Here is a 72089-nt window from a genome sequence, read left to right on the forward strand (position 1 = left end):
CTGGATGTCCCCACTGTTCCTGGAATGTGGCACAGGCACCAATTCCAGTTCCAAAAAATGACAAAGAGCCTGCACTGATGATTCCTGCAGAAATCAAATTCCCAGCGCGCGCAGAGACGCACGGGGAGCAAAGCAGAGACCAGGGGAACAGCAGGTCTCACACACACACAGAAACACTCTTTGAATCCAGCTTCCACCAGCTTCACTCACTGCCTACTTGCTGGTTAATAATGCAGCACCGGGTGAGGCTGGGTGACAGATCCTCAGAGGGAGCCAGGAAAGCAGAATTACTTCTGAGGAGATGTGTAGGAAGCCTGGATTAGAGCGCTGCGTGCCATGGGGCAGACAAAAAAACACCCTTGTGCCATAACAGGTGAGAGGAAAGGTGAGCAGGAGCAGGGATGCCAGCACAAGGCCACTGAGAGCTGCCTGTCAAAAGCAGCCAAAAGAGCTGAAAAAACAAGGAGAACATCTGTAACGCCGTGGGAGGCTCTTCATATCAAAAGCTTTGAGGGCCCCGGTGGATGAAAGCTGGAGAAGGCAAAGGAAAACAAAAACAAACCCCAAAATACCCCAGGATGACTACTTGTACACATCCTTCTTTTGAGGTCAGGTCATGAAAGGTTTAAGTTCATGTAAAGGTACAGAAGGCAACAAATTTTTATTTATTTTCAAGTGTGACAAAAAGCTATAGCTAATTCTTCCATCAAAGGAGTGTCTCGCTTACTACAATAAAAAGGAAAGATCTCATCCTTTTTTTAAAGGAAAGGATTTCCTACAAATAGATTCTAAAACTAACTTCAAATCAACCACGTGCCTATTTTGTGGAGTTAGAAAACTCAAGCTCTCATAGCTTATGACTTATTTCACTCTTCTAATGAGAGGTTACACCACAAAGAGCACCAGATCTGTCCCTACCTCCTGTCATTAGCACAGCTCCCTGATGGTAGATGTTGAACTACAAAGCCATGGGAAGGGCAGCAGTGGCTCAGACAAAATAATATTTGAAGAATGTGCACTCTGTAAAGGTGATGTGCAAGTTTATTCTCCCTCCTCCATCCAAAATCCCCTTCCTACTACTTGTCGAAGCCTGACCAGGGAAGTGGCTGGCCCACAGCTGGCTTCACCTTGGACTTCAAAAGGCAAGGCACCAAAACCCCACGAGTAAAAGCACTAGCAGACAGATACTAAAAAGAAATGTAAACTGAAAACAAGTTCCTGAACTGAACATGAAACTAGATCACACCAAACTGGCAATTAGGAATTACATTTAGCTATTGTTTGTATTCTGATTTGTTACAGAAGCTATTGGGACAGAGGAAACACAGAAGTAAAGGGATCTCCTTCAGCCTGGGCTGCTCAAAGGGTTGACTCAGAAGGCTTTTGTGTTTTGTCCTTCATTTTCCCCCCCTCACACATAGTGTAAAAGGATGACTGGTCTGACACACTGTGGATATTCTTTTGTTCAGATTTCAGATGTTCACAAAACAGAGCTGCACTGAAAATGCAGCGGTTTTTAGGGGGAGAGCCATGGGGGAGGGAAGTACATGAATATATTTGAATAATAAACTAATTTGAGGATTTAATGGTTTGCAATTAAATTAATTAGGCGCTCTGACTTACTGGACAGTGTCTTCAAGCTTGTTCTACTTGTTCTGAAGTAATGTACATGTACAAATGTTCCAAAAAACCTCTGGATAGCTTCTGTTCCCTCCCTTTGATCTCATCTGTACCTTCAGATCAGTGACTGACCATAATACAGGCACTTTGTATGAAAAATAAAATGGATAAAGTGATTTGCTGAGATTTCACAGTACTAATAAAAAAAGATATTGTTACCTGTTAGTCTGACTTCTGGTAGCCACCACTCTCTTTTGCAGCATGTTGTCTGACAGACAGAATTCATTGTGTACATCTCAGCCTTCCAAAAAGTAGAGTTACTATCATGGCTCTTCATCCAAAGATCTGAGATTGCTAAAAAACGTCAGGGATGCTTTATGACAGCTGCTCAAAACTCTGAGCAGCTTCTTTACAGCTTTTGGCTCTCAGAGAGGATAAGTAACATATCTAATCCTGATTACTTTCCCAGGGCTGAAAGGGAGACTGTGCACTCTCATTTTCAGACTCACTGTTGGAAAGCTGGTGCTCTGGCACCTCCTCCACTCTCAAAACATTACATCTCCACTTGAACCCAGGTTGAAGTCAACTAAGAGGGCCCAGCCCTCTTCAGTGCTCAGTTTTTTGCATCTTAACCAGGTGCTATAATTGAATAGGCCTCAATTATTGCTAACTTGTAAACTTAGGAGAAAGTAGTACCAAAAGCAATTGCAAGGGTTAAAATCCCTTGAGCCAAATATTTTGGACACAAAAGTTCAAGATCCCATCCAGTCCCTTGGGCCTACAGGCCAGAGGAGGAAGAGTTTAATTATACTGATGTAAGCATAAGAGGGATTATTGAGGTATTGCTAAGGATCCTCTCCAGTGCCTCCACAGGAAAGGCTTTGCCCATGCAAGGCAATGACAATTGAATGGAAAAGTATTAAATTATGTCCACAAAAAACAAAAACAAGGACAAGACTTTGACCAAGTTTAGTCATGCCTTTATTTTGTGGCATTTTTTCCTTATCACAGTGATTAATTTAGCAGAGAAAAACTCAGTCCAGCCTTGCTACACTGATCTCTGATTAATGTTTTAGCTAATCATCTGTGATATAAAAATCTGTGGCTGTGTAGTCCAGCCTCAAACACTCACACTGCCTTCCTAGAGCCCTGGTAAATCAGAACAAGGCTACACAGAAAATCCTGTCTTGCGCTAAGGAGTCTCACAAATTCAGTTTTGACTTCAATAAACAGATTGCTTCCTGAGTTGTTATTATTAGTGTGAGCTGGACAGCTTGAATTAGAGAATAATTTATTCCCTGTGCATTTCTAATTACAGAAAAGAGGTTCACTCACTGACACACTTGTCCGTCTTGTTCTTTCCTGTCTTTCAGGCATGGCTGATTGCAGCTAAATAGACAGACCAGCACAAACTGCATGAGAAACACAACTCTGTCAAAAAAGGACTGAAGTGTTACCATTAATTATTCTGGACCATGTGCTCATTTACAACAGATCTAACACGAGAAATATTCTCAGAGGTGTCAAACAGCCTCAGTTTCATAGGTGCATGGGGGTAGCACTGACTAAATGTTTGACTGACTGGTAGGATGTGACCTGCCAGAGACCCTTGAAGCTTGGGGATTTCATGTGCAATTTGTGTTTCAGCATTCAATAGATAATTTAAATTGGGCCACTCTCTCTGAGCATTTCTGAAGGATCTACATGCCTGAGCCTGTATCAGAACTGCACAAGTATCTTAAAAAAACACAACAACCCCCCCCCTGAAAAGCAGACAAACAAACCAAACCACCTCAAAACACTTATGAACATCTGTGCAAGTGATTGTTTGGAACTCACTGCGTCTTAAAAAAGCTTGAAGAAAGTGAAAATGCCATTTACTATAGAATGTTGAAAGGTAGGTGTAACAATCACTGGGTGCATAGGAAGAGAGCTTGAAAAGGCTAGCTGGGGGAAAAGAACAAACCCCAAACCTCCTTGATTTAGTCAACCCTTGCTACAACACAGGCTATTGTTTTAAATAATTGAGCAGAGAATAGTCCATTTCAGCCATTAATCAGATGATTCTTGGCTTTGCAAAGTTTGTCCAACTGGCTGATAATTCACATTTGAGCTGGCAAGAGAAGCAGCACTAGATTTACTAAGTTTACTAAGTTACCCTTCAGCTATTTAAGCCAGAACTGCAAAAGCAGCCTTTTCTGGTAATTTTAATATGTTTTAACATAATAATAATACACAAATAGATAATTCAGGTGTGCCCTTACTGCCACTGTATTTAGTCTTTTTAACACCTGTGCAATCTAACAGACAAGTCCTTCCCCCACTCTCACATATTCCCATAAACATGAATTTCCTATCCCAAGGAGCAGCAATCAAAAGCTGCAAGGAATAAATTAATACCATTTTCAAATGGCTAATAATCACCTCCCTCCCCTCTTCATACAGTTTGCTGTTCTCTGTTCTTGAAACTGTTTGCTGATTTTTGCAAGGCCTGCACAATTTCTGTACATGTATCTCTGCAATGAAGTTTCTTCCTTAAAGTCAGACATTTCCTAGTTCTTTTTAACAGAATATATAAGACTGCATAATATTTTTTGCTGTTAAGGTTTTACACAATATTCTCACCTTTAAAGTTTAGTTTACAAACAGCTTAAGTTTAAAGAGCATTTCCACTAAATGACAGCTCTTTATAACCAGTGACAAAGCTTGTTGAGGGGGTTTTCATCTGTCAGCATGATATTAAAATCTCTCAGGTTTTCCTCCTGAATACTTTAAAAGGGAACAATTTCAAGACAACAGCAAAACCCTATGAGCTAAGGTGAGGAAATTCAGAATTGCATGTAGCTCTGGATTTGCTTTCAAGCAGAATCCTCTTGCAACCTTTGGTTTACTAGTCAACATTAATTTTGAATTAGCAATTTTGCTTGTTATGAAAGATTGCACCGTCCTGCCAGCTAAACAGGCAATATCTTCATGTCACAGTCATTGACCATGCAAAAAACAAAACAGATAACTCACTGTGCCTTTTTATTGAGTGCTACTACTACCCCCAATCCCATGGCAATCCTGCTTCTGAAGTTCACACAAAATGACAATAAAAGCATTCTGGGTCTGCTTTTCAAAAGCTGCTTTTTAGCAGGCTACAAAGCAGGTAGGACAAACATCCACTGCTTTAAGGTTTGTTTTTGTGTTGATGTCCCCACTGACTCCTCCTCGGCTATTGGGGTTTTTTTTCGGATTGTTTGCTAAGCGTTACAGCTTTCAAAACATTTCTTCTGATCTGAAAGGAAAAAAAGAATGTATATTTTTAAATAATAAAAGGAGAATCCAGAAAATATGCATAGCCCTGCATTCAGCTCCAACACTCTGCTGGGTATTGAAGATTCAGTTTCAAAACCTCTGCTCAAAGCTAAACTGTGAGAGTGCAACCACTTGAACAGGAGTTTCCCATATGAGCAGGAAAGAAGCCAAAGCCTCAAAAACATAAAGCTAATATCTGCAATATTTTCTAGACTTGGGCATTTTCTCAGAAGTGAGTTAGATAGGAATGAGAACATTTTGCCTCTACATAAAATTGTGGTGATGTCATGGACTACTCCAATTCCTTTATATAAGCTGGGGAGAACAAACAAACAAAAATTCAGCCTCAAAACAAAATAAAAAAAAATAAAAAAAGATGTTGGTCATGCCATATTTAAAAAGAAAAAAATTCTGACAATTTTATTTTTTAAATAAAAAAAAAAAATCTATAAATTGTATTTACAACTTGGTAGTCATAAAGTGTAACATCCAGTACTCTCTGGAGGTTAAATATTTCCAAAACACTGAAAAATCCCTGTCAGAGCAGCTTCTTTCACTCTTATCACCACTGAGTATTAGAACTGATAAAAGAGTCATCATCAATACTAGTAGATTTCATAAGATTTAGATGTCAGTCTTCTCTGATTAATGGAAATCTGTGTTTAAAGTTATAGACAGAGACTGAAACTAGAATAATTTAAATTATTTTTATAATATAAATAATAACTTAATAATTTAATTTAAAATAATAATGTAAATAATTTAAAGCACGACATCACCAGAATATGACTTCTGTGGTGAGACTTTCTAGAGACCAGGTAAGAGAAAGCGGAAAAGGTAATTTTTATTCTATTCAGAACAGAGAAATCATGAGGAGACTCGTGAATTTCCTTTTTTTTTTCAAATGAAAAAAAAAAGCAGACTTCCAAAACATTCTCTGGAAGGCAGCTGCATTTGCCTTTGCCAGGACAAATCTAATACATGTTATAACAAACAGACACCAAGCTTCAGCTAAAAGCTTTAGTTCTGCAGTTCTACTCTATAAAGCCACAAGGAAGGGATTCTCCTACCTCACAATTCCCACAGGAACTGAACAAGACTGATTTTCATGTCTAGTGGATCATGCACTTCTTTCTTCCATCCCTGGCAGAAAACAAGAGATTCTAGAAAATTTACAAGGATTTTCAAGATGCGTCAAGAATTTTCAAGTAAAATCTTCCACTAAAAGAAGGGAAAAGAAATCCAACATAGAAGGAGACAGCTCAGTTCAGTGCTGTAAAATTACCTCCAAGGTATTTTGATCATTCTAAGAGTTCTCTACCAAAAAAAAATAAATTAAAAAATTATAAATGTTATTCTTTTGTACTTAGCAAAACTGACTGAAACAAGTTAAGTAACTTGCACAAGGATATTCAAAAGCCTGTGTAATTGTCTAATGTAGGTTCTACCTTCTGACTATCACTGCTGAGCCTTAACAACTCCCTCTTTCCTTCACAAAGCTGCAGGCTTCAGCAAACAAAGCATTCCTTATAGCTAATTGGTATTACATAGGAACTCAACTGCTCTTATTTACAAAACTACAGATTTATGTCAAGCAAAGCCAATTATGCCTAATGTTTAAACTATTGCAGGTGCTCAATGACATTGTTGCTAGGCAGTAGAAGTGAAATTGCTCTTTTAATGCATCTTGTTCCAACTGGGAGCATGTGTTTTATCATCAGTGCAAACTTAACAGATGGAGATCTTAATCCTCTCCATCGAGTTCTCTTCAGCCCCTCCCTCGCACAAAATGGTGTCCCATACATTTAAACTTAACTGGGGTGGTCTCTGAGCTGTCTGGGACAGAACTCACATTTTGTTTTATGTGTGTGCATGAATACAGTATAAAACAGACATTTAACCATCAAAAAGGCACCCCCAAACTGTGTCAGCAGTAATCAGAAATACAACTGGCTATTCAAGGCTAGTAATGACCTCTGATGAGCACAGCATCTACTCAGTTATAACCAGAGCTGCACAAAAAGCAACTTCTTCCCAAGCCAAGTCTAAATCTAGAGTCCTTTATACTAATTTCACTCTGTGCTGGGAGAACAGTCAGAAAATCTAGGCAGTAATCAAACAGAAAACTGAATTGGGATGTTTCTGGTCACTCCTAATCTCATCTAGGAGGCAACTTTTTCCACAATACTTTTCAAAACTATAAAAACACATGTATCCCAAATTTACTTTGTGCAAAGCCATGCAGAATGGGAATGGGTGACCTCAAACACAAGCAATCAGATTTTAGTGCTCTGTTATCTCCCCTGAAAACTGCCATAGATCAACAGAAGGCTGAACAAAAGAAGGTTCCCCTAACATTTTCCAGCTGTTTATTTCATCATTTTGTATGCACACACACATCCTTGTTTTTTTTTCTGTCCTCTAATTTTTTTAATGTAAAAAAAAAAACCACTAAGTTTTTCCAGAAGTGAAAAGCAGCCTCTTCAAAGTAAAGACCAAACATTTAGAGTCCTTTATACTGATTTCACTGTGTGCTGGCACGAGATTTACATCATTTAGGCAGTGCCCCGTATGTACAAAGGATTCCATCAGCTTGGAATGGAGTCCTAGATACTGCAGCTCAGGAAAAATTCCTGTCTGTTGGTTTTAAGTGCTAAATTGCCCTGTCACAACAGTGAGATTGATTGATAGATTTTTGCATGTAGATTCCTCTGCTCCACCAACTGAACTAAGCCCAAATTCAGCAGCCAGTGCCCCCTTTTCTTCTGCCATCCATCTGAAAGGCCAAACTCTTTATTAAATCTGATAGAAGTGTTCCTCCTGACCATGTGAAGAAGGCAGGGAGATTTCATTATTCAACTTCTCGTCCCAAAGCCGATTTCTAAGGAAGTCCTATCCAAGGAGTTAACTAATCTTCTTTTTCTTGCAGAATTATCATCAGACAATTCAACTCAAATGGCTGCATTCTGTTATCTGCTGTCATCTATTCTCATGTTTCAGTTTCTGAAAAAGAGGAGAGGAATGAGGAGAAAAAGAAAATGAAAATGGTCTTGGGAAGTTTGAGGCCATTCAGCCCTGGGCATGCAGCAGACTAAACATTTTACCTTAAAACAGAGTTAATTTTCTTATTCTTGATGTAAATGGTTCCAAACCACTGTTACATTTGCAGTTAAAATAAAAAAAAAAAATTAAAAATTTATCATTAGTTAATAAAAACATCAACAACCCAATCATACTCATCTGCACAAAATTTTAATTTTACCCTTCCATTCTCCTTTTGTGTACAACTCTCAAATGCACTGAAAGCAATCACATCCCTCTGTCAGCAGACTCCAACCAGCATTTCTGTAGCTCTTCTACAAGGACAAAGGTTAAGTATCCAATAATTTCTCAGGAAAGAAACAAATATTTTTCATGGCTTAAACCTGAGTCTATTGCAGTACAAATATGATTTAGAAAATCATACCTTGCAAGCAAATAACTGTCAGGTGTCATGGATAAATTTACTCAAATATGTAGAAATTAGCCTGTCTCACAATTTCCAGTGCCCTCAGAGGAGAGATCCTTCAGCCTTTTGCTGTCTCTCCTCTTACAGCCCCAGCTCCATCCCAGTTTATGCAGCCACCTTTGGAGATATAGCCTGTCCCTTGCTGGGTAAAGGGGTATTCATTATATTTTTCTCCCACTCCCCAATGCCTAACCTAAAGTTAGGGCATTAAGTGTGGTTAATGGTGCAGAAGAGATTTTCTTTCCCAGTTCTTGCACAGTTTCAGCTCACAAACTGTGTCACTTCAGTAGATTACATCATTTTAATGTAGCTTGTGCTGTGGTAGATCATTTCTCATATTTAGCAAGCATTCTGATTTAACTACCCCTCCTCTTTGAACATCTTGATATCAAGGTGCTCCTTGGATTTTTTTGGGTTCAATATGTTTCCTTATCACATAAAGACCCCACTTCCCTCATAGGTCTCAAAGTCTTCTATAAAGAAATGTTAAGGGTTAGATGATCATCACTCACAATAACAAAATCAGACAAGTTTGGGAGTGCTTAACACTGTCTAGATCTTTAAACTGGAAATACTAATAATTATTTCCCCCCACCTCCAGCTGCATCTACCCTTTCCCAATCTTCTTCTCTTAATTCCCTTCACCCCTCTTCAGATGGGCTGCAATTAGTAATTTTGATGCTAATATATTCCAGTCTCCCCTTGTCCTATTAGCAATTTCCCTTATATTATCTTTTTGGAAAGGCAAATCTCACGGTGCTGCTGCCAAGTGGGGCTGGGTGCCTCAAGCACCAAGGTTTCATGCCACACCTCGTGGACTGATGGCTGTTATCTTCCTTCCAGCATGTTTTAGGTAGATCTCAGGGCAATTTGTGAAGAAGGTGGATATGTTTGTGTCCATTTCACTGACAGGACCTTGCAGCACCTGGCTGGAGGCTGGGGAGGAGATCAGCAAGAGCCAAGAGCAGCTCACAAGGCTCCCACCACTGCAAATATCAACACCTAATTCCAGATTGCAAAATCACTTGTAAATTATACTACCACAAAGTAACTTTCTAAGCAAATGTCTGCAGGTTTATTAACTTTTGACCACTCCTAAGTACAAATATATGTGGATACCTATTTCCATATTAAGATTAAAAGCTTCTCTCCATCAGATGTGGCAAGCAGTGAGCTCTCCTTGGCTTCAGTGTGAATTATGACAGTGCAGCCTCCTTCAAGGCCAAATCCTATGAAGAATACTATTTTGTCAACTTATAAATAACATTATTATTCATCAGATAATTCATGGATACCAGGACATAGCTCCACTTATGTGTGGTAGGTAATTTATCATTAGACAGCTGGTGGATAAAAAAAATCAAAATTTAGTCAAATGAGGGTGAAATTTTATCAGGTTTTCTCCACAGGAGACAAAATGGGAGACCTTTCCAGGACAGCATTATAATGCTTGATGGCTTTTTCATGCTTCAAAAGTTTTTCTCCAGGAAGAATTCTTCTGAATTCATTGGTGCAATCCTCATGCAGATTGTTGTATCTGGGGGAGATGATACAGAAAGAAAACAACAAAATAATCATCCTTTAAAAGGCAAACCCACTGTTTATACACAATACTTTTGAAGTTGCAGTGCCTTCTGAATCCTGGATTTCAAGGCAGCCAAAAAAGTAGGAAAATGCAAATACAGATTTTCCTACAACCTTTCAGAATTTCAGGATGAGAAGAATCAAACTGGGTGCAGATGTTAATAATACCTGTACTGTGCTCTTAAATTTTTTTTTTTAATAATTAACATGCTTTTTTTCCCCCTCAGAGAAATTCTAGTGTATTTTTAGTTATTCCAAGTTTTAAAGACTGTTTTCCCCCTCTGCCTAAATCAGTGTTTATCTGAACTTTTTCCCTCCTCACTCAGAATTCTTATTCATCAAAAAATGAAACAAATTACAATTGATTTCAAAATAATGTCTTTCTAGTAAGTCAAAACTTGTATTATTGAAAAATAAAATACCTTGGTTCTGAAGTGAAATAAACTTTTTAAAATGTTTTCTATTTTTAGGAAAATTAGAGTTCAACAGATTCCTTAATAAAAATGTTAGGCTGTGGTGCAAAATTTATTTTTATTTTTTAGTTTAAACCAATTTTATGGCAACATTTTGACAAGTAAAATCTTTTCATTTTCAGCAGTAAATGTCACAAATGAGAATTTCAATTTACAGAAGAATAAAACCCCATATGAGGACTACAAAGTACACACAGGAGAAATGTTTTTACTTGTGATCCAGTTCACATTTAAGAGAACAGAATCACGTTGGAATAACCAACAAGATGCTAAACTTCGGTGCTATATGTAATAGAAAATACATTTTTTTTTTGTCAAGAGTTCTATGAGTGCACCACCCTTGGAAGTTTCCTGTTGCTCTCATCATCACATCCCTGCCTCGTCAAGGCTGTGAAGGATTTCCACAGGGCTGCCTCCCAATCCCAAGACCCACTTTCACTTCACCCATCCCTCCCTCTTCTTGACTCCAAGGGTTACTTATAGTACTGTCAATAGAAAATTCACTGGGATTCCATGTCCTGGAGTTGTGAGCTCCTTGCATTTTACAGGCAAAATGCAGGGATTAAACCTAGGCTTTATAGGTGGCATAAAAATTGCTTCTTGTGAGTGGGCTGAGAAATTCTCTTGTCTCCAGCAGGAGGTTTCTTTCCTCCCACGCTCAGTAGAGTATCAGAAAATATTTGGGGGTTGTTCTGTTGCAGCTGCTGCATTCCTGCAGCAGTGCTGCTGTCTCACCACCCCCTCTGCCCCATACAGCTCACTGGGAGAGCTTTCTACAAATGGGTACAAAACCAAGGGCAGTGGAGGTCAGCTCCATGGCCACTATAGCTGTGTGCCCATCTAAACTCCATGCCAACCTATTCACACCCTTCTAGAAGGAATACAATGCTCTTCTTTCTTTAGAGATTTTTTTTATATTAATAAGACCCTTTAACTATTCAAGGTTAATGACATCAGTTTGTTTTAGCTTTTTTTAGCTATTTCTGCTGTGAAATCTCTCTCCACATATCATCTATCGCTACCGATTCTTTATTGCGCTCTAGTCCACAGGTTTTACAAGAATTTCTACCTGCACCTACAAATGAAACATCATGTTTTCATTTCCTCACACTTACCTGTGTGCAATGGTCCAGAACCCCAGGGTGTTCACCATCATTAAGGAAGCCAAGAAGAAGAAGAATCTCTCCAATTTCCCTTCATGCAGCAAGTGTGGGAACCAGTTGCCTGGTGGAGCAGACATTTGCAGCAGAATTAGTTTGCCTTGCAGCAGGAGACGTGGCTCGTGTGGAAGACACGAAGATAACTCAGAGTGAGACACAATTCCCTGCAGGTTCTCTGACCCCCCCAGTAGCTGTTGATACAGATTTCATTCTCACAACATCCTTGGGGGTTTTTAAGCCCACTCTTGCTTTGCAGACAGGCAAGAGGTATCTAAAGAAACTACAGAACTTCCCTAATAAATCTGAAGTGCACTGGAAAACCTAATCCTGCACAGCTACTGCTGTAAAGACTGGAGCATCTTCCATCTGTACTGCCCTGTGCTAAATCAAAGTCAACTGTGAAAATTTTAGGAAGAGCTAGACTTAAGGTGGGCTGTAGAAATCCTTTCTTGTATCTCTCATGCTTTGAAGAGTCTCTTTTTCATGTAAACAATTAAAAAATATTTTTGAAACTCAAATTATTAAAAGCATTCACTCAGTGCCTTGGATGGTGCTCCAATGCCAAGATACCATCTGACATTTTACTTTGCCTTTCTTTACAGCTGCTTTTAGCCATGAGCCTGTAAGGTGTCCTTTTCTTTCATTTAGTGTTTATTTACACAGATCAGACCTTTTCCAACCAAGGTTTTTGGCAATAGTGTCTGGGCCATTTTGGCACTTCATTTAGCAGAGGACAGCACACCTCCATGCTCACAGAGACTTCCCTGTGTATTCCTGTGCACTCTCCAGTTTGTGGCTGCACTGCTTTCAGCACTGTTCACTGCAACCAGCCTGCAAACAAGCTCAGGTGACAATTAACCATCAAAGAAATCAAAATGGTTAAAAATAAAGCCAGCCCCAGTCAGTCTATAACTGAAGACAATCAGTACCTGAAATGCCATAATCAACTTCAGCAAAACCATTGAACCAAGGTGAAAAAAAAAAGTTCCAGATTATCCAGAAGTTACAGAATATCAGAGACCTAAGCAGTGCTGCAATGACCATGTACCTGATTTGGGAATCCAGGATATTTATTGCCTTTGAAGGAGGCAGATAGACTGTCTTCATTAGCAATTAATGAAGAAATGCAGAGTGTGAAACAGCTGGTGCTGAGAATGTGATGTCCACACTCCACAGCCCAGGGGGGTTCACATCAGAGCAGTTCCCATTAACAGCTGGAACATATCAGTCATGAGCTTATTTTTTTTCTTGTTTAGTCCTCTCTAAAAAAAAAAATCAGTTGTTTTCACGCTCCAAGACCATTCTGTGATGCAAATCAGAGATTACTAGGAGATTTAGATTAAAAGCATAGCCTTGATGTGAACTATGCCAGCATCAGTGTGTCCAAAGCCACCTTTCTCTGCTTCATGAAAGTCTGGTATCGAATCCTGCCCATGTAAACAGTGTGGCTCTTCCCCCCTTGAGTGAGCTAATGGGGAAAGAAGGATAACCAGCCTTCTTACCACAGCTGTATTGTAAAATCCTGATGGCCTTCACACATTTTTTGGCCCCTAATGCCACTTTTACACACTGATTGCCATCCTTAGATTGTTCACATTTTTCTGATTAGAGACCAAGGGCAGTTCCACAGCACGGGAGAGACACCAGCCAAGGGATTACACCCTGCCAAACACACATTCATATATTTACATTTTTCTCTTTTTTTTCTCCACATCTTAGAGCTATAAACACATTTCTTTTCAGAGCTGTTGCCTTTAGCTCTCCTGGGACTGACAGAACAACTGCCATCAGTTTTTCCTAAGGTCCTCCGCAGTTCCCTCCAGCCCATGTTACCCTTTTTGCTTGTCACAGAGCAGCACCCACCACACCTCTGCCTGCTCCCTTCCTTTTGTAGCCTTATCTCAGAGCCAGGTTTAAAAACCTATCATCTAACACTGTAAGCTGACTGAGCTCCTAGGTGCTGTAACTTCATTTTAGTAGCTTATAAACTTTTACTGTCATCATTCACAATCAGGTAGTTTTTCAATCTGCATCCCCCAGGGGCCACTAGAAAGCAGAGACAGAGCATGTGGATGTGATGAAAGGGAAATCATGCACTGGAGCCTGCACTGCAGCTTGTCAAAGCAGAGTTCACACTGTCTGCTAGGTTATTCACCTTGGCTGGGCTAACTACAGCAGCAGCAGGAGCTTCCTAATCGAATGGCATTTACAGTGCAAACTGAACAGAAAAAAAAATATACTGAAAAAGTTAATAAAAATGGTTTTATGGCTTCTGTGTTTCAAAGGTCCACTTGCACCATTCTCTGTCTTACCACTGATAAAGGCACCAGAAAAAGCCACTGAAACTGGGGCTGGTTGGTTCTGTGAGGGTGGGATGGCAGCCTGGCAAGCAGATCTGGATTCTACTCCCACTTCACCATGGGCCTCCTCCATGGCCTGGGTCAAAGATCCTTGCTCTGTCTCCTCCCTGCTTCTTTTAGGAGCTGGTGTTTAAACAGTGAGGCCAGGATAATGACAGAGAGCCTTTGGAGAATCCAAATGATCCACAGCACAGGCAGGGACAAAATCAGACAGGGTATGGTGAGGCTCCAGCTGCCAAACTTTTTCTCTCAAGTTTGCTGCTCTGTCCAGAGCAGGATGTAGGATCGAGGCTTCCTTTTCCTCTCAGAGAGGGACAAAGTTTGTTAGGGGTAGGTTTTCCTCTACAGAGGGACAAGGATGGCAGCAGTCCTAGGGATATCCAGACTATAATCCTTCCAGTACACATTTTCATCAGTGGATGCGGCAAAAATTAATACAACCATTTCCTACTTTCAGCCAAAAAAAAAAAATTACTTCTCACTTTTTTTCTTTCATTACTTTTCCTTTTAATTTTTGTTTTCCCCCCATGAAACAGGGGATAAACCTGGACTACATTTACATCTATTTATACTCACTTGACAGAGAATCCTCCCCTGTGGTTGCAGGAAGTCTTGAGAGAAGAGTCAACAGAGCTAAACTTCACCCACTTGTTTCAGGCACCAAAACTCCCTTTAGATGCTCTCACCCCCTGACCCCACTAACACCTCCCACAAGCTGTCTGCAGACTCCAGCACCCTCCACTGACTGCCTTTGGGGTTCATTCTCTCAGGATATTGCTCTTAGCCATGAACTTCAGGGACTCCCTCCTGGGCCAGTTTTTCGGTTTTGCTGGAATTGGGCACTGCTGTGATTCCAGAGTCCAGCCCTTTCCCATCCTTGCCTCAGCATACAACATGCTAACTATTCACTTTTCCCCAAAAGATACTGCCTTTGGGCTCTGTGCCTCCTTTACTTTTCTGTGGAGATTGCCAACAGAAGTGGCAATTACAAGGTTGGTTTGTCACACAGATAATTCACTCACTGGGAATTAACTTTCCTCAACAAGCTCCTGATTTCCATTTTTATTCCAACAATAGAAACACTTAGCAGCATGAATCACCACAAAGAAACAGAAGTTTCCTTTAGGTGCATTATTTTAAATAGACTTTCTCTGCTGGTTAGAGGTGGATTGGTTATGTATTTTATGGTAAAATTTAGAACAAGTTAGAAAATGAAGCCTAGGCAGAGCTGGTTCCTCAAGTCTGCTCTACAATCATGGAAATGAAGTACCTGGGAAACTTTCAGTCATATTTGGGATTCTTATCACTTTTGCATCAAAATTGCTCAGTTAGTTCAAGAAGAAGGAATAATTTACAATACCAAGAGGAAACAACACATCCTACCAAAACAGGCAGAGCTGGAGGTGAAGCAGAGATTGATTAGGACAGCTATAAGGACAAAAACTTTCCTGGGCTGTTTCTGGTGGGTGACTGACAGCAAGGAGCTGCTGGCAGTTCCAGCCATTGAACAAAACCTGAAAAGGGCCAGTCTTTGACAAATACTAGCCCACACAACAAATCTGCTGCTGTGGTGGCACCCTCAGAGGGCTCAAGGGGAAGTTGCACAGGGATTTTTCACTGAATAACACTGTCCTATTTTATTATGGGGAAAACCTTGAAGAAAAAACAAGAAAGTCACATGCCAGGAGTTACTCTATCCTGTACCAATCCTGCAATTTTGCAGCTATCCTGCAAGTTATGCTGTGATTGTAGAGAAAAATTAATCCTTATTTAAAAAAAAAAAAAGGTTTGTAATGCCTTCCTTCATTTCCATCAACTTAGTGGGCATATATTCAGTGTTTAATCATATCCAAATTAAAGTCTCACTCTGCCTCTAATCCCCATTAGCTAAGTAGGCACCAGTGGCCACCACCATCTGGACTGCAAGAAATATCCTTTAGCTTTATCATCTTTGGTATTTAGAATCACACAAGACTAAAATGATAAAAAGAACCAAAAAACCCTACCTAAAACAAAATTCAAAAAAACCCAAACTCAAATCACAACCCCCCCTAGCAATTCTCTAAATACAAGCAGGAAAACTGTGTCTGGGACAGTTTCCTTCCTCTGACCTTTTTTTTTTGAATTTTGATTTCCTTCTTTCATATTTATATTAATATTTTTGGAGAAATATATTCTGAAATGATTGGCATAAGAGGACAGGTTTTGTCTTGCATCTTCTTCCGTTAAAATGTTAGGAGAGGTAAGAGATCCAAAAGAAAGCAGTTTCCCAGCTTGTACTGAAAATATCACTGTCACCCATCATCTGTTTGCACTCGTCAGATTTTTTAAAAAAAGTCTTATTTTATCATATTCACACCATCCTCCATAGATGCGTTAAAAATGATTAATGCAGCTTTGACTGTGACTGATATCTGATCAACTTTGCCAATAAAAACCCAAATAAAATTCTAAACGAGCGACATAAAGTAGGAGATAAAAACGTTTAAATTTTGTCAACACCCTCTGTGCTTCAACACTTCAAAATCCTCAGTGGAGGATCTACTTCACTGCAGGAACATGGAAAACATGGGCTCACTGCTCAGAGATGGGAGAACCAGAAATAGTCTTGGCTCAGGTTTTAGTGAAACAAGAATCATGGGACAAGACAAAAACATTCATAGCCCAAGAGTCACTCACTAAGCCTTGTTAAATCTTACAGAACCATTTCATCAACACTAGCCTCTCTTGCAGCAAAAGAGAAAGAGCTTGCTCTTCCAACATAAATAAATTAGTAAATTAGCTGAGCCTTTTTTTAAGAAAGGAAAAAAGAAGAGTTCTGGTTGGTTTGCTTTACTCCCAGTTTCATAAATTGTCCAGGCACTGAATATTTACAAGCTCTTTGAACAGATCTAAAAAAAAAATAAAATTAGAAAAAGCTTAATTTGTGTCATTGGACTCTAATTTGACTTGAGAGGCCACAAATTTGTTCCTTACAGCAATCATCTTTAAGGGGTTCATTAGGCAACCATTAGGTTTTAATAAATTTTAAAAAATATTATTTTTCTGATTGTTATGAGCATCAAAGTCCACTGTAAGAAGCACAGTTGGAAGAAATACAGATGGAACAAAAAAATTGTGTGCATAACATTTCCTACCAAATTAGGAGGAAACCAAAACTGAGCCTAAAATGCATTTTTTGTTTTGCTATAGTGTATCCCCACCTACAAAAGTCTGATCCTAAACCTACTCTGACCTAGGAGTCAGCAGGAGAACAGGCTGGCATGAGCAGAGGAGTGTTATAACACAAATGAACTTTCAGGAATATCAGCATCATTTGCAAGCTGTGAATTGAGTGAATGGTGGTAACTTGGAATTATTAATCTTATTCAAGCAAGGAACACAGGGAAAGAGATACCCAGCGAGATCCCAATTATTTTTAAAAATAAAAATAAATAAAAATAAAAAGTGAGAGCCCACTAATATGTTGTTTACATATTAATAGGGCAAGTAATCTCTAACACTCTTCTAGCTAAAGCAGCAGAGCAATCACTAAGCATTTTTCACTTTATTTTCCCTGAAGCTTTTGAAGTTTTGCAGAGGACTTTTGCTGCTTAGCAGTAGTCATTCCCATTACAGCACCTTCATCTGACTACAGACTGTCACTGATTCCCTTGGAAATTTCAGAGTGACTTCTGCTCAGGATAATGGTGCAGTCAATTCCACCTACAGGAACAGCAGGTCTGACAAAGTTAAACAAAGACATAAGTTACAGCTTCGGAAAAAGAAATAAAGAAAAGCTAAGTTGAGAAGTTTGCCACCCAACTTTCTAAGAGTGAGGAATATTTTAGCCAGGAAACTTTTCAGTTTGCTCAAGAATCCTGAGCGAAAGGGGTTAGGATGTGGTAACTGCAGTCTGTGGAGAATTCAGAGTTCAGCCTTTTTGGTCTCAGCCAGGATAAAAAAGTCACAATATCTCTGTTAAAACAGTATTTTTGGCAAGAAAAGAACGTTTGCTTTTTTGAATCAATTAAATGATTTCGTACAGACTCACGGAAAAAGGATGAATCACCTTGATAGAAAACCAGACAAAAATCTACTGAATTGCAAATCAAGTGCAAAAATTGGTATCCTCTACCACAGACTACAGAAATACTCTGTAAAGAAATTAATTACATAACAGTGACACAACACAGGCAAAATATTTTGGTGCTGACATTATGCTTAATTATTTTGCAATTATTTAATTATTTCCAAAGTCAAGTTGCAGTAAAATATGTCAGTTTTAACAAGTATTTCAATCTCATAAAAATTAATAGTTTCCATACTTTGGAGGGGAAAGAAAAAAATCATCAACACAGTCTGTCTTAAACTGTTTGTTTCATTTACCCCATATTACACTGAACTCACAATAATGAAAAACATTTTCCACTGGGGGATATTCAAGGAGCTCAGTTCTCCACACTGGATAGCTTGGTGTTTAATAGTTCTTTGCCTGATTCATTTGTGTAAACATTCCTGCTTTTTACTCATCTCCAGGTGATGTTTTATACCTTGTCATAAAATTTTAATTGAATTTTTAACTTGAAAACAGGACTGCGTGTCAAAGCATCATTTGTTTGTTCAGATCTTGCGAGTAGGAATAAAAATTTCTTGTCACACTTTCAAGACACCCACTTCTGCTTGTTTTTAAATGACATGATTCTTTACATAGGAAAGAGAAGAGCCCAGAACTTTAACCCTAAGCTGTTACAACATCCTGCAGCTGTGGCAATTGCAGTGGTGCAATGTATTAGCTGTGGTCTCTAAAGAACAGCTCCCTGTGACAGTTCCACCAGAGCTTGTTGGTGGCATCTTTAGAAATATTCCTTCAGCAAGCAAGACTATTTCAAATTTGTGAACAAAGGGATGGATCCCTGTCCCTCAGTTCGAGAACTCAAGCTCTTTACTTGTTAAATTTACTTGTGAAACAAGTCTGTTTTGTATCTGAATCTGAACACAGATTCATTAGCAAAGAGAAAATGACTTTAAGAAGTTCCTGGCTTATCTTGAAAGTCAGTAACCCAGGAACAACTGCAGAGCTTCCACTAAATACACCTCAACTGAACCTGCAGTAACTCCTTTGAAACAGGAAGGTTTCTGGGAATTGCAGCATTCATCTGCCAAAGGGCAAGCCCACAGTGAGACTGGATTGTCACAGAATCTGTCTCTTCCAAAAGCTGGGCAAGGTCAGAGGGAACCACTGATTCCAGGAGAGTGAGGTGCCCAGACGGCTTTGAAACCCTCGAGCCAGCCTCCTGTTCCCTCCAACCCTGGGACAGACAGGAAGGAATATTCTCCATCCTTTAAAGCAGATCTTGCTCTCGAGGCCAGAGGCTTCCATGTAAGTGGAATAACTTCCATGTAAGTGTGAATAACATGAGTGTACTTCTCCAGGAGCACAGAAAGGTGCTTCCTAGCCAATTTATTTTCAGTCTTCCAGAACAGAAGAACAGAGATTGGACAGGAGGACTTCCTGCAAGATGCCATCCTCTAATTACTCTGACTATCAAAACTAAGATGACTCATTAAAATTGGATGAATACAGCTGGAAGGCTATTTCCTATCTTAATTCCATCTTAATTGTGAGAGCAAATCAATAAAACTTTGGCATCCCTTTTAATTCTGCTGCCTGATTCTCCAGATCAATAATATTAGAAAACTGCTCAGGAACACCCATCATGAGCATACTCTTACCTTGAGTGCCTGTGTGGGCTGTCTGAACAAAGAGAGCTCCCATAAAGCAGCCAGCTCCATTAAAGAGAGCTAAAAAATGCATGGAAATCCCTCTCATTCTTTCAGGCACGAGCTGGAATGAAAGTAAGGAACCTTAGGAAGAAAGCAGACACAGTTACTAGTTAAAATTAAGTCAAAAAAGTGAAACAGAAGGAAGAGTTAAATGATGGTAGAACATAGATAAAACAGAAAAAAAAATTAAAGCATCACTATTAGTGAATTTATGTATTTTATATAGAGAATGTACTTGCTGCAGAAGAGCAATCAGATGTACCCTATAACATGTTAATATGTACCCTATAACAAAGCATTATCCAAACTGCTTAAATGAATATCTGTAATAAACTACCCACATACAGCTCCCCATATTCCACAAGTACAGACAGATCTTTCACCCAGACATTTGCTCACACCTTTTAAAGCCTCAGGCATGAGCAAAGAGCAGAGAAACACCAGCACAGTCAGTGAGCATGAAGACAATGGATGTGATATTAACTGCAGAGCAGCAGGAACTTCTACCTCAGAGCCAGTGCAACACAGCCATTAGGAAATAATTCCAAAATCTAGAACTCTGCCTTCATTTGGACAGTTAGCTTGCTTTACCTTTGGGCTGGACAATGCTCCCATTCCCTGGAGTGCAACCCCCAGGCTCCCTGGCTCATTTTTAAGACCTCATTCTTCACTTTCTTGCCAGAAGGCTAAACAAGAAGCAGCAACAGCTTTGGTGGAGGGGGGAATCTGTAGCATGCTGCTGTAGCATGGATGACTATAAATAATCCCACCAGCTGTAATTTGGCTGTAACAGCAAGACTTCATGATTGCTGTTCTTTTTGTGCAATTTTCACCCATCTTCAAAAACTTTTGTTTCCTAATTTCGCTCCTTGAGTTCTCCTCCACACTTTTTCTCCCAAGCTCAGTCTCCCCACCTGCTTTATTAGTTGAATTAGAATGACCTCCAGCTTGAAAAACTCGCCAGCAGAGGATCCTATTTGGATGCTGAGCTGCTGAAACACCTCTGAATACAAATGAAACTTTGCAATCACCATCGTTCCCCATTTTTAATTTGGATGTCCAAATTGGAGCTTTGAAAACATATTAAAAAAAATACCACAGACAGTGTTTTCTTCCTCATTCACCAGAAGCCTGAGGGCAAAAGAAAGCAGGTGAGCCTGGGACACCATCTGTAGATCAACAGTCTGAAGCATTGTACAGCTAACTTGAGACACCAGAATGCTTAAAAGTTTCTGGTTGTTCCTCCCTTCTAATAGCAGGGGCACAAAACATGCATCTTGGTCAAATTCAGGCTGGGTAATTGCATCCTACTTACCCAAATTACCCCTGCTGTTTCAATAGCCTGCCACAAGCCTCCCTTTCCCCACGGTGCTGCTGGGAGCTATTAAACAGCTGCTGCATTTCCCCCTGGAGACTGCTGCATTTCATCAGTGGCCAAAGCCAGCCCCAATATATCCTCTCACTAACAGAGCTGCAGATTCCTGGTTTAAACCAAGCTAGGGTTGCAAATTCAGCCTGCCAAAGGCTAGTGAGAACTTTGTAGCACTGTGAAGGAGAGCAGTGCTGTTGTTTTATTTTATTTTTAAGACTTCCTTAGGGGCAGATATTACTCTAAGAGATGCTCGTGCCACCTGAAGCAGATAATTATTCAAAACTCCTATCAAGAAGATAGTGAAGTATGTTATATAAACACTGTTCTAAATAACAGGGACCAAATTATAGAATAGCTTGGGCTGAAAGGGACTTTTAAAGGTCAGCCAGTTCCAGCCTCACTGCTATGGGCAAAGAAACCTTTCACTAAATAAAGCTATTGAGAGCCCAACCTGGCCTCGAGCGCTGCCAGGGAAAGGGGAGTCACAGATCCTCTGGGTAAGCTGTGCCAGAGCCTCACCACCCTCACAGTAAACAATCTCCTCCTGATATCTAATCTAAACCTACTCTCAGTCTGAAGCTGTTCTCCTTTGTCCTGTCACTACATGCCCTTGTAAATAATCTGTAAACTCTTGCCAGGTACTGAAATGACATAATTAGGTCACCTTGAAGCCTTCTCTTTTCCAGGATGAACAACTTCAATAAGAGAGGTCCTAATGAAGACAAAGAGTTCAATGTGCCAAATTTAACCTCCCTAACCAAGCTCTTCAGAAATGAGATATCTCCCTTCTTCTCCCTGCTTAAAAGAGTGACCATTTACCTCTTCAGCTTGGATTGGAACTTTCAGGTCCAGTAAATTATTATAATAATTGAATTTGACCTTCTGCATAAGAAAGGCAGTGAAATGTCAGGAAGGGTGAGACAACTCTGCAAGGCTTAGGCTGCCACTGACATCCACTGGGATTCACCAAAGGGTTCCTGAACAGCAATTCAGTCCAAATTGAAGTAGAAATCCAGAGCTCAGCTCAGAAGCCTGAATGCAGAGCTTGAGGGCTGCTGGAGAGGATTCAGGAGACCTCAGCCACCTGATACAGAGCAAGACCTGGGGGAAAACCAGGCTCTTCTCCAGCAGCAGCTGGGAGAGCTGCAGAGAACCTGCTTGTCCTGCCTGCACAGCCAAGACACTCCGTGACAAACAGGGCCAGACACCAATTTGTGGGCAAACAAATGGAGGCCTTCTTCCCCATCAGCTACAGCCACATCCTATTTTAGGCACCTCCCTCTAGCTTTTTACCTGCAGGTCTCCAGACTTAGTCCCAATTTAGCTGGGGTCTTAAATCACACCTCTCACTGCAGCTCTAAGCAGGATGTTTAATCTCTGCCTAAATGGGGAAGGACAGCTTTTCTTCCTAAGAAATTCTAACCACAATCCTTTAAAAAAGATCTTAAAAAAAAAGGGAAGAAAACACCTAAAATGGAGTTTTATTTCTTTTCTAAAGGCTAATGTAATCTTCCAGTCATTGGACTCCAGTTGTGTCCCATTGTGCTAGATTAAAAGGCCTTACTCTACCAGCAATATCCTTCTCATGCTTTTGCATGAGAAGACTGTAAGCAAGTCACCTCCTAACCTTTTTTTTGTTAAGCTAAACAGAGAGGGTCACAGTTTTCAGTTACACTTAGCCTGTAACCTAGAAACCAAATTACCTGCCTAGGAAACCTGTCGCAGTTAAGTACTTGAGAGCTATCAGATGAAGAGGCATTATGGAAGTGCTAAGTATTTAAAACTAGGGAAAATTACCTTTTTAGTGACAGACTGTGACCCACAGCTCTCAGTAGTCTCAGAGTATAAGAATGAAGCTGAGACAATGAAGTTATTTCCTGCTCTTAAATAAAAACCTGAACATTTCTGGGGTTGTACTGGAACAAGAGACATTCAACCCATAGAATTAAATACCTGCAGAGATCAGCCAGTCAATTACTTTACCTGTGTCTCTAACTGAATGTTACTTAGATTATTTTTATAATACTTTTTCTTTAAAAAAAAATCTCTGCAAGGTAAAACACTGGTAAGCACTCTGAATGCTCCTCAGAAGAAAATAAGCCTTAAAAATGTCAGTGTAGACAAAGAAAAGTAAATTACAGAAAGCAGAAGAGGTTCAGACTCACAATCAAGAGTATGACTACAAAATGTGTGGATGGCAGGCACAAGCTGAGCTCTGAAAAACAGGAGTGTTTATCTCTGGCTCCATGTCACAAGCTGTGATGTGATGATCTGTGGAGGATCTCATGGCTCCTGATTGGAGCACTCACAAAAACCTTGCAGCTGCCTACACCATTCTCTAGGTTAACCTGTCACTGTTACCTGCCCACATATGCTCTGTGCCAGTGAAAAACATGTAATAATTCTATTAGCTGGGACCAAAAAGAAAAGGTATTAAATTGCTTCACCTTGCTTTGACTGTGGCCTTTAAGGTGGTCACAGAGTACAACCACAGCTCAGCTCTCACATGCATTTTTATTCCACCCATCTCAATAAAATCATCACAGGAGAGTTCTGGTCAGAAGGGGCCTTGTGAGCTCATCCAGCCAGGCCCCTGCCTGCAGCTGCTTCAGCTTCAACACCAAAGAGGGGATTGTGCCCCCAGGGACCTGACTGGACTGTGCTCCCTCCTTCCAGTTAATCTGGAACATCACTGCTCATCCTGAGTTACAGCCAGCAAGACAAATCACGCTTCTCTGAAGCAGGTAAAGCACAGATCTCTGCTCATTAAGCCCGTGGAAGAGAGCCAGGGATAAAATATCAGATGACAGTAATTATTTTTAGGAAGCTGATATAGCTCCCTGAGAATCAGGACACCTATTTGCTTTTACTTACAGGAGGGAGTTACCAAGGCTTCAGCCACTCCAAGCAGGATGTACTGAGGAGCCAAGTGGAAGCAAGGCATGGAGGAGACCAGGAGAACCTCCTCAGAGAAAGTCTGCTCCACCTGAGGGAAGTGCTTTCGGTGCATTTCACAGAAGCCAGCAACCATCACGGAAAGTGCAGCACATAAGTGACCTACAACTGGGTAAAGAGCACAGAGAGCACTCACCAAAATTGTAGTTACAGGACCACCACGTGTTTAGAGTGAGGCAAACTCCTAGGAAAAGCAAAAGAAGCTTCCTACCCCCACCCCAAATCACTTTTTCTGAACACCTAAACATGAGTAAAGAGTGCTTGCTATGTGTGTATGGCAAAAAGGACAACAGCTCAGCCCAGAGACAGAGTTCAGAATAAAAGAGAGAGGAAAAACTTTTCTGAAAACCAAAGTCACAAATAATTTTTTACTATTTTTTGAAGATTGAGGGAGAAAAGGAAGGAGAAAAGAAAGAAGGAAATGTCCTTCCAGATAATACAAGAGAAAAGGTATGAACAAAACTACCAGGCAGCAGGAAATTCTTCCAAAACTCAGATGTGTTATAACTACACACTTCACTCATTGCACAGAGGATACTATTAAAATATGTCATTTTATATTTTTTGTTGTTGGCAGCATTAAATTGTTGTATCCTCTCAGAAAAGAAAACCACAAAGAAAGCAAAGTTTCCAAGTAAATCTGAATTATCCATACTTCTCATGGTTTGAGCTCTCATTGATTTTGACTAAAATTCTGATTTGCCAGCATTTCTAAGTCATAATGGGAGGAGAATTTGGTCTCTTTTGACAGTTTTGGCTCAAATGCTTGGACCAAACCTTCATGACTGGTAATTGCTACACATACTAGAATGGACATAAACAGCCAAAAGCTTTTGTTTTTGTATATTATATTTATTACATACATACACTTTGTCTTTTTTAGTGTTAGGAGAGCAGAGATGATTAACTCCTAGCCTTGTTGTGTTTCTTCCCTCAGCACCAAACTCTCACACCCTTCCTCTAGCATAGTTTTCTTGTGTGTTCACATCTTTAAATATCCTACCTCCCCTGCCCAACCTGAGCTTTTTGGAAGCTGTTTTGCTGTTTAGGCTCCTCTAGTGCTTAATGAGAATATCAATGAATTATTGCTTGAAAATTGATGACAGGAGGGAATTCAACAGCGTTTTCTGGCCAATGCACCTTATCAAAGCCAGGTATAAAGCCCTCAAGGAGCTTCTTGTAGTCATCCAAAGCAAGAGTTCTCCTAGTGAAAAATTATGTTGGTACTAAAGAAGCCCCCAGCAGTTCAGTATTCCTACCAGTACAACAAACTTGAAGCATTTTCCTTTGCTAAAAGCCAATGCATTTCTGAAAAAGTAACCTCTGGGTGCCCAAAAATTTCAACTTTTTTTTCTCAAGATTTCATGTGGCAGGGGAAGAAACCAAGAGACTTGGAGATTAGGTTTTCATCTTTATTCTTCTCCCTTCAGTCCTCTTTAAAATGAGGGGCTTGGAATGGGTGTCTGAGGCTTTGGTTTCACAGGAGAACAAGCTATTTCAGTAATATTTAGGGGTGATTCTGGGACAAGGTTCTTTATATTATCCAGAGACTAAGGTTGTATTGGACCTTTATGAATAAACCAACAATTATGGAGAGAGAAACAAATTACAGTTTTTATGTAGACCCTTAATACAGAGCAATCAGATATTTCAGTTGTCTAATATGGTTCATCCTTGAAAACTGTTATTCTTGCTGAAAATTTCCAGAAAACTATTTAAATTTCTTCTTCTTACAGGAGTTGAATTAAAATATAGTTATAGGCTGGCTTAACACCAACTGCCTATTTATACTTCCAATTTTGCTGCTGAAAATAATTGAGAACCTAATTAACTGTTGGCAAAAATATTGGCACTTAGAGGTCTACCACACTTGCAGGTGCAGTCATATACTTGGATATCTAAAGCCATTGCCTGTACTCACAGGTATTTTTATGCCTCAGGTAGTTTATAACCCTAACAGGAGGCTATTTTGATAAATGAACCTATTAAGAATAAACCACTGCATATATTCCACTGCTGTTCAACATAACAGGATAATACATTAATACTAACTTGAAATTTCCGTGGTTTAAAGGAAAATGATTATCTGAATGTGCTTTTTGTGTTTTAATGCAGATGTTATTTTAAAAACTAGGCTAATTGCAACCTGCTGTGTTATATGCTTCTGGTTTGTATAAAACTTAATAACACTCTTAATTAGGCTAATTTAGTCAGATTAATACCTCTCTGTGTGTCAGTGCTCACTGTGCTGCCTGCCATGGGGCACTGAATTAATAGCAGCACACTGAGAAAATAGCGGTTTATAAATATTTTCATCTGAGGTTTGCGATGCAGACTGGAAGATAAAAAATGTAGGAACTTTAATGAGAGTTTCTATGAAAGGGAATAATTTTAAATGGATACAGAATGGAAACTGCTTTGCTGTTGCTACTACATGGAGCTGACATCTGAAGAGCATTGCAGAGGAGCCTTCCAGATCCTAGAACATAAGAGTTTTGAAGGCAATTAAAAAAAAATAAATAAAAGAAACCACATTGGTCTTAAGAGAAGGCAGCCCAACTCTTATTGAAGTTATCATTCCTCCTAGGCTATGAACTTCTCTGGAACAAGTGCCAATCTACAGCAGGGAAAACTTTTACCACTTTCTGTGAGAAAGAGGTAACCCTTCACCTTTGGAGATCCCTTTGTGCTGTGACTGAGGATACAATACAGATTTTAATAATGAAAATACCAAACACTTGAACAATTACCTTCTATTAGCCATTCTAATGAAAACTCTAGTGGTTGGGGAGGAAGGCTGTAGCTCTCCAAGTAACCTTCCACCTGTGAAATATTCAGCCTGTTCAATGGGAACAGCAGCCAGTGATACACACCCATTTGCTTTGCATAGATTTCTGAATGTTTTTTGTTTATCCATTCTAAAAAAAAACCTATTGTACATACAGAATTAGCCTAGATACTTTTATTTCATTTATGATGCCACTGCAGAGTCTGGAAGAAACTGTTCTAATGGTAATACAATTTCCCTCTTATGAGCTGCAGTCCTAACAATAATGCACTTACAGCATAAAAAAAAACACAGAAAAACAAAGCTTTTATTCCTGAGTTATCAGAATCCAAAATCATCATTTTGAGCAGCATATTTCTCCAGTATCAGAGAGCAACTAACTGAAGAAATCTTTAATTTCTTAAAAAGACTTGGATTGTAAATTAACTTTCCAAAAGCTAATGGATAAACAAACATATAGAAGGTAACCAAGTGAAAGTAATTCTCAGGCATAAATAGTTAATATTCTTCTCTCCAATACCTATTCCATGGGATAACTCCTAGTTATTTGTGAGTGTGCCTCAGAATTTTTATTGGTCAGAGGAGTCTGTCCTACACAAAACCTATACTTTTTTTTCAGTATCTTGTGTTTTCAGGACTTTTTTTCAATAATTCCTTTGAAACATATTTACTTCTGAGCATCGTCCCAAAACAAGTCCATATTAACATTTATAGTCAGATATAATTGTCTGGGATCATCCATCACACTGAAATTTCTCTTTCAAAAACAGAAAGAATATTAAACAAGAATATTAAAGCTGCATAAATACACATTTTTTACATACCAATGTAAATTGTTGGAGAGTGTCCAGTGTCCTTGGAGCTAAAGAGCCATGAGTTAATGCACTCCAAAACAGGAACAAGAATCAGTAGGGGCACGATGCTGATCACGTTCATTGCTGCAACTGGCAAGACAAATCCACTGAAGTGCAAGTTGGAATTCATGGTTTGGAGATAATATCCTGAAGGGATCTGTATTGAAGGATAAAACCACAATCCATGGATAAGATTTTCACTGTATTTGGAAACTTCTCCAAGTTTTTCCTTCTGAAGAAGTCACATTAAACCAAATACCTGCTAGCAAAAAAGAATGGGCATTCATGAAGAAAGCCCTTCAGATAGTGGCAATATTGTTCTCTGCCAGAACATTTCCCTTTTATAAGATTTTCTCCTACATTTAACAAATTAAGCAACAGTCTAAAAGTTTGTTTGATCACCCCTAATTAGAGCCATCAGCCAATATACTGAATAATTCCACCCAAAACTTCAGTCACTTCACCCAGTGTGTAACAGAACAATCTCAAAAGGACAAAATGCAGAGTGATTTGATTTTAGAATTGCAAGGTACAGACTGATTTTGGATTTATGGTTGTGTGCTCAGGGTAGGAGCACTTTAAAAGCTACAGGGAATGAAGATTTGGGTACAGCCTTAGAACCAGCCTAATGCAACTCACAGTCAGAGCAACTAAAAAGGACTTCCTTTTACCTGGGGGAGCTGAAAACCAAAGACAAAAAGAAGCAGATGAGGAACCTCCCAGTGGCAGTCAACAGGGAACACAATTAAGTAGATTTGTGAGACTCTCACTACAAAAGAAAATAATCCCTCCTGCTTGTGTGAGGCTATGCAGAAGAGCTGTTGAGTTTATAAAAAAGTGTAAAATCAAAATCCTGATGGCTTTTGCCAACAGATTTACAGATTTTTCAGTGGGTTTTTTTGCTTGTTTGTCTGGGGATTTTTTTTTTTGAGAAAGCTTGATTAACTAATTTCATGTGCAGCAGAGAGCCATGATCCACACTATTTTACAAACTGGAAAACTCCAACTTGAGCAAATCACAGATTACAGACATGACAGAACTTAACCTAGAACTGGATATTTTTACCCTGTATCTGTTTTTACTGAGTTCTAGATTCCAGCAGCATTCTGCACACTCTTCAATAAAATCAGTGATTTCAAACTCAGGTAGAATATTACTGCTTTTTATCAGTCTGATAATTAATGTATAATTGTTAACTGAGCTGTGTAGGGTTTCTCATCAATGGTTATAGTCAACCCTGCCCACCACGAGTCCATGCTAAAGAATTACTCCAATACACAAAATATTTTTCACCTACATTCCTCCTTCAAAAGGAAATACAAATTGTAAAAGGGAGAATAAATAGAAACAAAACTATGTATGTTTAGAACTAAGTCAAATTTTGTTGGTTCCTCATTTCCAAGGCCTATTACAAATAAAAATTGACTTCTTAATAGGAATTAAAATATCATCGACATGAATCACAGGCACTGAAAGCTGTTAACTTAATAATTTGAAGAAAATGCTATTAATCTTTACAAAAAAGATACTGAACTATCTCTGAGTTTGAGAAAGAGCCCTAAACATATTGGAAATTCTGCCAAAGGATTAAATTATTTCAGCAGTGGAAAGACACCTATATTTTCTAGAGAAATACTTTATAATAAACTTGATAAGTGATAATATCTGTTTAATTTTCATATAGTCACTAATGCATAACCTTGGTCATGTAGGTGTGATTGTTGGTTTTGAACAGGGTTTTTTTTTTTGTTTGTTTGGGATTTTTTGTGCTTCTGGGGGGAGGGAAGGAATTGGGGAGGGAAGAGGAGAAAGAATGAGGCAGATGGATGGAAACATGGAATGATGGCATGAGGAAGTGCCAATGGAGCAGGATATGCCACATATTTGTAAGAACTTCCTTAAGCAACATTTAAACACCAATGAGTGAAAACGAATTTCCAAGGCAAACTTGTCATTCCAGTTGCCAAAGGGGAACCCTCCAACTCCTGCTTCTTCAGGATCACCCAGACAAAGGAATCTGAAGGAATCACGTCAGCTTAAGGAGTTTCTTGACACATTTACTTTTGCAGAAGTGAAAAGAACCTCACAGCCCGACAGAGGGGCTGCTGCTCTCCACAAATGGAAACCCACCCACTTCCACTGTAGGTACAACAGCCACAAGATCCTGTCAAAACAGTCGGAGAAAAATGCAACCAAAACAGCAAATAAAGATTTTTCTACTTCTCCCCAAAAGTGAGGGAACACTCAGGAAATTGGAAAATTCCATTTTAATCAGCCTGAGTCTCAGTGTTGATGACATGGCGTCATGGGGAGAACAGGGCTCTCACACAAGATGGTTCAGCCAGTAAAAAGGTTCCTAGAAAGAAGTAGCAAGCACTCACAAAAGCTTCTTAATGAGCCTTGACCAAGTCAATTTTTATTATTTGAGGAGTTCAGAGGCTGCAGCAAGGTATATCCTTAGGCAATTAAAGCTATGCAAGGCTGCTCAGCTGGCAAAACAACATTTAGGAGAAAACCACCTAGAGAGATAATATTAAGCACGTGTCAGAGTCTATATCAAGCTTTTTGTTCCAAAGCCGCGTACCCACCTGCATAACGCACGTTCTGTACAGGATCTGGAAAGCGAACAAGGGGAAGAGTCTGGTGAGTGACTTGGTGCCTTCCACCTGGGTCTCACTGTACTGACCACCGTGGTTTTCCTTGGCATGGTCCAGCCAGCTGGCCACGGCTGTGCTCAAGTAGCGATACCGCGCACCGCACGTCTTCAGGGCGCTAAAAATGACCCCAAAAGTCGTCAGCAGGGAGCTGTCTGCAGACAATCAGAGACATTAGACACTGGTATGGCTTTTACCTGCTCTCAAGATAAACAAGCCAAAACAAAACATTTTGGGATTGAAAATATAAGCTGGTATATTCAACTTTGTCTTTTTAGGGAGGGGAAGGTCATAGCTCTGGATTTGTTTAAAAAAATTCTTTTTTGAACCCATGTGGTTCACAAGTCAATTGTTACAAAAGCAATCCTGTCCAACAGCCATGGAGGAGAGTCCCTTTTATTACCAAACATTTGACACACCAAAATGTGTTTCTCTGGTTGAGCAGGTAAAGTATTAATTGCCTTTGTTTTTTCTTTCCATTTATTGAATATCTATCAAATGCCTGCTGAAGTCCCGTAGCAAGGGAAAGGAAGTAGCAAAGTGAGAAGGAAAAGGAGTTAAAAAAACTCATTTGGAAAATGTTCTTGGATGGATTTCAAGGCCAGAATGCACATCTCAGGTCTTCCAAGTGGCATGCAGGACAAAAGAGGAGTTTCCAGTCTAGTACTTGGCATATTAAAACTTATTGACTGGTTACTGGGTTCACGAATTGCCAGCTTGGTTCTCAGATGAAATAGAAGTAGAATGAGCACAAAACTGTTAGCTTCAGGCTTGGGAATACAGGTTCATTTACCTTTGGCAAATTGCCATCCATACAGATAGGGGTTATGGCACTTCTATGCTTTTCTGAGTGCTGAAGCACTACAATAAATTGAGTATTTCTGAATAAACACTTTCCAAAACCCAAAGTGAACTAAGACTGCAGAATGAAAATGTCTCCTACTATCTCTGATGTGAAAATGATCTGATCTAGAAATATCCATTGACACCTGCTTGAAGCACTTGCTTTAAAGTACTAAGCAAGGGTGTTTTATTAGATAAACTAATATTTAAAACTCCCTGGCTGCATGGTATTAACCTGCAGAATGTTGTCTCTATGGAATAAAATCTGAAATAGCATATCAAAACCTGAAAACAGAGAGCTGGTAGAGTTTCTGTTGTTCTGTAGGACTGTACTAGGTAACTATTCTCACCATTCATTCTAAGTGATATTTAAGTTTCAGACCTAGATTATTTTAAGAGCAACTCTGAAGACTAAAAGAATAAAAAAAGTGCAGAATTCCAGAGTGAATTGACTAAGAAGCTAACCAGAAAACAAGTGGGACCTGGGGGCTCTTCTCAAAGCAGAGTTAGTTTCAGAAGTAAATAAAAGATAAGAGGAAATTTGGTACTATCTCAATTCACTGCCAGAGCTTGAAATGAGATGTTTCAAGTTAGAAACTTTCAATGAGATGTTTCAAGTTTGAGAAATGTTATTTTGCTTTGCCCTACAGCAGAGAGTGGACATTCACAGAAAGGGAATAAGAAGTAATGTGATGTTACTGCTCTGCAAGTAACTTCTGAACCCAGTCAGGTTTGACATCAGAAGATGCACTGAGTGCTCCATGACAAGCCCAGCAGAGAGCTCAGTGAAGCAGCAGCTCTGCCGTGTCCTGGCTCATCTGACCTGGGCTCCAAGATGGTCATGGCCCTCTCCTTTCCTCTGGAATGTGAGGGGTTGGGCAGACAAAAGGTTGAATGAAACGTGACAAAATCAATTCCACCAGCAGCAGGAATTATTATACCTCTTCCTGCACAGGCAAAGGCTGTGACACCTGCGCTGACACAACAGAAAACAAACAGAAGTTTGGTTACCAGAGACTGCTTCCCACTTTTACAACCTACCCAGAGTCTCCAGAGAATAGATATCCTTCCTCACATGCAGATTTTGGAGGGCTAAACCCCAAGGATTGCCAGCCAAACAGGGCAGAGTCATAGAAGAAATAGTTTAGATATGCAAATTGATTTCTTCTGTGAAAGTAAATCTCTAAAGATGTTTCCTGAGTTACCTCTTACCTGTTTTGGGTTTGTAAATCATTTCACCCCGAACCATGTGAACTGTGATCATAGCCATAAGCCCAGACACAAATGGGATAAGAAAGCCAAGGTTCCTGGCCACGGACTGCTGGATGTAAGAAATGCTGACAAAGACCACTGCTGAATTCAGGTTAACCAACCAATGAAACCTGGAACACAGAGACAAGAGAGAGAAAAGTGGAGAGGCTGAACAGTATAAAAACCTTTACAGAAGATTAAAACAGCCAATTAAAGGCATGGTTAAGTATAGTAATCATGGACACATCAGTACCATGCACACATTAGCACAGCAATTAAAACAGATTTTCACTCAAATGTCTCAGCTCCAAGAGGTATATGATTAAAGTAAGTGTACTAAGGCAGTAGAGCTGAACAAATATTTCCAGTCTAGTACTGGAAATATTCTTGTGGGTGACATTAATTAAATACATCAACATTTACCATTTACACATTTAATATCTGGTAACAAGTTTTGTGTATGAAATATCGAATCATATGCTTCCAACTTGAGAAATGTCTTAATGCCACAACCCTTTGGTTAAGAAATATTAAATGCTAAAAAAATGTAAGAAATATTAAAATTTTTTTTATCAGTTATTAGCTGGAAGGCTCAGTTTGAATTTTTGTTAGCTTCTGGAATACCTTGACAAGGAGGTTCCCCTACAAAACTTTCTCTGAGACTGTAACTGGTAGCAGAGGTGCTTCCCAAGTAAGTACTGAGCCCCTCCTAATCAGAGAAGATCTCCAAAGGATAAATCACACACTCCTGGAAGCAGATGGCATACCACTAGTGACAGGCAGTTTGACCCCCTGAAAATAATATAATTATTGAGCAGTATTATCCCAATGTGTCAAAGATTACAGCTTGGAATCAACTCCAGGAAAGAGATTTCTTTGCCTTCGCTGGAGCCATAGCAAAATGGTTTACTTAAAGGTGAAATACACATCAATGCATAATTATAAAACTTATTGCATATTACTGGAAGAAGGAAAACTTTCTTGCTCAGTGCCACTTCTGCATCATGCATGCTGTTTGAACTTGAGTATTTGGGCCAATGAATCTAGAATTATCTTCTCGGTGACAAAAAGATTTGGAATTATGTTATTCAATGATGATACATTTGGAGGGATTTTGTACATAAAAATATTGACCCATTCAACTAAAGCTTTTAAAAAAATATAATTGTATGACTCATTTGGCTAGAACTTGTGTAAAAGTTCTGAATCAATTTTTAACTGACAATGTTTAAGTTAGGAGCTTCAGTGGCTGTTTTCCAGACTTTCTAAAGAAGTGTCCTGACACTCTTCATGACTCCATAAGTGCCTGGAAATAGGAGCATCCAAATAAAACCCTGGAGTAGAGGAGAGCACTTTCATTTTTCACTGCTGCATAGCAATGTACTTTAAGACAGAAATGTAAAGTTCCTATACTCTTACAAAAGTGAAAAGGAAAAGAAGCCCAACAAATGTGTTAGCAATCCCTATGGCCAAAACAAGAAAGATGAACTAACCTCGACACACACAAGAATTCTGGGATGTGCTCATATCATACTGACAGCAGCAGATCAGTATTCAGGCCTTTAATGCATAAAGAGTCCCAGAGCTCACATCAGGGCATGTCAGATTAGTCAGATACATCAAACTGAATATCCTGGCCAGCTTTGCAGGGAAGAGCTCCTTCCTGAAGCTTCAGCACTCTGAGGCCTCTTCACAACAAGAGCCAAAATCCAACTTGAGAGGTTCACTTCAAGAATGCAGTGCAGATACAAATTTAAATGATACAAGCCCACATGAACCTAAAACTCTTCTTAAAACATTTTAAAGGGATGCTTTTGTGTTGAAAACTTTAAAGAAGTAACATCCAGGTGATTCTTATTGAAAAGTATTGTTTATGTTTGCATGTCTTTGTAGGAGGAGGTCAGTTTTTTGAAAATTACTTTTAAAACACAATGTGGGGGGAAAATCCCAAAGAAGAAGAATTTTTTTAAAAAAGTCAAAGTGTATTGAGGAAAATGGCATAAATTGATATGTGGAAACAAAGCAGAGAGAGTGAGGGTGGGAAATGCCATTGGTGCCATGTTCTCTGCAGCTTTTACAGCAAGGCTGTAAGACAAGATACAGCTCTGCTCATTCTCACTGCACCCTTGGCTCTCACTCTCTGCCTCCACAGACAGAATGTATTTCTGCTGCAAAATAGTGCCAGACCATAACCTTAACCCCAGAAATGCAGAAGGCTCTAGAAAAATTTAGTCTGACAGAATCCAAGTTTTTCTTCACTTACAATTGGTATATTCTATTTATTTATAAGGTCAGAGCCAGAGTACATACTGCAGGTTAGAACCAAGCTGTAAGATGTGCCAAGCAATCTTCTTGAAGGATTGAATTAGAAAACAGGTAATTACCAGGACTTTTAACCCAATCTTTAATTCAATAATTCTGATTGCTTAGACAGAACTTGGCTAAGATCAGACTCAAATTCATCAAGAGTATGCCATCCCATTTTATATCATTTTAAAATTCAATCCTGTGACAAACATCCACCAAGAGAGAACAGGCTACCAAGAAAAAGTGATTATATTCTGAGATGTTTAATGAGATTAAAAATGCTTAGAATGAAACCCCCATTTTTCTAAATTTTGAGATTGCATCCCAGCAGCCCCTCCTTGGGTGCCAGTGTAAAAATTAATTTTTTTTTCAAATCACACATGTGCCTTTCTTGATATTTCCAAAGTTCCAAGAACTGACCCATTTGGATTCCCCCAAGGAACTTTTTATTCGTATTATATTTCCTTTGTAATCAACACTGAGACATGTCACTTTGATTAAACACAATTCTGAATGGCTAAGACCACAGTACAATAAACTCTCCAGAGCTATCATTCAGAACAACTGATTGCTCTCCAGTCTTAATCCCCGAGAGTCTTATTTAATCAAAATGATGTTGCTAATTAAGGATTAAAGCTCAGAATAGAGTAAAAAGGAAAGATTTTTTTTCCTCTTCTTTCCTATGGGCAGGTCAAGGAGGCAGAATCTGCTCTAAGGAACCAAACAGTCTCATCCACCTTTGGTAAAGCTACTTTATTCACTGAAGTTTGGATTTAATTCAAAACTCCTTGATATTAACATAATTGGAGGAAAAAAGAATAGCCAGGAAAGCCATCCCCAAAGGAGGAGAGACCTGATTCACCAAGATCTTCATTGATTCTTCAGCACTGCATTGTTAGTATGCAAATGGGCTCCTTTTTTAATAACCATGTGTGTAAAGGAGAAAAAAGGGGGAAGTTCAGAGCTTTCTTTCACCCTGCCTTGAAGTAGGAGTATGGAGAGTCCTGCTGCAACTCCCTCACTGCATGGTATATTAGAAAATATATTATATTAGAAAATATAGCACTCTCTATATGGCTACAGAGGGGGCAAATAAGGGCAAACAAATCAGAAACCACCTCCCTGGTAATGCATGGAGAAAGAAATAGTTAATAAAAAAATGCATAAAAGAAATCCAAACCCTGATTTTTAAGATAATTTTCAGAGCAATTTTTCCTAAAGAATGAGAAAAAAATTAACAAAAACACAAATGCTAAGTGGCTTGTCAGATGCCAGAACCTCACAGCAAAAAAGCTGAAATAATACAGCAGATCTCTACCACTGAGTTCAGTTTGAGATTACTCACAATCCTGATTTCCAGCAAACCAGCAGCCTACTGCTGCCTGACACTGCTAAAAATTTATCCTGGTGTAAATCCCAATATATCATTGAATTTTGCCACTTTTTAGGAGCAAAATATCCTAAAGACATAGCCATGTTAAAGGCAGAAAAGCAAATGAGTATGTTTTTCCAACAGTAAGGTTAGCAAGTCTTTTGAGTATTTGGGCAAACTGTTTAATCCCGAAAACTCTGACTGAACACTTCTGTAGGAGGACAAAAATAGATTCTCACCTACTAGCAAAAGGAAAAAGCCAGGAAAAGTTTTAACTCTTGGAAACTCTTCCAAAATCTCAAAGTTCTGCCATCAAAAACAAAACACGAAACACACCACGCACAGAACCTTTGAATTTCAGCCGCGCATTTCAACGCTCCATCATTCCCAGCGGATATTTAACCAACAATAAACTACCAACCAGTTGAAAAACGAAAGCAGCTCCTTTGGGCCACAGTCCTCGAGGCTGTAGGCACTCAGTGGACACACAATGGCTCTTATGCCTCCTATTCCCAGGCTGGCTGTGAGGAGTGCAAAGTAGAAGATGATTTTCTGCTCCCTTTTGGGTAGGGTGAGAAGAACGTGGCGTCTGTCAATGTGAATGTCTTCAAAGGGGAATGATACCACAGGTAACAGTGCTGTGCCTGGAATGGAAAGAAAATTGTCATTTGAAAGGAATTAGAATCAGATGAATAAGACATATTTTTTGGAGTAACTATGTTGAAAAGACAGATGGAAAATCAAAGATATACAACAGAAAAGCATAAAGAGGGAGAGGCAGAATTCTGTAGAGAGGCAGAAACATTTTGGATGTTGCTATGTAAACCAATACCACTATGGACCTCTGAAAACCAAACCTCCTCTGAAGGGCTTGTAAAGATTCAGGTACTTCTACCAACTGAACTACCAATTAGCTAAAAAAAACCCTCAAAACATCCTACAGTGGAGTGCAGATTTTTTTTTTTCCCCCCGTCTTCTAAAATCCCAGAATTGCAGTCAGAACCATAATTTAAGAAATAAATTCTCAATACTTCTGTGGAAAACATTTTCTTTTTCTGTAGCAGCTTCACAGAAAATATAATTCTCATAGAATTTAACTACAGAAGCACTGCCATGAATTGCATTTGCCACTTCTAGTCTGCAAAGCAAGTCTTTCAGATTTAGTTATAGATTGTTCAAGTTTTACTGGACACTAAGCTTAAAATATATTGATGTTTCAACAACACCAGTATTTAGCCGTTACTATAACTGTGCATTAAACTTTAATATATCAGGAATGTTTAATGATTTACCTCCAAAGGAAGAAATGTAGATAAAACAATACCCAAATGCATCAAATTGTGTTTGTGTCTCCAATATTCTGCTTTAAGAAATGAACTGAAAGGACAAGTGGCAGGAAGAGGTTTAAACCAGAATACCAGGTGAGAAAGAGTGGAACACAAAGCAAACATTTTTCCAGACTACTTGAATAATGATTTTGCAATCAGCTCAAGAACATAACAGGAATTACTCTGATTTTATTTTTTTTACTTGCTTTGTTGCATGTCTTAATAACAATGTGGCTGGCTAGTGTAGAAATCAGACTTGCTCAACAACTGGTTCAAGCAAGAAGCATTTCTATCAACTTGGTTTAATTTGACAGAGTAACCAGCAGATTGTGCTGGGAGATGTCCTACTCTAGGAGGCCAAAATGGTGCATGGGAGATGCACTACCTGCTATAGAACAGGTGGATTTTGTTTGAGAAGTGCTTTTTCTGGTAAAAAGTGCTCAAAATAATACCCAGGGAAGATTCAGAACGTGCCAACAGAAGACAGGACCTCAGTGAAAAGGCAAACGCAAACTGAAGGCAAAGTTTGTTTATACTGGTATGTATTAAATACTTTTCCTCTTGACCAAATACAAAAGTCCTTTGTAGCTTTACACAGAACCTTACTCCTAGCAGCAGGGAAGCAGTTCCTAAATTCTCTTTCTCGCTGAAGCCTTGCATTTGTGCCAAACACTAATAACCTTAGGGACCAATTGGAAGAGTTGAGCATCCACACTGTCAATAGCTGACCCACTTCAGAGGAGCCAAGTTTGTGCACCAGCTGCTCAAGATGCACACACAAACATATTTTTTTTGTCTTGTTGAAAATATTGCCTCAGAAAACTACAGAGGTGAAAACACTGCAGTGCATTTAGCGGAGGAGTGATGCCTTAAGTTTTAAATTTTGTGTTTTCCAGATTCTCTACTGCATTAGTGTGTGACTCTGAACTTCATATAAAGTATTAGCACATTGTCTTCACAGGGTAGTTAGACAAAACAATTTTCTGCCTGAGAACCAAGGACACTCTTGCAGCTTCAGGTCCAAAAATTAAAAACTGTGATTTGAGGGGAGCAAAGTGAGAGGATGGGATTTCATCACCTGAAGCTGTAATTGGACGATTAACCCCAATATGGAAATGGACCAAAACTTATAAACGTGTGAAAACTCCTGACCCAGGGTCCATCTTGGGTGGAGCCACAGCCAGGCTCTTGCACTGCCCAAGGTGCATCCTTTGAAGGGTTTTTAATAAATACCCACTTTATTCCTTTATCTCTGTCTGGCCTCTGTTCCAGCCTCTCTAGGCACCAGGAGGAGCTGAGAAGGTGTTAAAAGAGGCTGGGAAAGACAGTCAGATGCCAAACACAGCGCGTTTCTGCCGGACAATTAGTAAAACACGACACAGTCTCCAGTCACCCACCTAGGAAGTGCAGGAACATGCAGATGCACACCAGCTTGATCCTCCCCACCAGGTACTCTGCCAGCCAGCCCACCAGCACTGGTGTCAGCGTGGAGGTGCCCACGAAGCACATATTGACCATGGCTGCCTGGTAGCTGCGGTAGCCGAGCCTGGCGGTGCAGAAGAGGATCATGTTGCACACGATGCCGAAGAAGGTGAACCTCTCGCACAGCTCCACCAGCAGCACACAAACAGCCTCGTGGAGCTTCTTCTCAGCTTGGGGCAGCTTCCCAGCACGCTCACTTCTCCCAGGTCGCTGCTCCTTGTCAGCCATGTGGTTCCAAAAGCCTTTCTCCTGCTTCTCTCTGCTGTCTGCGTCAGGCGGGCTCGTATTTTGCTTTTTTTGAGGAGATCAGCTTGAGTTTCAGGTATCCTTCTGTGCTCCCCCACTGTCATTAGCAGGCTGGTAAGAGTCTCGCTTTGAATTCCACACTCTGCTACTACAATTTCTTAGGGCACCTGTCACTTTTGAGATATTACATATAGGATCAAAGAGTATTAAAGCAAACCGAAACGAAATAATCAAAGAGCTAAGTGAAACATTTTGGCTTCTGAATTTAGCAACACTAGGAAGTTAAATAGTTTATTTAATTAGTTCATTTGGGGGTGAACAAGATTTTTCCCCAGAATTATATTGCACATTAAATTATGTGAATCCAATACTGTATGCTAAACTCAATTTATATGTTAAAGATAAAGGTTTACAAACACATGAAAGCTAACATTTTCAGCAGAATTCAAATAACAGATTGAGAAAATAATTTGGTTAAAGTAATCCAATACTTTAATTAGGCAACAACTGGAAAACAGTGAGTAGATAAAGACAAGGATTTTTTTTTTTTTAAGGTTAACATTATCCAGTGATTGTGTTATTTCTTTCTATTTCTGGTTGAAATTAAGATAAAGGTAATTATAAAAAAAATTAATGCTACTAGGTATAAGTTAGAAAAGCATATGTTAAAATAAAGCAAGTTGAATTTACTATCAAACGAAAAAAGAGCAACCTAACCCATAAGTATTTCCTAAGGCAGATTCTATCCTGTACCTGAAGGGGCACAGGCAATGCTCTTTAAAATCAAACAAAAGCCATTACAGCCTTGAAAGGGAATTAGAAAGAGCCCAACTCACAGTGCTTTATAATGTTCCTGCTACTTTATCCAAAGCAAAATTTGCTGATTTCCATTTCCAGGCCAGTTTTTCCATTTTGTGGGGCTCATTAAGATCACTAACACCTGTTCAAAATGCTCCCACCTACAAGAGGAAGCATCCCACATCTATCGTGTGCAAATTTAATGCCTACACATGTTAAGAGGAAGTGGAAAATCAGGTCAGCTCCTCTAAACAGAGCTCTTAGTGTTTCTGATGACATTTTTTTGAGACATGGGCTCTGCTGTTTGCTTCCATCTGTCCTTATAACTACTCAAATTTGGCCTCTTCAGATCTGTTTAGAATCTGAGAAGTGCTAAACCACAAAACAGAAGCACAAGAGTGTACAACCAGTATGGATAAAGATTCCAAGATTACCTACAATAAATAAAAAAATAAAAAGAGCAACCATGATTCAAACACCAAGCCTAAAAACCTCTGAAGCTTAAATCTGAGTATTAATAGGTTGTTTCCTAAAATTTAATATATTTTTTTAATCTATTACAAGTCTAAAGCAAAAACTCAGACAGTAAAAACCTCACAGTTTGCAGAGACACTCAATGGGGGATGAAAACAGCTGTGACTTATAACATGCTAGGAACTACTTCTGTTTTCTGATCTATGATATCTAAAATGGTTCTCCTTTGAGCAAACCAACCAGAGAAATCAAAAGTATGACTCAGGTTAGTTTCTTCATCAAAGCCTAAAGGAGCCCATCTCAAATCAAAATAGGACAGAGAAAAGCGTTTTACCTCAGAGGTTCACATATCTTCTCTTGTGTGAAGCCACTTTTATTTAACTGCTCATAAAAAACCCAATTTTTTCTTAAGCAAATACAACGGTATTTTAACACCAGGTAGAAAACATAAGGACAAAAACTCTTGCTCCAATAGACATTTGGATGTAAAATACTGTGTTTTCCTTTAGAGTGCCAAGTTTACCTGTTCTCATGGGTGCTAGCAGCTCACAGAGAGTCACATCATGGCAACCAGCACACAGAGCAGGGCTCCTAGCTAGGATGGCTTAGTCCTCATGTAGCTTCATTTATCCAAATTTGGGGTTACAAGGAAAAGGAAGTAATTGACTGAGCCTTATAAATGCCCTAGAAAGCAGGAAGTGGGTGATTTTCATGATTGCTTTGGAATTGCCTTTGCATGTGATCAATAAGGGCGTGGTGGTGACAGTCACAGATCAATCAGTACATGATTAACATGTTCAATCGAAGAGAATGGACAGCTCCATGTAACAATAGGATCTTTACTGATTTACTTTTTTAATCACTTCTGCAGCAATTATAGGTGGTCAGTCTATTTACTTGATGTGTTTTCTAGTGAATTCTACTTGAATCATCTGGCATTCAATTGGCTTATTCTTACACAAGGAAATAGAACTGCATAAAACTGATGAAAAAATCTCTATTATTTGCATTAACATATGTAGAGCTTTAAATATACTGAAGCTCCTAGAAACTGGACACACAAAATAACTGCTATTTCAAAATCCAGCCCTTCTGGCAGTACTTCTGCCTGCTAGTAAGGACTTTTTGTGTGTTTTTTTAACAAATCTTCCTTAATGATCTGCAAATGTGGCAGTCACATCTTGGAGAGAGGTTTATAAAAATTGTTCTCACATGGCAGTGTCAGCCCACTAGAGGTCTGGGTGTTAATAAAAGAGTTGCTGTTGGATGCCCCACCATCCCAGGTTAAAGGTTAATTCTTCTCATACTAGAACCTACACGTTAATGTTAGGTAAGTGAATTAAGCTGGTCAGGTTGGAAATTTTCTACTAATTTTCTCTGACAAGGGATAATTGTCAGTGTTTTTATTGTAGAGGTAATTTACTGAAATTGAAGAGGCAGAAGTCAGTGTCCAGCACAACAATTCTTCTAGCTAAAAGGTAGTGGTGGCTTTAGACCTCTGTTTGTGTTCTAGAAAGGTCAGTCTCTAATTTTTTAGTGAATTTAATTCTGCTTTACTCTTTTTTTAAAGAGCATGTGAGAGGTGTTACCCATCATCATTGCACTGGTTGTGGTTCCTGCTAAATATCCAGGGTGGGAACATAATTGATATGAACAAGGCTGACAGTGCAACACAAGAGTTTTGATACTTGTGAAAAAAAATTTATGTGGGTCAAACCTTCCTAGCTAGCACCAGGATTCCCATAACTTACCTGGTCTGAGGAGCTGGCTCAATGACCACTGACTTGGGGACTGCAATTCAAAGAAATGCAGAGTGAAAAGTTCATAGCTCAAAAAATCAACAGACAATTTATCTTCTAGGGTGAACTTTGTCTTTATTAACTTTTTAGATTTTTTTTTTTCCCTTGGTCCCTTTTTTTTCCATGTTTAGGTGTCACGTTGGACAATGTGTTAATTCCTATGCCCTACATCCTATTTCACAGGTGAATAATGAAATTCTTTTGTTGAAATTGCTACCTCAGACAACTATTTTAGTGATTTCTGCACTGCCTGCCACTGTGGCCTCAGAGTACTCTGGTCTGAAAGAGAACTGTGACAGAATATGGCAGTGTTTCTTTTGGAGTTCTCAGCATTTCAAACCCATATCTGGTGCTTCTGAGAAACTTTATCAACATCAGTAAAAATGCTGCCTAATATTTGTCTGACTCCATAGCAGGAGAATGAATATGTGCAAACCCCAAGTGCTTGTGAAGCATGTAAAAGGTCAATTAAGAAACTGAGATGTAGTCATCATGACTTTGAGAAAGCAAATTTATGAAATCTGTTAGTAAATCCACTAAAATAAAATTGTTCTATATTTTATAAAGATCTCTCAAATGTTTTAAAAGGACACTTTTAAATCTGAAGAATGGCATCTATGAAATAACCAGTTCTTAAAATTAATGATTATATGAGAAATTCTCTGAGAAGTTCTGGAACTATGGTACCACAGCAATTTTGAATAATTTTATTCTCCCTTTAGTAACTATTTATGCAAAAGTTTCCACACTTTAGCCAGATGTTAACTGGTAACCTTACCCAGTTCTGCCTTGCTGCAGGAGGGATGTTATATCTACCTTTTTCCATGGCCACTTTTGTCTATGAAAGTTCAAGACCAAAGTGAGACTTTAAATTTAGGGAAAAGCTGTTTTTTAAGGAGTATATTTATTTCTTCCTAATAAAGTAATAATCACAAACAACATGGGAAAGCCATTTTCTTCACTCTGCTGAAATGCAGCATAACCAAAAGTGAGAATTAAATCCCTCTCCCAAGAATGCTCCAGAGGTCCTGGTGGAGAGTGTAGACAGGATATCTTCTGCTAGAAGCTTAATTTTCTCTGCTTGTCCTGCAAAAACCTTTTTCCTGAATCCCACTTTTCCCCCAGTGTAATTTTTTCCTTCTCTCTCTCTTTTTTTCTGTTATTTAAGCAGTACAAGAATGTACAAGATGTGAACACACTGGAGTAGGACCATGGAGATGCTGAGGGGACTGAAGCATCCTTCATATGAGCAGAAGTTGAAAAGCTCAGGGGGTTCTTGTTAATGTATAAAAATACTTGAAGGGAAGATGCAAAGAGGACAGAGGCTCCTCTCAGTCCTAGTGACAGGACAAGAGGCAACAAAATGAAGCAAAGGCAACTCAGTTTAGGAATAATTAAAAACTTGTGAGGTTGTCAAATACGGAAAAAGGTTGTCCAGAGAGGATGAAGCAGAATCTTCATTCGTGAAGATATTAAAAACCTGACTGGAGACAGTGCTGAGCAAGCTGCCATTGGTGACTGCTCTGAGCAGGTGGGGTAGAGTAGAAAATTGCCAGAGGTTCCTTCCAACCTCAACCATTCTGTGATGCTGAGCAGCAACACTATATATTTTGGCAAGGTAGACTCTAAGCAAGATGGCAGGAGAAAAAAGTTTCTTGCCCAGTTGCTGGGCATGACCTCTCTGAGTGAGAAATTTACTTTACACTCTATGAGTGCTAATTTATTTTGATTTTTTTTTTTCAGGGGGATGGTTTTAAAATTGCTGATCCTCAAACCTTTACTATAAATGAGAATTATTTTGGCATGATTACCCTGTTCCTTCATACTGCACATGTTTTATTTTGGGGATTTTGTTCAAACATGTATAATTATCTATGCTAAGCAGTTTATCATATGTTCTAAGGCTTTTCTCTTTATTGCACCTAGCTGACGGTTTTGTAATTCAGGAGTAATTGAATTGCAATTATTTTTCATGATGCATGGTGTAGTTTTATATCATGTTGTTGGCAGATATTCTTTATGGTGTCGTTTGGTCTAATGGGAAAATTAGAAGTAGCTCTATCATATAGAAAGATGGCTTTTTTGTGTCATGTTATAGTTTGTAGATGGCACCCAGGATATTTTCTTCTGACATATAGATTTTTAGGTAGAGGCTGAAATGAGATTCTAAAGCAGAGTTCACAGTTGAGACAATATTATCTGTACATCCAAGATGATTTCAACTATTCTCCCACAGTGACAGTTCATTTATGTTCAAGTCCATTTAGTAGACTGTGGTTAGTAGTCTAAAATACATATAGAAGTACTATGTGGTGGTGGAGTTTCTGCTCTAAATTCATCCTTGATCCAACAGAATTGCTTTCAGAGAAGCCAGGAAAAGGTGTCAGCATCTTTTTTAGAAGCAAATCTTCATCAGAGCAGGGGATTGACAGTAGATTTTCCCTCTCAGTGAAGAGATTTCCAGCCACCACAGTGCCCAGGTAGTTTAATCTCTCCTGCCTTCACATTGTGTCAAGCTCTGTGGGCTGTACAGGAGTTGACTTTGTAACCTATAGATTAGGGCTGTTCTCCTGGAATTTGGGAAGAGGCAAATGCAAGGATCCACATCAATGAATTGTTAATTATGTCTACAGAACAGAAATTCTTCAACAGACAGGAGAGAGAAAGCATTGTCTGAGAAAAGTACAATTTTGGCCCAAGAATGGCAGAAAATGAGAGCTGAATGCTGGACCCAGCAGAGCACTCTTTTACAAAGGGAAAAAAGTTTCAGTTTTATCCACAAAATAATATCTGGAATCTCACAAATTTGCACGGGATGTGTCGATGCTCATATGAACCCCAGATTTTCTGCCCATATAAAATTCTCATTACATACACAGATGATCACATAAAAGTTGATGGCAGGAAATTTCAGACAGTCATCTTTAAACCTTTTTTATTTCCTTTATCTGTTCATACACATTTTTGCCTTGTAAAACTGGTACAGGAAGTAATGAAACATAATTTTGTCTATTCATCTGCAAACTACAAGCTGAGAAAACTGAGTCGCTATATACCCTGTCTACAGTGCCTTGTGTGTCTTGGTTGAGGGAGAAACTGGCAGAATTTAAAGTGCTTCTCTTGTAATGGCCAATATTTTCTCAAAATATTGAGTCCAATCGAGTTTTTGGTCTTTATGAAAGGTGTCAGCATGGTCAGCAGGTTAGGAGAGGTGATCCTTCCAGGCACAATGTCCTTTATTGTCAGCAATTTGTCTAAAATGAGCAAAAAACCTCCTAATCTGGGGATATGTACAGCAGAACTGTTTCAAAATTATCTTCAACCGGAAGACACCAGATTAACTTTTTCAATTCCATTTATTGTTAAACCTGGCTGATTTGGACCAAAAACAGATGGCAGAAGGCTCACACAATCTTTTCCACTGGTGGAATGGATGGGTGCTGGGATGCTTTCAGCTGCAGAGGTTTATGAAAGAAGGGGAAGTTTTCCCATGCCTCAAACTCTGATAACAGCACATCATGTAACTTTATAGCTGCCTGCACCTCTGGGCCTCTGCTATTTGATGATGTGAATATACCTTTTCCTAACTGCATTTGGCCTTTAAGGAAATCACTGAATTTCCCAAAGCGCAGTTATTCTCATTTAGATTGCAGTCTATGAGATCTGAGTTTGTATTTGGAAATGCTGCTTTCAATTCCTGCTTAAAAATCACACTGCAGCCATCAGTGGCTCTTCCACCTGCTATTCAGTGCTCAGATGGAGTATTTGTCATGTTCAATAGAAGAGATGTCTGCAACATCTGTCCAGGCAGCTTTGAAAGCATGGAAGCAATTTAAGAGAAATAGAACTAGAATAATTATTACCTTTATATATATTTATATACACCTTTATAAACCTTTAAGGTTCAGAGTTATTGGATTTTAAACACTGGACTTGAAATTTCAGTTTAAGTGCTGGTATGTGAATTTCAGGACAGAAATGCAATTGTTTACATGGAATACATTGATTTTAAAAATAATCCTCCCCCATTTTGAGACATGAAATATACTACATTTCGAAAAAATATTTTTTTTAGAGAGGTGCACCTGAAGGTGTGATTCCAAAACAATATAATCAGACCAAATAGCTTTATCAAAGATAGCAATTCAAAGCTTTTAGTGCAAATACATTGCAAATGCTCGCACTCAGAAATTCTCTTTCTAAGGTCGTGTTTACAGACTCTGCCACAATAAAAGAACAAAAATATCTTTGATGATTTAGCAGAGAAAAGGGTGGTACTGAAAAAGAGATGAGAAAGAATGGGATGTGAGACACTATTGAAAAATAATTGATACTGTTACAGGAAGAAAGCCTAAACTCAAAAAGAAAGAAAGGGAATAATAGAGAAATAAATTTGATATTAGGTGCTCACATTTTACAGTTAGCTACATAAGTGTTTGCACATCAGTAGTTTTGTCACATTTATAATGCACATTGACCTAAACCCACATTTGAGTTTCTCAGCTTTTCTTTCTATTGCTTTCTCCTTGACAGACTTTTTGAAGATCTTAGATATGAAATCTCTTAGCAAGACGATCAAGTAATTATATTTGTGGCAGAAGAGATGAAGGCAGAGGAATGCAAACCAAGTTTTGGCTATCACACTAGAATCTGACAGGAAAAGAAAACCACAAGGACACCCTGATTTCCTCAGCCAGCTCCCCTGGCTGAGCTGGGATGGTGAAGGAGAAGCCTGTGTGCCAAGTGGTGCACACGGGCTGCAGTGTTTAACAGTGATACCAAATGGCACCAAAATGTTTTCCTTTCTCTGTGTGAAACAGTGGGCATTGATTTCAGAGAGACCTCAGGTTTTAACAGAAAAAAAAAAGGTTTGGTAAGAGTTTCAAGGGATGAGGAAGACACCTTTAGTTCCAGTGTCTTTTCACAATTTTGAGTTCCCATTCCATGGAAGACTTGCAATGAGTTTATTCTCTCAAATTACCACACTGCACTACCTGAAAATAAACACTGAATTCAGATCAGTTCTTACAGTTACTTATGGATGATAGAGCACACAAATTCCAAGAGGAAAGAATCATGCTTCCTGCTAAAAAAAATGGCAGGGAGATGTTTAATATGATTGCAACTAACTGTTAAAATCCAGGCAGCTGTCAGAAGAAAAAATAGCAGAGTTATATTGTCCCACTGCAGAGACGTTACATTTGTAAAATAATCTCCAGCACAGCGCTTGTAGCTCATGTTTGTTCACATACTTCAGAGGAATGTTTTCTAATCATCCAGAGAAGTTTACAGTGTTGTGTTGAGTTAACACCAGTGGAAATCAGGTCAGCAAGCAAGAGATCCATCATGAACAGCTGTATAGCACCTGTGTGTGCTGCTGCTTCCAGTTTGGTGAAGAAATCACAAGGCGTATTTTTCACGGTGAAGGATTTTGGCAGTCACACAAGCACACTTTCATGGAGTTGTAAAATCCTGATGGAGCTGTAAAATCCTGAGCAGATCTAAGCTTAAGTTTGAAGTTTTAAAATTCTTTCTTCTCATGGTCCAAAGTGTGTTTCACCTCTGGATTTTGCAGGTGGGATTGGCCTTCTCTGCTAGACAAAACAGAATACACGAGCAAAGAGTAGGTACGAGTTCAAGTCTTTGGCACTGAATAGGGGAAAGAATTAGGTTTCAAAATATATGCATGAAAGCAACCATTAATATATTTGCTGTGATATGCTGTAACGTGTTTAAAATGCATCTTATCAGTGCACCAACTGTTTTTCAAGTCATTTGTGAATTTTCAGTGTGAATGTGTATCCAGAGGCTCAAGCTGATAGTCTTGAAGAGCGTCAATTTTCACAGGATGTCTCTAACCAGTCACTTCTGAAAGCATTGTCTGTTGCTAATTAAGTCTGGCACGTTTCTGTCAGATAGGCAAGGAATGTTATTTGCCACGCTAGAGATGGGTCAGTTATGGTACAGAGAAATAAATTGTGGCTCCCTTGCAAATTAACAGCGGGGCCAAATATAGAAATGAAGAATCCTAAATAAGATCAAAGGAAAAACTAAGATCCTAAATAATGACTCTACTTACATAAAGAGGAATCAAGGGCACTACAAATTTTACATGGGAGAGGGAAAAAAAAGAAGCGTTTTCAAAATATTCAACAGTGTGACAATCAGACTGTGGGCTTTACGTGTGGGGCACACAATTTAAAGCCTTTCTGTCACAATACTGAACATTATGTTGATATTTGTCTTGCTGGGAGAATAAGCCACAGAAACCACAGAAATTTTCCAGACAGATATTCTCTAAATTGCTCTGCCTTGCAAAAAAGGCAATTAATTTAAGTGAATCTGAGTGTTTGAAATCGGACATTAAAATAAGCTTTACCCAGCTGCAATCCTTATTGGAAACCCTTGGCAAGAATAGTTTTTCACTGTTTGTTTGAAATCAGAAAACAAATACTATACTCCAAGTCTTGTGAGACATTTGGCAATTTTTTACCACGGCCCAGACTTCAATTCTCAGGAGTGACTTTGTAACATGGTGACAATGTGACTGCTGAAAGAAAACATAAAATAGTCTTAATTCTGCACATGAGTTGGATGCTAAGAAATCATTCTGTGCTCATTGGTAAGGTTACTGCCACAAACATTGTGTTTTCCTGTCTTGGTGAAATGTTTTTGCCACACTCTTGGCATTGTTAATGATATTTAATGCAGATTATATGTGCTACCATTATCCCTGGCCACAGAAAAACATAGTTTGTACCTGAAGCTGCTCACAATCTTTCTGATTTAGATTTTATCTACACTCAAGACCTCTCCCAGCATAACATTTTAGTTGCATTTTTTTTTTTTCCTCTTAGATGTAACTGTAACATCAATAAAAAGCTTCAGTGTGCAATAGAGTACAAAATCACCCCACTCCCTTTGCTGTACAGGGACAAGTACATGACAGAATGATGTTTTACAGGGCTGTAACAACAGCCAATGGGTTGTAGCACTTTAATTACAGCGGTATATTTAAAGTGGCACAATTTTGGAGCACAGACAAAGCCTTATTTACCACTTGAGGTATAACAGCTGCATAAAAAGTTATGCTCCATAGATAAATCACCCCATGACAGCTGCAAAATACTGCATTTAGCATCTCTCTGTGCCAGTAGGAGTGTCAGCAAAGCTTCAGACACCTGCTAATGGAAAATAGAGAGGCTGCTTGTTTTTATTACCTTCACAAGTTTTTGTGATACTAAGCTTTGGATGTACCAGAAATTACTGATTTTACTCCCCCTTTGGAAATTCAAATTTTGCTGAAAAAGAAAGAGCTCCTAGTGATTTCCTAATTGTTTTTAACAAGCTGTGATACTGAGCTTTTGTATTCCCTAACCCAACTCTGTGCTGACCATATCTCAGGAGACATTGATGAGGGGAAGAAAACTGAGTTGCATTGTCCCCACTCAGTGTGAATTTTTTGCCACAGAGAGACAGAATATTTGTCACCTGCCTACTTCTCCCTGAGTGTCAGGTAGGTTCCCAAAGTAAATCCAAACTTCCCTGTGGTGTGATAGTGTCTATCAACTGGGAACAGCTGGAGTATGAAAAGATCTCTTAATTTTCCTTGTTTTTTTCTTTTTTTTCAAAAATTCTAAGGGGATTTTGGGGTTTCCTGGAGATTCTTTATTTTTTAATCTACTGTCTTTCCCAGCAGTTAGTTACTTAACCATACAAGCTGAAGAAAATATTGTCCAAGAATATTGTTTGGCTTTTTGAAAGCAATTTAGACCCTGTTCTCTTTTTCACAACAAAAAAGTGAGCTGAAAGCATGTGACACATTGGAAAGCACAGCTGTACTTCCTCTTTTTTTAACTCCTTACGTCTCCAGGCTATTCAGTACCTTTTTGTAAGTATACAGCTTGAATTTACACAGGAAGAGAAATAAGGGGATCAAATTAATATTTCTGGTAGTTATGGAAGTTCAACATGGCAGGACTCAAGAGCAAGCAAGTGCATGGCAGTGGCACCTATTCCTGCTGGCTGTGAACACTTCTGTACAACTCACAAACCAAACTACAACTCACAAACTGTGCAAACTGTACAACTCACTTAACCAAACCATCAGAAGGATTTATTGGTTTTATTTCTGATGCATTCAATATTACTTCTTTCAGGTCACAATCATTCCACTGATATCCCACTGAAAAGTTCCAGGTTTCCACTGAGCAGGAGTTTGCCACACACCCGATGTCCCCTTCCACACCTGGCTGGGGATGGCTGGGCCACCGAGGAAAAGACCAGCATGGAAATTCTGAATCCCAGGAGCCGCCACCACCTCATTTCCAGCCAGGCAGTGTGCCCCAAAGCTGGTACAAGGGAGCTTCCTGTTAAAACAAGGCTTCAATATGTCTTCAGGAAATAAGGCTAATAAACAGAATGTCAGCGTTTTTAGAGCTTTGTTAAAGTTTTAGTTCACTTTCCATTTTCACTCAGCTGATTCTTTCTACTTTGGCTGATAGCAAGGATGCAGTGCAACTCTGGCCTTGAGACAGAAAGGTACTGACTAGAAAGTGAAAAGCTATCAGCCCCAGCAAGCCTGCAGACATTATAGTTCACTGCCTAAATTGCATTCATCCAGCTCTCATCATAAAAAATATGCTGGGTAAGTTCAGGGGCAGGTTAACCTGCCATTGATGTATAAACTTTCTAATTAGTTGTTGTTGTTGGTTTTGCTTTGCATGTAACAGTTTCTAGAAAAGGGTTTGATTTTATTCTTGAAGCACTTATGAAGTAAGCTAGATACTTAGTAAGTAGTTATGAAGTAAGCTAGATGAACTCTGTCAAATACCCAGTAATTGATTCCTTTTTCTTCTTCTTTTTTTTATTTTAACAGAATGGCAAGAAACAAGTTCTGCAATAAATTGTCATTTGGGGTTTTTAAATGCTGGTCAGGACAAGCCTCCTGCAGCAGTTTAAATTCCTGTAGTCCATTCAGCCTTCTGCCTGTTGGCCACAGCTGCCAACCAAGGGTTATTTACTGAGTGCCAATTGTGACAGGACATTTTGCAATGCTGAAGGACCAAAGGGCACAGCACAACTCGCTATGAGAAAAATGCCTCATCTTAATCAGGAAGCTTGTGAAGGGAAAAAAAAATCCTCAGCCACCAAAAAACAACTGGTATTGAGGGCCTTCTGCCTGATAAAGACTGAAAAAATATTTTAAACCTCATTAGAAAAATAAAGTTTTATTTCTCCTGTTTCATACACTGTGCAGGAAAGGAACACATATGCTGTCACATTCATATTTTACGGGCTTTTTTTTTCCCCCCCAAACCTTCGTACCTCAGATTTGAACTTTAAACTTGTGACAGTGTTATGTTCATTAGAACAAAAATCACTTGCTATTTCCATTGCAAAGCTCCCCCCCAGAGGTTATCTGAGCTGTTTTATAAATCATATCAGGAGGAAAGCTGGCATAAAGGTTGACAGCTCACTCTAGATAATCACTTCCCCTTCTCTTAAGTGACTTTAAGCAGAAAGGAGCATGTAGCTTGCCAGTTCAGTTTTTAGTGGTCAAGCATCCACATCTAACCACCACCAACACACTGACTAAATTAGCTTGTAAGTATCTTACTGAAATGCAGGAGGATCACAGTCCTGCTCAGGAGAAAGAATCTCAAACATTCATCAGCTATCAAGGCATATTTTCTCTGTCCTTCCAGGGCAGAGCTCATTACACAGAATGACATGAACGCCAAAGCTCTTTAACACAGGGTCCTTGAAGGGAACCTGGGGTTCAGATTACTGTTGATTTATCAGCTTCCTCAAGAGCTGGGCTGATTAGACTAATGGCTTATAGGGGATATGATTTCAACATTAAAGTCCTGTACTGTGGAGGCAGACAAATGAAGCAAGTTAGATCTTGTAGTAAACAGAACTTACAACTCAAGGCAACAACCCATTAAGTAGAATCTTAAAGGGAATAAACACACACCAAAAGAATCCTGGGTTTAGGAGAAAAGGTCAGCATATGAATTATAATTTTTCTACATAAACCAACAAAACTAAATCCTAATCCTCTCTCAAAAGGCTGAAACAGTCTGAAAATGGTGCCACATCTTTTTCCCAGGCTGAGTCAGAAGAGAAAAAAATGAAGAAGACTCTCCCTTTAACACCTCACTTCCCCATGACCTGATTACAGGCATTTTGCAAAAAATGGGGACCTCCCACTGTTTCTATTGGACTTTGGAGGCAGAGTGCTTGGAAGAGAAAGGGTTAACTCTAGCAGGTAAAGTGGGGGTGGGGGGCACAGGAAGCAGATGGAAAGCCTTTCTTGGAAGCTGGTTGTGATAAAAGCAAATGTTAAGGAAGGAAAAACCTGAGAATATTAGCCTGGAACATAAGTATGATTCAACTGCTAATCACTCCATCTATCCCTGAAGCTGTTGTCTCTTAGTTAAATGAGGATAATAAGACTGTCCTTTATAAAAAGGGTAATCCTGAAAGTGAGTATCAGTAACAAAGATATAGGGAGCTTATTTTCTCACTATCTCATTACACAGAATCAGAAGACAAATTCAGCTCGATGCCATTAGGAAGAATAAAATCCAACCCTGAGAAAACAATATATTTTTACTCAGCTTATAATTGGACTTTGCTATTAATTTCTCTTGGAAGCCAAGAACTTGACAAGGTACAAAAAGGAACTGGATATTTATGCAGACAATGAAAATTATCTATAGAATCATTAATTCTGAGGAACAAATGTTAGGAAAAGATATTAAATTTCATGCTTCAGATATTTGGCAACTATAAACTGAGCAGCTTAAACTGACAAAGACTAGTTAATTTGGTTGCCTCAATTAAGTGGTTAACTGTAGTGTTGTGGAAATAAAGGAACTTGTGAAAGTAGAACAAAATCTGAATCTCTGGCAATCACTTGCATGAAAATATTTCCAGTTAAGAGATGTTACACAAAGCACCAGACATTGCAGTTCTTGCTGGTTCTCAGTCTTCCCCGTACTTTTATTAAGCTGATCTTGCACAACACCCCCAGGGACCAGATGAACCTTATTTCTAGTACACCCTGGTAGCTTCAGAACTTGGCAGCCTCTTTACAATGGTGAAAGATGTATGTATAAGTATTATTCAGTTATTTACACACACAAATCTTAAAAAGGTGAAGGAATACGTGAGACACCACCCAGCAAAGTGGGTCAGAGTTGAGGGTGTGTTTGCAGGTGGGTGGGAGGACACAACATCTTTCATTATCAGATTCTTGCAACATAGTACTGGTCTTCATTTTTCAGACCTGTCAGGTTCCCTCAGGTCCTCATGAAGGAGATGTTGTAAAATGCAGAGATTCCTAGTTTGGTGCAAAACCACTGAGTAATGATTACCTGGATTTTTGACATGGGAAATTGTCATGAGCCATAGCAGAGATGGGTGTGCACTGGCTGTTAAGCAGATATTGTGCCTGGCTCTCACCTGTCACTGGGTTCAATGCCCAGGAACAGAACTGGGAGACAGCTACAAAGTCAGTATTGTGCTTGCTGTAAAGGAAGAAAAGAGGTGAGGAAACTGAACCAAAACCTCTCTATTGTGTCTTCCACCTATCTTCATACTTACTAAATGCAAATATTTGTGAATGAAAGGTGGGAACTATTAAAAAAGAGCCAATGATTGAGGGAAGAAGGACCATGCTAGATTTCTAGTGAAACTCCCTTTAGAAGAAAGGTAGCTAGAACTAGCTTAATTTTTCATGTAGCCATCAACTTCTCTAATGAGAATCTGCTGGAACAAAGATGCAGCTATTCCAGACTATGGCTGAGCATTGTTACTGCATTTCAAACCAAAGTGTGCTTCTAACTTTCCAGCTTGTGATGAAAGAAAGTTGTTGCATCAATGGGAGTTCCTGGCAGTACTCAGTTTCCCAGAGAAGAGCTTGCCTTGGGTAATCTCACAGAAAAAGAAACAGTGCAATGTGAATGGGTGCCAAGGTCAGTGACAAGCTTAGGACACAAAATAAGAATCAATAGAGTTCATTGTCTCCAGGAGCCCAAGTGACATAAAGCATCTTTCAAGAAGCCAGAATATTCTTCTCCCACTGGGAAACCAGTTTTTCCCTGTTTTTCTGCTTATTTTAGCTTTGGTCAGAGATGTGAAAGGGCACAGGGTGGTGCTTGTTCCTCCCTGGCAGTTTCTAATGGCATGGCTTCACTTCACCATGTGCATTCTCTGAGGAGAGATCATTCATGGGTGCTGGGAATTGCTTGGGACAAGAAAGGCCTTGGAAGCAGCCAGTGGTGTGTGTGTGTGTGTCCATTTCAACAAGAATTAAATATCACTGCATCAAGAAGGCATTCCCATTTTGCCTTTGATTTGGACTCTGGAGATATTCTTATAAAAATGTAATTTCTGCAGAATGCTTTCTGAGAGCATCAGCATGTGCTGTGGGATGAAGATATTGCCTTATTTACTCCAGACTCACCTCAACCTTGCCCCAATTTTACACAGTCTTTTTGCATTTTGCTGTTAGAAATGCTAAGCCATTAGTGTGACTATCCTGTTGTACTAACCTGAAATTATTAAATTAAATGTTTATGAATTTGGCTGCATTTCCTTGCTCCTTGAATGTGGACAGTTCAATACAATTTCTAACCTGCACATGCTCGCAGCCTGGGGGCTGTGAGTCATGTTTGCTTTAAAAGAGGCAGCACTCCCAGACTGTCACTCACCTGGGTTATTAGAAACAGAGCACTTTAAGAATTACTCTGCCACCTCCTCGCCTCTAAATATAGCTGGTGTGCGTGGGTCTTAAGCGATTTAGCTAGTCTGAGAAAAGGTCTCATTCCAAATAATCAATTAAAAATCCATCATTTTAAGAACTGTGCGGGCCTCAGGCCAAATGCATCTTGGATGTAATACCTTTGACTGTTTAATGCTGATATTAATTATTTGTATTACAGCTGCAGATCTTAACTCAGAATGAAATTTCTCTGCACTACCCAGTAGCAAGACCTGCTCCAAAGAGTGCACTATTTAAGCAGGCATGATGGACAAAGAGAGGCAGCAGAAAATCATCATTATTCCCTGCTTCACGGATGGGGAACTGAAAGACAGATTCAATGACCTGCCAAGGGTCACATAGGAAAAGGACTAATTCATAAATCCCACTACAAGGTCTTAAACCATGAGATTTCCTCTCATTCTTTAATCAATAATAAAACACCACAGATGTCTAAGAATCTAATATCTGCAAAACTGCTCCAAGGTCTATAGGCATGATACAATTAATTTCCATTAAGAGCAATGTGATGTGAGTGCAGTCTGTACTGGCCAGAAAAGTAGGCCTTGCAGACTTTGCAGTTTTTAAATACTGGTTTAATAGACAATATAAAAATCAGGGATAGTCTCATTAAAATAGAAAATATGGGGAAACAGTTGCCAAACCTTGACCCAAGTTAAAATCAAAGGAACTGATTCAGGAAGTAAACCAATGTTTTAAAAATAATCAAGTCTAGAAAAAGCAAAGTCTTTAAGTTAAAATATTTATAATGGATTTTCCCTCTCTGAATGAGGATTGTGTTTCTCAGTGACACGTGTGTTGTTGTTTGACCTTCAGGGCTGTACTCAGCCACATTTTTAAACTCCTTCCTCTCCTGCTAGCACAAAGGATTACCAAGAGAAATTGTCAGAGATTCACCTGCCTGAAGGACTCGTATTTCAGGAAAAACATTGAGTATCAAAGAACTTGCAACATGATCCCAAGCATCAACAACGCTGATGAGACAACACCTGCAGGTTACAAGGAAGAAGTTAAGCACTGTGAGAAAAGTTCATCTCACTCAGCCCCCACCAGGCCAACACAGGGAGCTTCCATAAACACCTCAACTCCTTCGATCCAAATCCCTCTGCAGTTTCCTTCATATAGTTCCAAAAATGTAACAGGAATCGTCACTAGGTTGTACAATATATAATCAGACTTACCAGGTAGAACTTTTGAATCTTCCCCTCACCCTCTATTATTGTTTGTTAAATGAGTAGAAAAAATAAAATTAGAAAATTATTACTGCTCCAAAAAGCCTGAATGTTGCAGTGAGTTATAGTCATGTTTAAATTTTTGTGCAATATACACATAATTGACATTAATGCAATTGCACAGTTAAGCATAAATATCCATTTTTAGGTGTTGTGACGGGTCTGACTTTTATTTTATGCTTTTGAAGCATGTAGCTAAACTGGAACCTGTAGCTACTGGCCCATTTAAAAAAATCAAACAACAGTACTCATTATTTTAATACTGCATGATACACTTAGAGCATTGATGCCACCAAAAAAAATAGAGAAATTAAATTTGTTTCTTTGCAACCGGTCTTTAACCTCCAACATTCCCAATACGTAAATCAAACTGACAAAACATTAAGAAAACCTCTGGCTAGCACATTTTAACCACCATTCTGGAGAAATGCAGAAATTCTGGTTTAACAATTCATTCTGTAGAAAGACATTACAATACAATAGAGTACAATACAATACAACACAATACAATATAATACAATACTATTTTCCTTCCTTGCAGTGCTACACAATGAACTTTGATTCTCTAAGGAATTTGCACAGGGAACCACCCACTATTCTTTGTTAAAACTATTGCACAAAAGCACAGAAGTAAAAACTCAAGTTCACTGCTTTATCAGAGGTGCCAAATTTTCTGGCTGGCACGGACTAACTAGTTAGAAACTTTGGCCCATCAGTGTTTATTCTGATAAGTTATCTCAAGCTGTTGTAGGGTAAAGTTCTTAGAAAATAGATGCCATTGCTCTTGCTTTCTTGCACTTGTGACAGGCCCTACTCATTTGACATCTACTCTTAATCTTCTTCATCAACAGGAAAATTCAGGTTTAAAGGAGGTGCTGCTACTTGTGACTGTGCTTATTTTTCAAAACTGTGAGAATGAGTGAAATCCTTGTGTGTCACTTAAGCTAGATGTAAGCCATGTCCCAAAAAATAAAATAAAATAAAAAAAAATACATTGGGTTCCATAGGACTTGGATTGGGTCTATTGCAGAGGAAGAAACAAATCAACTACATTTATTTCTGCAAGAATAATAGTCAAAAACCTTGAAATCAAGTCAGTATAGCTCATTAAGCAACAGCTATATTTTAGGTGTTTTTGAACATATTGTAAAAGGTCATGAAACCTTGTAGGTGGCTTGTTTATTCCATAAAATTTAGTGAAGGAAGGAAACTTGCACTCCTCCTCATGGAATTAATGGAATGTCCACAGATTTTAACAGCACCTTCTGTGGAAGGTCAGTAGCAGAAAGACTGCATTCAGGCAAATCAGCCCACTCTAATGTGCCCTTGACCTCCCTTATGTAACATTAATATCAATTTATCTGCCTTGTCAAGGGAAGAGCAAAGGGAATACTGAGTGGCAAGAATGAGTGATAAGAGTCCCTGAACTGGTTCCAAAAGTAGAGGAGGCACAATTTCAGAGAGGCTTTTCAGGGGCTAAAAATGAGATGGAGCACCTGAAATTTCAGAATTAAGTTACTGAAGTAGCTTCATGAAAGTTTCAAAGAGAAAGTGAATGAAATGTGTTGGTGAACATACATAAAATGTAAGAATATGGGTCTAGAAGTTGCTCTTGGCTTGGAAGGTTATGCAGGGCAGCTAAAGGGGCTCACTTAAGCTGCTGAGCAACTCTTTGTGTTGGCTGCTCTGCACTGGGAAGGCAATGAAGTGTCTGAGCACATCATGCAGTGCAATGGTAATAGCTGGAAAAAGAATTATAAAAGGATGGAAAAAGTCTACACTTCCAAACCAAGTTTAATCACTTAACTCTGTTAAAAGTTAATTAAGTACATTATAAAGTTAAGGGATAAATCCTGCAGTCTTGCCAGGAGGAACAGTCAGCTCCAGCACAAGGAAAAGACAGAACTTGGCTTCCATCCTTCATCTGAAGCTTCCTCTTCAAAAGGCTTCTCTCACCTCTTCTTGTAGATCATTCAGATCATCATTGAGGTAAGAGCCCAGGCTGTGATCTGCATACTCTGGGAGGCTTTTGCCAGGGCAGTATGATGTGGACTGGGAGGAGGTGGTGTGTCAGGGATCTTGGCATTGGTCTGTTCTTAGGATATGGCCAAGCACATTTCTCCAACACTCTTCAACCTGAATATATGTATATGTAATATACATATATTAATAATGTAATATATGAATATGTAATACCCTGAAAATCCTTTGCTTCACAAGAAAGTAATTTTTCTTGTACAAAGGCAGTTAATGCTGCCATTGGAGGCCAACATTGCCTTTTGCAAATAGGCACCTGTGTGGAAATCAGGATAGGATGAAAAGCACCAAGAGCTGAATTCCAAATGGTCTTGGTGCAGGTACCCGGGTGGGAAGCCAATCTTCCAAAGAAAGGAGAAAAATCCTGCTCTTCTTAAAGTGGGAAGATGCTCACTTTTCTTTTAGGAACTCTTTCTCATTCTCTCTTGCTGCACAGCTCCTACACTCATTCTATACATATGCATATATTGATGATTCACTAGAGCTACTGTCAAGGATACATTTTCCCCTCAGCTTTAGTACACCCAAATATATAGTAAAATGCCTTCTCCTGTAGGAAAGTGGCTCATTGCAGCTGGAAGAAGGCAAAGTTACTGCTTTGCCATCCCTCCCATGTAAGGAGGCACAGACACTGCTCTTCACGGCTCAGAAAAGCAGTGTGCTGTGCTCCATGAGGAAGTAACCTGCCTCAGATCTGTAACATCTCACATTGTGATGACTTCTCTCCAACTCTGAGTTCAACACTCCTTGTCAGAGTGCTGGATTTGGGAATAGAAAAGGGGGGAATTCAAGGTCTTTGCCTGCTGCATGGTAGAAAGCAGCTCTGTTCCTCCTGCTAGCCTTCACCCTAGGCAAGGCCTGTGGACACCTTCCCCGTAGAAGGGCACAAGGAAGTATTTCAGAGCATAAGAAAAACCTGGCCTAAGTGTGAAAAGACAGATTATAGTGAAGAAAAAACAACAACCCAACAAAAACTTGCACAGCTCCCAGAATTACGTTATTGAGGATGCTATTTGTCATCTGCTGTATAACAGAGCGTACATTTTGAAACAGGCTGGCAATTCCATTTCATTCACTCTTCTCTTTCCTATTCCACTAGTGTCATTGAAGGTAAGCAGCAAAGTCACCCTCTTCATGAATTTCTCAAACTGAAATGCTCTCCTGAGGATTGTTATCCTGCTGCTATGTGATCTAGTCTGGAAGGCTGCATGTACCAAATTAAAGAGAACTCTATGAATCAAAGCTGAGAGACTTGGTGCTGAGATATATAATGAGCACAAGAGCACATGAGGCCCAGTCCTGCTCCCACAGAAATGAGCAGCAAGGGTCTGATTCTGATTTTGCTGATCCAGCTATAAATCAAGAGCAACTTCACCGAAGCACACATGAGTAAAAAGTGAACAAGCAGTCTTTCAGCCACTAAATTCCCAACATATCACGCACTGTATTTTGTACAAAACATTGTCCCAGCTTGACTTTGCCTGCATGGCCATCCTGGGACAAAATGGCGAGGATATATTCAGAGTGTGTCTTAAGAGAAAAGCAGTTATGATCCAGCAGAGGTGTGGGTAAGCAGAGCCCACTGAGCCCTCACCAACTGCCCAGCTGAATTAAGAAGACACAAGGAGCCTCTCAGAGAATAAACTAAGCAAGTGTATTCTCCTCCCTTGCTCTACTTCAGATCCTCCTGAGTCCTGAGCTGGAGGCAGGTTTTGATGACCAGATACCTGTTAAAAGATTCCATAAAATTTTATGTGTTTACGAGCACTCTTTATTCAAGCAAAATTGACAGCGCAGCTGAAAATCCCTTTGTATTTTGAGACTTAACAGAGAGCATCAAGCTAAGCCACAATATGTTGTAGCAGCCAGAAGATTTTCACCAGGACTAGTTAGAATTGCAATGGCAAGGAAATTAATTAGTTGCAGCAGAGTGTAACAGAGAAACACAGGTTATAGTGGCTTGGAGGGGAAAAAATATAAATGGTATTTTTGTTAAGGCATGGTATTCATCAGAAAAGCAAGGCTGAAGCTTTGAGAAAGGAAATTGCCCATATTTACCAGTGGAATGTATGATTTTGTGATGTTCTTTGTAAACAGGATTGCACCAAAGAAGTTCATCACTACTGAAGAGAATAATTGCACCCCTATCTTATCACCTTTTTAACATTTTAATGAGAGTTGGCCGGCAAAGAACAGAACACTGGGTCACAACACTGCCCAAAGAGGATTTGTGTTTGAGTAGTGACTGAGTATGTATTTGTAGCCTATTATTGGTGGGCATTAAAAGGACCACTAAATGAAAAATGGTCCCTGTCCCAATTAACTTTTAAATCAATTACACAACTCCTTTTTTTCTACAAGCTGAAAGATGGAGTAAGACACAGACTCTTGTCTTGCTACTGTGGCTTGTTTGTTTTTATTTCCCATCTCAGGGCTTTAGGGAGTGTATTTCTGCTAAGTATTTCTGCAGCTGTTCAAAAGCAATCTTATTGCACAATACAGTATCTGAATAATTGTCTCGGGTGACTATTAAAGTCTGCTGCTGCCCCATAAAACCACGAGGAGTAATCTTGCACCACAGCAGAAAATATCCAAGAGCCAACCCTGTGGAGTGTCATTTCTGTTAGGAGAGAGCTACTGTAACTGAGTGGAGATTCAGGAAGGCAGAAGGAGCACAGGGAAGGCTCTGGACCTCAAATTGTTTCTTTTCTTGCCGACTAAGCAGAGCTGCTGATTGTTAAGTATTGAACTGTCTGTATTCATCCCTGGCCAACTGAAGTCAATGGACAGACGTGGACTTTAACCTGTTACACACAGAATGTTTGTCTTCCCCTTTGCCTCTCTGCCTCTCCTTAAAGACTTTTATACACTGCACTAAAGGAACCCCTTCAAAGCCTAATGTATGGTAATACAGTTTAATTGTGCTTGGTTGGGCTGTTGGGGATAAAATGAGCTGGTTCCAAGTAATTTTGCTGACTCTAAACTTGGCTCTGTACAGGGAGCTGAAGGAGGGGAGATTACTAATAAAAATAGCTGCGCTACCTGGGGAAGCTCTGCATACTGCAAAGGTACTGTCAGAATACCTAACAGTACCTAGAGTGCACTATAAAGGCAGAGAATTGATTTTTTAAAACAGTGACATTTGCCTCACACAGCCTGCCTCTTAACCCTTATGCAGGAACAACTCAATGTACACACACAAATGTAACTTTCTGGACACTCTTTTCCAACTTAGCAAAATCTACTCACTTTGCATTCATTACATAGCTCCTTTCAGTCTGGGAGTTGGACACAGCTGAATGGCTGAAGGCAGAAATCTTCTGTCTTCCTTTCCTGCAGGATGAAAATAGACACCCCAAATTTAGGGGGCCCGTTTCTTCACCCCACATCCTCTGATGCAGAACTTCCACTGAATCTCACACACAGTTCACCATATAATGATACCAGCCTGTTGGAAGGACAAGTGATTACTACTGATCAATATTTTGCTTACATGGAACTTTAATTCTTTCAGATGGTTACTCCTTAAAAATAACCATCTGGGTAATAGTATCCATCTCTTTCCCTGACTTCAGCTCTCACAATCATCACCAGAATGCCAGGCAGAAGCTGCTCTATTAGCTAAGCATGGTTCACATCCCATCAGTGATACATTTATATATATATATTTATATATATATACACAGAGAGAGTGTTAAGAAATTTTAGATGACTAATAATGTGCAACGGGATCATTTAGCTTATTGACATTCAGCTGTGATATGAATCCAGTCAAGATTAACAGAAACCAAAGGTTCACACCATCCTAGAATAACATAGAAACCTCATGAGAAAACGAGCTTGCCTCAATCCACAGGGCCAGGCTCTTTCACTACATAAATAGGTACATTTACACGAGTAGTACAATGTAGGATCAGGGAGAGCTTCAGAAATCAACTTTATAACTTTACCAATTTATCTATAGACATACAAGGTCAGTCTGTTGTTTACTTACAGAAATATCTTGCCTGCAGAGATAAGCTAGCAACTTCTTGCTAGATACTTTTTATCATCTCTGTCTTCTCAGTAGCTCACTCAAGCCTTCTGTGTGCAGTTGAAGTGTCACGGTGGCAAGAAATCTTCCAGTCTGGTCTCCAGTTTTATAATTTCCTGGTGTCTCTGGAGCAGAGGAGTAGTACAATAAAAAGTAAAACCCACTGGACTCTTATATAAATGCTCAAAACCTCAATGTCTTAAAAATCATTTTGCTCTCTACACTCTGTCATTTCAATCTGTGAAGTGAAATTTGAAAAGCATTCTGCTTTTATAGTGAATACTTTCTCCTTCTGCTACTTCAGTGTTATTTTAAAGGATCAGATTTTGTTCTGTTAGCTGTATGTAATAATGTTTAACAAAATCTCATTGCATTAGTTTAAAAGAAAGCTAATATGGTGGCTGCAAAATCTGTTTTATGGGCATATATCATCTTTCTTATGTCTTTTAATGGCAATAATATTTTGCTTTCCTAACCAAAACAATGGTACAGCTGAAATAGCATCCCAAAAGCTGAGTGAAGCTTTCCCCTTCAGTTCAGCACGGGACTTTAAACACCTCACCTCACCACACATGCACTACTGCCAGCTGCAAAGGTGGTTGTGTGCAGACTTATTTTCAGAAGCGAGATGGCTGTTGCATTATTCTTATGCAGTGAAAAAGGAATCAAGGAGGATAAATAAAAATAAAAAAAGTCCAATAGACCTACTAAAAAGGTTTTCCTACATGCCTGCCAATCCCTTTCTGAGCTGTTCTTCATGTGGGACATCAAGCAGATAGGGCACAGAGTACAGATAATTTTCCTGTGTTGTACTATATCTTATGGTTGCTCTGCACCTGACTTTTGAGTATAAACAACTTTAGATGATAACTTGATAATGACCAGTAAATGAGCTTTGTGGGTTTGTGCACAATGTATAAATGATGTATAGCTGGGCATATAACCAGCAGATGTAACCAATCCTGTGCTTTATGGAGTTTGTATCCTTTTTCTCTCACTGCCTGTTGATCACCACCCACTGTGACTGGTCGCCTCAAAAATTGTTTCTGTCTCACAAGTGAGCATCTAAAATTCTGAAAAAAATGGCAAATCCCAATACTATGAACTGTTGTCTTCTAAATAGTGGCATAGATAAAAGACTGGATGGACACTGCTCTTCGGGTGTTAGAAGCTCTACCAAAAGACAACTTATGCCAGAGAGGCCTTCACTGAGCTGCATCCAGCAGGAAGAATTCCCAAAGGAACAATGATCCTTGCTGTTTTTGAAACAGCTCCCTAGAGAAACCAGACGGCAGCTTGAGATCTTATGAGGAAGTGTGTGAATCACAGCGAAATTACATAGGTGTCAACATTTGATATAGTGAAAGTGCTTCCTAACCAGAAGGTGCAGATTTTAATAGAGTAGCACAAAAAATTACTCTGGTCCGTCATACTAAACATTTTTGTAACACTTTTCTTGTGGTATTTAAACAGCATTTCAGATTTTAAGTTAAAATATTGATTGGATCTTAATGTTCACGATCTGTTTTACTCTGCAAAGCACTGGTTTATTTCATGAAGCAGGCATAATTTGCCAGTTCTGCTTGAAGAAAAAACTGATTTATATTATCAAGGAGGTGGTGAAAAAAAGCTCAAGGTGTGCTGAAAATGTTCTCTTGCTACCTTCTTTACCATTCTAATTATGGTAAATAAAGGGAGCCAGAGAAGGAGACAGGACAGATCAAGTCTGATCAATACTTGCCTCTCTTTTGCCCGCCCTGCAGTTAAAAGAGACTGCACTTATCTGGCCTTCTTGGGGAGTATCCATTCCTTGCTGGAGGTTAAATGAAAAACTCTTTTATTCCTACTTTTATGCTGACCCTAAACTCGTGTCCTGATTCTACTGTCTTTGGCTACACAGATAGTTCTTCAAGTTGATAGGAAAATGGTCATGAAAATGGGTTGTTCACATGAATGAGGTTTGCAAGATCAAGCCCTTCATGATCAGTATAACCCTGGGCTCTGGGCTGATATGGCATCCCTGATTTACAAGAGTAATCCCATTAGCATCCAAGGGACAATTCACATGAGTAAGAAGTGTGGGAATGGGCCCCTCAGGAGCAACTATCACCACAGTTATGGATCCAGCTTCACTCAGATCAGTTTCCAAATGTTCTACACACACTTTATGCTGTAGAGAAGAAAATAGACCTTGGGCACAAGTTCACTTCTGCTTTACAGACTATGGCTCCACTTTGCTTCTCTTTTTATTCTCTGCCCTCTAAGAGTCTTCCCTCCAAAAACCTGAACCTTTTAAGTGGTTTAGGGTCTGCAAGAAATCTTGGCTTCTCTCGTTTCCTTCTTTTTTCCACCTTTACTTCAGTCTTGCTTTTAATTTTCTTTTTTCTTTTTAAATTTCATAGTTTCTTTTAAATTTTCTTTATTTATTTCTGATTTTATTTCCTTTTTAAAATATTTTCCTTTTATTTTTTAGCCCTTCTTTTATCTTTTCTTTTTTCTCCTTTTTCTTATCTTCTGTTCCCTCCTCTTTCTTTTCTTTTAAACACAAAATTCTTTCTCTTTTCTCCTTTCTTCCTTTTCCTTCCTTCCTGTCCTTCTCCCTTCCTCATCTTCTTTCTTAGAATTAAGGGTATTCAAAGAGGGCGGGAAAAAATTAACAAGCCTCAAAATTTGCCTCAAAATGCAAAGGCTGAGAGTAGTATATCAGCTTTCTCAGTTTCACAAGTGCTCTTTTAAAGTCACATAAATCAATCTGAATTTCCAGAATATGAAAAGGTGGAATGTGAAGTCCAAAGGAAAGCAGGGAAATAGCAGAATTTCTACATGCATTTATGCTTTGTTTTATATCCTACCTATAGTGAATGAAAATCACCTTTTTCCTGCTTTTCTGTTGTTTCCAGGTGCAGTTCTGAGAATTTTTGTATTTCAATTATGAGTCTTTCCTCTCAAATATAATAATGTGTTTAGTTTTACCGTTAACTTAATAGGTTTATCTGCTTTTTAAACTGACTGTGGATAAGGATTAGAATGCCAAACAAAAAAAAGTAACAGAAGATAATTACAGTTTTATTTCAGTCACACCATGTGATTATGATATGTGTTAGGCATGGTAAAAAAACTATGAAGATACAATTCCTGCCTTGAACTAAGGCATGAGCTGCAGAAATTCTTCTGTGTTTTTTGAAATAAATCCATTCCCTGGGATGGACCCACACTCCTGTGAGTTTTTTGTTGACTTCAGCAGAAACATTTTTTGTCATGTTCTTATTGAGAACGAAGGTTGTTGAACCCAACTCCTACCAACATTTCAAAACAGTTCTGATGCTACAGTTCTTGCTCAAATGAGTTTTGCTGTGTTTTATGGTGTTAAGAAGAGTTACACAGATATTTGACATGACAGAACATGACATGAAGCACAGAAATAACATCACTGAATGTTGAATATATGTACATAAGAGTAGAGATTTTTTCCATAAGAATGCAGCTTTAAAAACTGTATCCCTTTCTGACTGTGTACACATCTTTAGGATTAGCTTAGAAACCTTTGCTGGGCATCTGAGTACATTTATCTCTATCTTCTTCAGTCCTGCTTATCATGAGCTGCTTAGTCACAAGCATTGTTCCTGTCAATGAGGAGTGCTGTGGGAATAGTATAATTCTCTCTGAAGAACTACCGGGAAGCTCAGAGACCGGGTTCCCTCTGTTCATCACTTTGTAGCACACTGGTAGAAGTCTGTGGTCAGCTGCAGAGTTCCTTAATTTTCTGTTCCACTTTGTAAAGCAACACGATGTGTATCTATTGGAACAGCTCTGATGGCTTGCCAATACAAGCACGTTTAATTTTCTTGCCCTGTGGTAAAAGTTAAGGCCCACCAGAACAAGGGCGGGGACGAAATATTGAGACTTTTAGGTAAGCTTTGAGCCCCCTTGGGAATTTTCACAATCACCGGACTCGGCTGTCACTACGAGCACCCGTGTGGCCCACAGCCTTTGGTTCCCCCCTGTCCAAGGTTGTTCAGACAGCAGGGCTTTTCCTCTTTCTTTTCCACGCTTTTCCTTTCTCTTTCTCGCAGCTCTGCCGGGCTCTGGGCCTGACCCGCCGCCCCGAGCCCGCGGTGCTCTGTGAGGGCGGCCCGGGCGGGGCCCGCCTCCGCGGCCGGCGGGGCGAGGCGGGGCCGGGCCGAGGAGCAGGAGCGGCGGGGCCCGGATCGCAGCGGGCACGGCCGAGGTGCGGGCACGGCCGAGGTGCGGGCACGGCCGAGGTGCGGGCACGGCCGAGGTGCGGGCACGGCCGAGGTGCGGGCACGGCCGAGGTGCGGGCACGGCCGAGGTGCGGGCACGGCCGAGGTGCGGGCACGGCCGAGGTGCGGGCACGGCCGAGGTGCGGGCACGGCCGAGGTGCGGGCACGGCCGAGGTGCGGGCACGGCCGAGGTGCGGGCACGGCCGAGGTTGCGGGCGGTGCAGCGGGAGCGGGGCGCTGTGCTGTGCTGTGCTGTGTGAGGGGACTCGGCCTGGCGGCATCTCCCGCAGGAATCAGCAGCTGGGTTGGGAGCGGGGCCAGACGGCGCTGGGAGAAGTCGCGTTTGAAACACGCACAAAACAGTGGCGTGGCGGGGGAGGCGAGAGCGTCTGAGCTCCGAGCCCGCACAGCGGGGCTACGGAGACATACCATTACTCCTACCATTATAATTATTTAATTACCCACGTATATCAGGCTGTTTGTAGCCGTAATGTAGCATAGCATTCAAAACGCCGCGCTGTTCGCGTATTTAGGGCTTGTTTTTGCGGTTTCTGCGGGTGCTGAAATCCCGAGTTTTTCCCTTCCATTTTGTGCTGAGGCAGGTCCTGGGCATTCTGGGAGCTCGGAGAGGGCACGGGGCAGCGAGGGAAAATGGATAATGTGGAGGAAAGCCAAAGATTCTGCTGAGCAGTGTCCCATGCCAATGCCTTGGCATCATTCTCGCATGTATTTGCAGCGTAGTTTAGGGAAAAGCGCTCTAACGCCGTGGATTTCCTTTATTTTTGTTGCGTGAGACGCTGTGTGCTTTTTTGGTGTGATACAAAGTTAAAAGTAGCAGGATAGTTCTGTTATAACATTCTAACAAGGTTGTTAAAATGAATAGAAACAGTTACTGTCCATTTCTGAGAAAAGTCTTCTCCAAGTCGCTGTTTGTCTTGGGAACTGTAGTGAGAGAGGAGGGAGAGTTACATTGAGTTAATTTGCCATGGACCACAGACCCTGTGCTGGGCCCAGCGACCCAAGAGCTGTTTCAGAAAGGATAAAAGAGGGAGCAGAATCCCATCACTACAACAGACAGGTCCAGGCAAGGCTAGATTTTTAATTTTTTTTTGGAGCTGCTTACCTCCATCCTGCCCACTTCCTCACCGAGGACGTGGCTTCAGGGCAAGTCTTCCATAGTCCTCTTTGCTCATCAAGTTCCCCTTGTTTGACAATAGCTGACTGTGCTGAAAGCAAGATGGGAGCTTGTTAAAACTGTAATCAAGTGAATATTAACATTTTTATTACTAGTGTTAAAATTATATCACAGGAATTAAGTAAGCTGTAACAAAAAAATTAATTTATTTTGGTCTCTAGTGAAGCTAAGACATCCTATTTGTATGGATTGCTAGTCACTAAGTGTGTGGTTGAAGCGCTTGGTGAGGCAAAAGGCTGGGTCTGTGCAGGGCAAAAATTGAATGTGCACAATTTTTATATTTTATTTTTTTCACCTGCATCACTCCTCAGCTCCTCTCAACTTTCTGGTGTTGATAAAAGGTACCACCTCCATAGGACTGTGAGTTTGGTACGATCACACTGGAAAGAGACTTCATTAATTTAAACCTCCCATGATAAAAGCAGAACCAGTCCTCTCCTTTTTGTCATTACAACTTAATCTTTGCCCGTGAGTCATGCTAAAAGCAATTTTTAAGAACAAGGTCTCAAAGGGGGAAAATGCATGTTCAACTCGGTTTGATCACAAGTTACTGCTGGGTAGGAAGATACTGGTTAGTTTGAAAGCTGAAGTGTCATTATAATTGTGCCATTTTGCACACAAAAAAGGGTAGGCAATACTAATTTTCCTCTTTACATTCTGTGGTGCTCATAGTGTTGTCACACACTCCTTCTATCCTGGTAACTGCTTAGTGAAATTTGCTAATTCAAATGAATTGGTCGAAAATTGGTCTAACTCCCTGTGTTATTTCAAAAGAGTACTAATTTCTGTGACTAAGTGTTGTTTCTGCAATTACATTAAATATTTTGGTACTTTGTACTTTGACAGTTTAATAAGCACTTATAATGGAAGCAAAATATTCTAATTTATCAACTTAAGGTATTATATTATGCTATTGTGAAAAAAAAAAAGCGGGGGGGGGGGGGAATTGTTTGAAAAGAAACTTTCCACAGTGGCAAAATCATGTTGTCATTGCAGTGATGCTAAAAAACAAGGCTATTAACACAAAGCTGTTGTCAGAACTTTGGATTGCAGTGATGTTATCTTTAACTAACTTTAATGTTTTTTAGAGGTTGTCAGTGAGAAGGGGAGAAATGGCCAAATCCACCCAGTTAATTGACAATGAAGTCTTCCGGGCTTACGCTACTTACACAGCCATTGTTCTTCTAAAAATGATGCTAATGAGTCTGATAACAGCATACTACAGGATCACAAGGAAGGTAATCACTTGGAAATACTGGCTGGGAGAACAGACTGACATTTGTATTGAAAAACAGAGATATATCACAGCTATGTCTTTTCAGCTTCCAAGTACTGCTGCTGTTCATTTTCTTCTTCCTCCCTGTCCTGGAGAGATTCTGAGTTTGGTGCTCTGCTGGTCTCAATTGGACAATATTTTTAACCTAATTATGAGACTAAATTATGCTTGCATTTGACTTCACTCTTCTAAAAGATTTCTATTATTTTTAAATAAGAGTTTGTCATAACTGTAATTTCCATTATCTTCTGCAGAAAGCTCATGTCCAATTTATAAAGCAACAAAAGTGTGATATGGAGCCATATTACATGAATAACCAACTGGTAGGGTCAGAAGAGAGGATAAATTTTTATTCATCTATAGCCTTTTCATACAATAATTAAAAAGCTTTTTGCATTCCCTGATTATTATAGCAGGTAGGTCACTATCTGAAAAGAAATTACTGTTTTTCTAGAGTGAGAGGCAGGCTGAAAATTGGATTTTCAATTTTGAAAATATCTGAAAATATTTGAAAACCTGTGGTTTGATGTTTGGGCTAGATAAAAATGAGAAAGATCCACTGAGGTTTACTAAACATAGAAGCTGCATCCACTTTAGAGGAAAATGATCATAGGAAATGTGTTGTGTTTGCCTTGTTCTTGGTCTTCTCTAGGCATCTTCTCATGGCCTCTGTAGGAAACTCTTGGTCCTGGGCTGAAAGAGCCCTGAGTGGGCCTCATATGGCTGTTTTTGTGAGATCTGCTTCTGCAAGATGGTGTATGCTTCAAGGATTTTGGTGCAGTCCTTTTGCTGAAATTCTGCTTTTTGTCCCTGCTGGTTTCAGGAGAACCCAGCTGAACTGCTCTGTGGATCGAAGTGGATGCAGATGACAATAGGGCCTTCAGTAATTCATTTGTTAGTACTATTACAAACAGAAAAAATAGTAATTTTAATTTTCTATTTAATATAAAAAAATTATTGAAAGAGAAAAAAACAGGAAAGAAGTGAAGCAAGAGAATGTAAAATGTTGCTGTTGATACTGTTAACCCACCTCTAGAATTCTGAGGCTGATATCTCACAAATAGGGATCAAGGCTGCCCTGGAAAGAAATCATGTAGCTTTCCTAAAACCAAAATACTTTCTTGACATCTGCATAGCCTGAACAATTCACAGAATGCATTTTACTACATGTGTCAGCAGGGAGAAATCAACTGCAGTCCGCACTGCCTGCATTAAATGTTGTTTTCAAGTAGTGTCTGGCAGTATTTTGAGGTAATAATGGGTCATATAAGTGTAAGAATTTGTACCTGAGAGGAAAGGGAGACACTTCCTTGGTCATAAATGAGAATGGGAATAAGGCTGTTGGATGCTATCGCTGTGTAGACTTCTGTAGAAGGAAGGAATCCAAAAACACTCTAGGAAAACTTGTCAGGAATGGTGAAAGAGAGACTTGAGACCTCCTACCTTGTAGGTGCCTATGGTCTGTCAGCCCACTGGCTTTTCTGCAGGCTTGTCCATATCACAAGAAGGCTTTTATCTAAATGCATAAATTACATTGCATTAATTTGTCGGCACGCAAGCTGTGTGCAGGCTGGGCTCAAGAAAGCAGTAGTGCAGTGAACGTTGCATTATTCCCTGTGTAAATTGAGACATTGGTAAAAAGAGTGACCAAACTGCCTTGACTGGATAAAACATTTTGGCTGCTAATGTCACTTGTGTGCTTGTGTTTGAAACAGGCATTTGTCAACCCAGAAGATACAGAATCATTTGGAAAAGGGGAGAGTGCTAAGAAATACCTGAGGACTGATCCAGATGTTGAACGTGTACGCAGGTAATACAGAGGAACCTTTAAAAGTAATTTAAATAACAGAATAATATTAAATCAAGGAGTTAATTTCACCCTGTTCTCTGTCAAGCCTGTGTGTGTTTTATGGTGCTTTATGTAGCAATCTAATACATTAATTAATTTAAATGAACAAACCATTCCACATTCAAATGGTCAGTTTGGATTCTAAAAGCAATAAGCCACTGTCTGGTTATAATAGCTAACTCTTGGGTAGCGTCCTGTCTGCATGGGCAGAGTGGTGAGAACACTGTAAAGCTCAACCATAAGCTCATGGCAACATTTTCTGTTTCCAAAATCATAAATTTCAGGATGCTGTTTGATACACCTGTGCTAACAAGGAAAGCTTTAATGGAATGCTTTCCATAAGATTATTACTTGATGAAGCTAAGTTTATTTTTATACCAAAAATTTGAATGTCAGTGAACTCTTCTTATTTAAACCTCCATTAGGGAAGATCTTGAAAATTATATACCAGTGCTGATTTAAGAACACTGCATCCTTGCAAATAATGGCTGTTGTTTCACAAAGTGTATTTCTATATGCCTCTTATGGATTAAAGTCTCAGAAAGAAGAGCCTGATCTAAGTAGGCTGTAAAGATGTTCTGCTCCTTCCTTTTCTGAATAGTTCAAGGAGCTGTTGCTTAATTTCATGGGTGTTACATAAAAATGGAAACTTTCATGGTGGAGGGTAATTCCTTTCTCTTAAATTGTAAGAGACCAGCTGAATTGAGATTAACTTTATGACTCATTTAACTCAAATTGTTGTGGTAAAGAAATGACAACCACCTCAGCCATTTTCACAGAACACATTTTTAAAGCACTGCATTATCAAATCCTGTTTTCCTGGTTTGTGGAGTTTTTCAGAGATCCCCAGACTTAGTAAGTCAGCTTGGTTCTAGTTACTATGTTAGTGTTGCAGCATCCATATTTTCCACCCAGCTGTGGTTCTTAGTGGAAGTTTTCTATATTTTCTTCTGCAAGCTTCATGGTAACAGATAATGCCACATAAATTTAGCATAGCTTCTCTTTTGTATAAGTGACTGGAATGTGTTCAGTTTATGGGGAAAAAAGATTTTTTTTTTTCAAGAAAAAAGATTACTTTCTTCAGGGTACTTTTAGGGGAGATGAGAATAAAAAATCTGGAGGGATGTGTTTCCTTGTA

At 39.4% G+C, this 72089-nt stretch overlaps 2 protein-coding genes and 1 long non-coding RNA gene across 7 annotated transcripts in view; 2 read left to right on the forward strand and 1 right to left on the reverse strand.

Moving 5' to 3' along the window:
* Positions 1 to 9480: 9480 nt before the first annotated feature.
* Positions 9481 to 41138, reverse strand: SLC15A5 (solute carrier family 15 member 5). Its single transcript, XM_014256007.2, has 10 exons — positions 41020 to 41138; positions 38894 to 39397; positions 36590 to 36812; positions 32451 to 32620; positions 30330 to 30550; positions 27711 to 27897; positions 24018 to 24206; positions 19721 to 19852; positions 11601 to 11709; positions 9481 to 9965 (listed from the first exon to the last, which is right to left on the reverse strand). The coding sequence occupies exons 2-10, from the start codon at positions 39204 to 39206 to the stop codon at positions 9821 to 9823; spliced, it is 1689 nt and encodes a 562-aa protein (XP_014111482.2). The 5' UTR covers positions 39207 to 39397; positions 41020 to 41138; the 3' UTR covers positions 9481 to 9820.
* A 2340-nt stretch (positions 41139 to 43478) lies between these two features.
* LOC148184252 (uncharacterized) lies at positions 43479 to 47897 on the forward strand. The gene is made up of 3 exons (XR_015772574.1): positions 43479 to 43826; positions 44649 to 44775; positions 46829 to 47897. It is a non-coding gene; the product is annotated as an uncharacterized LOC148184252 (long non-coding RNA).
* An 18606-nt stretch (positions 47898 to 66503) lies between these two features.
* MGST1 (microsomal glutathione S-transferase 1) overlaps positions 66504 to 72089 on the forward strand; it is a 7643-nt gene continuing 2057 nt past the window's right edge. Inside the window, exons 1-3 of one of the 5 annotated variants that reach the window (XM_088055640.1) lie at positions 66504 to 66618; positions 68915 to 69064; positions 70818 to 70912. In XM_088055640.1, coding sequence (XP_087911766.1) covers positions 68939 to 69064; positions 70818 to 70912 — 221 coding nt within the window. In that variant the 5' untranslated portion in view covers positions 66504 to 66618; positions 68915 to 68938. Of the gene's footprint in view, positions 66670 to 66704; positions 66840 to 68914; positions 69065 to 70817; positions 70913 to 72089 lie in introns of those variants that run through there. The other 4 variants (XM_088055641.1, XM_088055642.1, XM_088055643.1 and 1 more) reach the window with 4 other exon arrangements.

The sequence above is a fragment of the Pseudopodoces humilis genome, chromosome 5 (assembly GCF_049639895.1).
Source record: "Pseudopodoces humilis isolate 2021_Gansu_Grassland_sample_001 chromosome 5, ASM4963989v1, whole genome shotgun sequence".
NCBI classification, from domain to species: domain Eukaryota; kingdom Metazoa; phylum Chordata; class Aves; order Passeriformes; family Paridae; genus Pseudopodoces; species Pseudopodoces humilis.

Excerpts from the sequence above, each read along its gene's own strand:
- SLC15A5 (XM_014256007.2), bottom strand. The coding sequence starts at position 39,206 with ATGGCTGACAAGGAGCAGCGACCTGGGAGAAGTGAGCGTGCTGGGAAG. Across the intron at positions 32,621-36,589 it reads CTGCTTTCGTTTTTCAACTG|GTTTCATTGGTTGGTTAACC; the intron begins GTTGGTAGTTTA and ends TCTGTGTTCCAG. Across the intron at positions 19,853-24,017 it reads AGCCTTGGTAACTCCCTCCT|GTTCCTTACTTTCATTCCAG; the intron begins GTAAGTAAAAGC and ends TTTCTTCCTAAG.